The sequence below is a fragment of the Motacilla alba genome, chromosome 5 (genome assembly GCF_015832195.1).
Source record: "Motacilla alba alba isolate MOTALB_02 chromosome 5, Motacilla_alba_V1.0_pri, whole genome shotgun sequence".
Lineage (NCBI taxonomy): Eukaryota > Metazoa > Chordata > Aves > Passeriformes > Motacillidae > Motacilla > Motacilla alba.
The window spans coordinates 6,712,006-6,784,094 of NC_052020.1; the positions used below are offsets into that span (position 1 = coordinate 6,712,006).

General features: G+C 40.8%; 1 protein-coding gene and 1 long non-coding RNA gene across 2 annotated transcripts; both read left to right on the top strand.

Moving 5' to 3' along the window:
• Positions 1–7,392: 7,392 nt before the first annotated feature.
• On the top strand, positions 7,393–17,266 carry LOC119701634. The gene is made up of 3 exons (XR_005257109.1): positions 7,393–7,480; positions 14,668–14,740; positions 16,283–17,266. It is a non-coding gene; the product is annotated as an uncharacterized LOC119701634 (long non-coding RNA).
• Positions 17,267–22,929: 5,663 nt separating this feature from the next.
• Positions 22,930–27,141, top strand: SMIM38 (small integral membrane protein 38). Its single transcript, XM_038139737.1, has 2 exons — positions 22,930–23,127; positions 24,940–27,141. The coding sequence occupies exon 2, from the start codon at positions 25,506–25,508 to the stop codon at positions 25,635–25,637; it is 132 nt and encodes a 43-aa protein (XP_037995665.1). The 5' UTR covers positions 22,930–23,127; positions 24,940–25,505; the 3' UTR covers positions 25,638–27,141.
• Positions 27,142–72,089: the final 44,948 nt, after the last annotated feature.

The window sequence follows — 72,089 nt, forward strand, 5'->3', positions numbered from 1 at the left end:
GGGAGCTTGGAACGAGGTGATTTTTAAGGTGCCTTCCAACCCAAACTATTCTAGGATTCTATGATAAACACAGATTGGCAATATTCCTACAGCCTAACCTCAAGAGCTTTGCCACTGAGAAAATGAAGTACATGATTGCTGTAAAATTATCAGTAAAAAAATATTTAGATGCTAAACACGTTCAGAATCAATTTTTTAATGTTTTTGTGGATGTTTTCCTGATTATTTTGAAATATTTCTCTATCCAATTATGGTCTTTCATAGGAAAATTTTTGCAACTTGAATGCTCTTCTAATTGTATTCAGGTAGCTCAATGAAAAGGGTAATTGTGAACAGGTAAAATTTACTCCTTAGTACCCTGAAAAGATACATGAACAACACTCAAAAATAAGATTTCCACCTTGGTTTAATATTTCAGAGATGCATAGAATAAATCTAATTCCATTTCATGCTACAGAAATTGTTTAAAATACATATTTTTCAAAAGAACTGGTGATTTAGGTTCTATAATGTTTGGCATGTTTGTTATGTGTGTTCTGGGGTTCCTTTTGCAAAGATGGAAAAATATGATTGATATCACTCTGGAGAGCATTTACCTAGGGCAAAGGTAAGGTTTTAGGTAGGTAGGTAGGTTTACTTACCTCTTTCTATTCTCAATTTCTTACAGGAGTGCCTGGAGGCTGGTTAAGATCCAGCCTGTGGTGTGTGTGTACACAGAACAGTAACTAATCCCTGTCATAAAGAAACTTTAACCTAAATAGGCAGCATGAGGAGAGGGGCACAGAGAGAAGATGAAATAAAATAACCTTAACTCCAGTGTTTTGTTTTCCTGTTGAGATAAGGTATGTTCTGGGGGAGACTAAGAGGATTGGTGGAGGAAAGGAGCTGGCTGAACCTTGACAGAAGATAAAGGATGTTGGAAGGAAGCTGAGGTAAAAGACTGAGAAAGGAGGGGAGAAAGGTGGCTCTAAATTGGACGCACAGGGATGAGTCAGAGCCTCTGGATGAGCCCTGACTCAGGAATTATTTCCTTCCTGTTGAGAAGCACAGGGTGTTTTACACATATATTTATGTGTACTCAAGAGCATACATCTGCATGGGCTTCACTTGTGGTTTCTCAGGAGGAATACCTGTTGGAATATTTAGCAACATTCTTATCGCTAGGGTTTGATGCAAAGGTTACAAAGCCTCTTCAGGTTTTCTCTGTTGCACGGAGCATAGAAACAGCTCTGGATTCTGAGATCTCCAAATCCTTTTGAAAGCTGTAAGCATTTTGTGTCTCTTTTCAGACACGAGCTATTTCCTACACAAGGTTCGCCGCTCAGAAATTAATTTGAGGTGTGCGAGGATTGTTGTTTTCAGTATATCAAGTGTTATCATCTAACCCCAAAATTTTGATTAATCTCCTCCTCATTCATTGATGGGGAAAAAGAACAGGAAAGTTGGGAGCTGCCTTGATTTTTAAAACCAGAGCACACAGAGGCCTGTTCTCTTTGCAGTAGCATCTCTGCTGAAGTGCTCAGAAAAAAGCAAAGGGTGAAACACTAGATATCTTTTCTTCCTGCAGCTTGGAGATGGGTTTGAAGAAGGTTTTTTTGTTTTTTTCATTTAGCCAGGAAAGCTGATTGTAGTTAATAATGCTACCTCTAATGTTTCATTGTAATCTTATTTTAAGGAAATGTTTGGGCATTAAGCATTTTTCCCACAGCAATGAAACAATGCACCTTTCCCTGCCAAAGATCACATTCACTTATATCCTCTTCATTTCTGTAGCTGGAAGGTGAAGCTTGGAATTTTTCCAGTGGCCTGGCTGCCAATTTGCCATCACTGATCATTATCAGGAGCCGTTTGGCTGAGGTGTCTCAGGTACAGCAAAGCATGTTCCTGCTGTGTGTGATGTGTTTATTACCCAGGTCAGGTCTTGGGGTCCTGCTTGTTCTGGTTTTTGGAAGGCTTTTTCACTCCATACCTGGCTGTACTTTGCTAAGAGGTGGCTCCTATGAAATAATTAGGTCCTAGTGCAATGATTGGTTAGGGGGGTGTGTGTGATGAAGCACAAAGAGTTTGCTGGCACCCACACCATAAGCAGATCTAATTCCATCCCTTGGCACCTGGTGGAAGTTCAGCTGTTGAATTCAATGAGAAGGCGTGCCTGCCCAGTGCTCTTCTGACTTAATATTCAGTTCTGTGCCCCCAAAATGTTGCAATGTCTGTTAAGAAAGTGATGAGATTGTGTCATTCACATAGATTTGGTATAATCCTCAGTTAAGTAGGAATAAAAAAAAAAAAAGGGAGGGAGGTGAGGGTGGAAGAAAGAAAAGCCTATCAGCAGCTATAACTTCAGTTGCAAAGAAATCAGATTTTTGTCATGTGAAGGTACCTGACAGTATTTACTGCTTTAGGGTTTACCAGGAAGTGACACTGCAAGAGCTCATCACATCTTGATAGTACACAAAATGCTGTAAATGCTTTGCATGCTGATTTATTTCTAAACCCAAAATTTCATCCCGAGTGGGATTTACTTTTTTTTTTTTTCTGTGACAGCTAAGCACTTAGACTCGGCATCATGCCTTTCATCAGTGCCTTGTTTTAGCAGTGTAGCTATTAAGCTGAGATACAGGAACAGAAGGAGCTTTAAAAATTCAAGTGATTTTAGTTCTTTGTGATCCATCTAGTGATGCTTGTTGCATGCATTCTGAGTTTTTCAATTCTGTTTTATTAGCATTACATATAACATATGAGAAATTGTGTAAAGATCATTTTTATTGAAGGGAAAATAAAAACTGGACATTCTTCTGTTAGTCTAAGGTTTTATAACAGCTTGTTTATTCAAAGTATGAATTCAGAGACAGATTTGTCTTGTACTTTAACAATAGCCTTAGAATACTGCTAATAAATGCTGGAGAACTTGTCAATGCTCAAAAAAGCTTGAAGATATTTGAATTATATTCCAGATTTGGCCTTCACACTGATGGAGTTTGGGCTAAAATGTATGTTCTAGGTGGCTGATCAGTTAGTATTGGGTGCCAAACAGCTCTTCTTAGTGTTTATAGTTGTCTGTGCTCCTTTAACATTTTCATAATCTATTAATCATTATTAACCCTTTATAAACCATTTATAAACATACCCTGAATAAAAAAGTGTGACCATTCAGGATTTTTTTCTCAAGTTTAATATTAAAGGCAAGTCCAAGGTCAAGATGGGCACAGGGAGGCTTTAGGGAGCTGGTGTAGTTTATATTTTGGCCAGTCAGCTGAGGAACCACGTGGAACTAAAATTAGTAAAGTGTGGGCAGTGAAGAAAGTTCACACGGTGTAATATGCTGTGGGCAGTATTAATGTTGATTTACCCAATCTGTTAATGCCATGGTCTGTCTAGACCTTTGGAACATTCCTCAGCTCCTTATTTAATGTAGGAGGAATCATTTCTGAAATTAGCATATAAATTGTCCAGAGTCAGCAGCCCTTTAAAGCAGTGTTCTACCCTTGTGTCATGGCACAGTAACTGTTCTGAAAAAAATAAGTTTCCCAGTCAGGCATGTTCTCATGAAGAAGCTCTTGACTTTATATTGCATGCTGAAAAAAATGCATAAATCTGAGAAAGCTCATTAAGTTTAAAATGGGGAAATGGTCGGGATTTGATTTGGGTAAGCTGTATTTGTTTAGTCACATTAACAGGGGGAAGTGGATTATGATAAGGAAACACCTGGCAAGGTCTGTCCATCTAGCTTTACGTGTATGTAGTTGAAACTGGAGGCTTTTCTAAATTTGACATCAATTTTTTTTTATTCCTTTCCTTTGTCGCCCACGTGACTCGTATACAAACCATGCTGTAGGGTGCACTCATCCCAGGGTTCACTCTGGCTGGCACTCGTGTGAGAACAAGTCTGCTCCTGGTACCTGGCACTGGGATGCTGCCAAAATAAGTTGCCAGGAACCTGATGGAGGCAGAGCCTCCTCCCTGGCTCTTGTTCTTTTGTTGCATCTTCTGAAATCCTGCACTTGCTCCTTTCCACTTTAGTTGCCAAGAGTAACGTGCAGCACTGCCTTCTAGGTTATAATTTTCAAGGGAAGATAATAAAACATGCATTCAGCCTGGGAAATCCCGCAGGAGCTGGGAACTTGCTTTTTTAGAAAGAGTAGGTGTAGCCAGAAATGAAAAATAAAATTTCAATATGATGTGGAAGGTTTATTTGGCATGAATCGGAGATGATCACACTGAGCAGTGAAGCCAATAAAATCTTTGTACTAGGAAATCATGTGTTCTGAACATGCCATGCACTTTACAGAAGAACTATTCCAGGAATGTTGCTTGAGAGTTTTATATGTTTATTTGGTACTTATTTTTCGTCTCCCTTGCTCCAAAAGCCAGGTGCTTTAATCACAATGAAATTCACTGCCCAGGTCAGGGAGAAAAAAAAAAAAAAGAAAAATAATGCAATTACAGCTAGTCCTAAAAATGATCTAAAATAACATTTTTATATGCAACTGAATAATAATTTTAAGCTGGAGTATTTCCTTACCTCCCCAGGGTTAACTAGTGAATTTCTTACTGAAAATGCCTTATTAAAAAGCTTTTTTCCATTCCAGAAAAGTATGGCTTGTGGTCAGGAAAGCCTCCAAGATGCTGGATCTTAAATTTGTCATGGTCCCAGTGTCCATCCTGTATGTTGCCCTAGTATTCTGAAGAAAACTTGTATCAGAGGAGAGGGGGAGAGAAGTTTTTTTCCTGGCTGAATCGTGAAGAACTGTTCAAGAAGGTTAAAAAAGCCCAACAAAACAACAGAAATCAGCTCCCTCAAAACAATTTAAAAAAAAATATTTTAAAAAAGCAAAACTCGTGTGGGTAAACACAGGAGTACTGAGAGATACATCCTACGTGCAGCCAGCAGGGTTTGTGTTCTGTGCTAGAACAGCGAGGCCTTGGCTGGTGTCTGTGGGCCCTGAGCTTGACACAAACCAAAAATCACAGTCCAAGGTGACAGGCAGAGGGCATGGCTTGAGGGGGAACACGGGGGTCGTGGCCTGTGTGTGGGTGTTCCAGCTGGGGTGGGATGGGCACGCAGAGCCTTCCCTCCGGAGCGAGCGATAGCAGCTATTTTGTGGTGCGAGCTTAGCAACCCAAGGCTTGCGTGTGTTTCACAGCCTTCAGGGTGTCTGACCCAAAGATAACTGTGCTCAAAGGTGTCAGAATGTACCAGAAGAACCAGTGCAGGCTTAGGGGGGTAGTGCTTTGGGAGAGGCAGGGATTTGGGGAGGTGCTCTGCAACGTCTCAACGCACTTCTCTGCTGTAGCTCCCGGGAGCTGCCTCTGCCAAGCTCGGGGTGGTAGCTGTGCTTTTGACAGGTACCCCTGAGGGACCAGACTTGGGACTATTTCAATAAGTTTGTGCCCAAGTCAGCCCCAGTTCTGTGACACAAAAACATGGTCTTTGTTGGGCACAGTGTCACATTCTTACGGTCTGCATTTGTTTGAATGGTCCCCAGAGGAAAAAAAGGGTTTTGAGTTTTCTTATCTGTGCTCCTCTGATATTTTGTAGTTTGTGGTAAAGGATGAATGCTTGTTTTTATGTTTTCCCCTAAAAATATTTCTGCTTCAGTGGCACTTTAAATGTTTGAAGGGTTTCCCCCTCCCTTGTTACTCAATTTAATTGGAATTATGGTGCCTATCAAAAAGTATTACTGCAAGGTGACCTGGAAATAATAATTTCCTTTCATCTATACCAAACATTTGTAGATCATTAAAACGTCACAAATAAAAAGAGTCTTAGTCACAAAGAAATGGTTTTATATGAGCACAGTAAAATATGAGATTTCATTATATACAAAAGGGCTATGTTTTGTATTCCTTGTTCACAGAGGAAACCTCCAACACATGTGGAATGCATGGCAGGATGTAGGACCCTCTAAGGGCTGTATACAGATATGTGAAGGGAAAGAGGAGGGGGAGAGAGGGGGAAAAAAAAAAAAAAAGACACAACAAAAAAAAAGAAGGCACAGTGGTTCTGAGGAAACGACCCCTCTCAGTAAAAAATGGAGCATGTGCTCTGGGTCCGCGGGAGGATTTGTGCAGGGATCTCACTCTGCATGTGCGCGCATTCCTCCGAATCAGACAGGTGTTAAAGTGAAATGGTGCCCAGGGGACGCAGCACCCTCCCGTGCTATCAGCAGCCCAAGCACATGACGGATCCAAAGGCAGCCAAGCACAACTGCTGAGGGCTTTGCCAAGGGGTTTAGATGCCAAATGCTGACAGAGTATCCTTGCCAGCTTGGCACCTTTAGGCCATGTGGCTGCTGCTGGCATGGAGTTGTCCCTGTAATGTGCTGGGAAGAATGGAACCAGAAACTGTCTTAATAGTTCTGTGTGAATGAAGCTCTCTTATTGTTGTGAATATAAAATATTAATTACCTTACAAATGTGTTTGAGTGGCTGTACATGACTTTGGCACCTGGCCAGACTGGCAGTGGTGAAATCAGAGGATTGCCTCCTGCCAGCCAAATTTATTTATCCCCCTGCCCCTCCCCAGCATCACACTGGAAATAAGAGGGGAACTATTTGAAAACAGTTGACGTCTGGGGGAAGATGTTCATTGGCTCCTGGGATTTGGATCAGTCCCTGAGCTGGTGCCTGAAGAGTGGATTTAACCCATGCTGTAATCTTCTGGCACCTGTTGCAGTTTTTGGCAGTGGCACAGGACAGCTTTGCTTGCACTGAGACTGAAGTAGCGAACATATGCCTAATGCCCATCCCAGAAAGAACAACTTAGCGCCCTTAATGCCTTTCCTATTGTTTTCTTTTCCACTTTCTCTTCTCTTATTCATCAAGCTGCTGTTAATAGTTATCATTACATGCAGGCTAGCACCCACCAGCATCTTCAAACAAATCAAGGATAAAGCAAGGGGCAAACAGGAGCAGGAAGTGTTCTGTCTTATCAGAATCCAGCTACTTTCTGCATTTGATTTTCAGTTGTTTGTCTGGCTGTGAATCTTTAAGAAGCATGGTAAATCAGGGACTCCAGGAAAAATTATACATAATGCCAGTGTCTGAGATGTAATCAGAAGAAGAGTATTTGGTTTTCTAAACATGTTAATTAAAATAACCAAGTATGTGTCCTCAGGAAGAGAATTCAGAGGACCCATGAAAGGAAGTCTCTGCCTCCATGTCTCTGTACTGATTGTACATCTGTAAATGGCTGCCATCCAGCAAGGCTCTTAAGTGCATGCTTAGCTCCTAGCACAGCTTAGCTTCAGCAATGTTGCTAGCTTTGGCATGTTTGGGACATTCACATGCCTGGTGAGAGGCACATGCTCGTGTGCCCTTCTGGATAACTAATTCTTCCTTGTGTCCTACAGGCATGTGGCCAGGAGCGTGGGTCCGGTGTCCAGTTCCCATAGGAGGTATTGAAGATGGCAGTAGGGTTGCACTTCATCTGCAGCTCCAGGGTTTTTATCCTCCTCTTGGACATCACTGGAATACAGAGGTACAGAGTGCTGAAAAATGGTCTGAAGCCTACCAGCAACATGTGTAACTTTACCTTGCCTGGTGCCGGTGCAGAATTTAATGGTGTTTGTTTAAAGTGACTCCATAAAAAAGCTGTGGCAAAGACTGAGAGCACAGAGGAAAAACGTCACACTCAGATATCAGACAGTTAATTAAAATCCACACTGCTGCATCTCAGTTGTGGTTGTTTGTACAGAGGGATAGCTCGAGGGGTGCGCGTGTTAAAATTTATCACTGTGTTTGGTGCCTTGTGAAAAGTCAGTCTTGAGAGCTGGGGTGATTGATTAGGTTTGAAGAGAAAGTCCTTGTACACTTACGGTGGTTCTCGGAATTACAACATGGCTTGTTTATCTAGGGAGCCAACAGAAGACCTTGGGCTTCTTATCTACCCACAGTTAAACACTGCTAAAGGCTCTTGAGTTATAATAAATGCAGATGATTTAATTAAATATGATCTAACCACTCACTGAGTACCTCTGAGTACATCTCATTAAGTATCTCTGTCAAAATACCGGATTTAGGGGAAAAAATATAAAGGGACAGGAAAAATTCCATCAGTAACAAACAACTGTACCTATTAAGTGCAACTCATACAGTAAAGTCCAAGCAAGCAAACTCAGTGAAATATTCTTGTGTGTGCAGTTCATAGTCCACTCAGATATTTTCCAGACTATCATCTGCATCAGAAATTTGCTGGACAAATAACTCTGATTCTCTCCAGTAGCTTCTTGGTATGCCCGAGGTGGAATTCCAGAAGAGGAATAGCTGGCAAGTTGTGTTTTGTTTTTACCTTCACCAAAGCCTGTTTGAATTACAGGGATCATAGTGCATCTCTGGTCGTTGGAACCTGCACTCATTTATTTTAAGAAAGTTAATTTCTTGGGGATCAAAAAAAAACCCAGATGGGGAGAAGCTATCCTGTTGTGGGAAAGTTCTTATCTGCTTCATTGCAATAATTGAAAATGGCTTTTTAAATAGTCTAAAGAAGTTCACTTATGAATAAGACCCAAATTTCTTGGGGGAAAGAAAGAAAAAAAAAAAAAGCAAATATGAGAAATATTTTACAATATCTTTGTCCAGCTTTTTGCCCCTGGAGGAGGAAGTGAGATATTGAGAAAGCAGCACATGTGACAGATGCTGCTCAAGATGCTCAGCACATTACTTAAAGATGCCCTGTGACCATCATGTTGCGAGTACTAAAAGAATGTGGCTGGGATGGAGCAGTCCACATTTACTGAAACCACATCTGCAGCCTCGCCACTCTCACGTGATGGCCAACAAATTCCTGCCAGCTCCTGGAGTATTCCTAAACACATCTGGGCAGTGCAAAGCAGCACTGGGCTGGGGAGCCCTATGGTTACCTCCAAGTGAGCTGGCATGTCTGTAGCAGTTTGCCACACAGGGACAGCGGCGTCGGTGCCAGAAACAGTAAAGCTCTGTTACTGCCATACATAGTTAATTAGCTCGGGTGTCACAGCAAACAAACACGGCTATATTGCTCCTGGTTCTGCAGCAAAGTTAATTGAGACTGGCTTGGGGATCTTTGCCCCAATGTGTGGTGCAGACATACCCAGGAATGCACTCCTATTGTTGACTGAATACTGTATTTTCACATAAATGTGGCAGGAATATAATTGCAGGGTGGAAAGAGAAGGCCAGTATACATTCACTTCACTTTAGAAACCAAATTAAACCTTTGACTTAACTCACTTCTATACCAGCTCCCTGCAGGCATTTCTACAGGCTTCGTTAGAGCCAACCTAGAGGCCATGGAAAAGGTCTCACAAAAGACTAGCCAGGAAGCCAGTCACAGACCCAGATCCTGCTGCTACAGAACACAATCTGCCTCTTGGCACCTCGGGCTTGCAGCTGCCAGGCACTCTCCTTATGTGGTCACTGGTGTTGGCTCGGAGGCTGGGGCAGATAGATGAGGAGGGCTGAAGGGGAAACACATTCATCACTGCCAGCAGCGAGTGGAGGCAGTGCCAAGTCACTATGTAACCAGGCACATGTGCCAATTTGCTCAGTAATTGGATTGCTATTTGAAAAATTAAAGTGGTGTCTAGAAAATTCTAACCTCTGCATTTATGAAGTATGAAGTTTGCGACTGAGAGGCTGAACAGGAAGAGTGGAGGGGATCAAGCAGAGGTGTTTAGGGAGAGCAAATGTAGGAAGTAATTTGATTACTTTCCAAAGTGTTACAACAGCTTCAGAAGCAGCCTGTCTGTACCAGAGAGACAAAAGAGCAAGACACAGTGCAGTGGAAAGCTGTGACATTATGGACAAGCCGTAACCCATTGCTGACTATGGAAAATCAGTGAGGACTTGTCAGCTGAAAGCGATTTTTATAAAGAAAGCATCATTGGAAGGCAAGGCTTGATACACTTCTGTAACTAATTTTTCCTTAAAAAGAAAAAAGTTCTTAAAGGGGATTATTTTATATTTTCAGGGTTTTCTCAGAGTCTGTGAATTGTTGCTTCTGTCTACTCGATACATTGCTCTCAAATATATTTGGTGAACAAATACCATTAATCATAAATTATACTGAATTATCCAGCTACAGGGAGAATTTGTGATTCAGAAATATACCTCTGCCATGAATTATTTCTGCTCTCATTGCACTCAAATTCAGACTTTGCTTTGACTCCAGCAGAAGCACAATTACATCCAAAAATATAGTTACACAAGTAGTCCTTCAGGCATTTCAGTATTCTTTTTAGTTGAGCTCACTGGCCACCCTTATTTAGCTGAAAACTTCGAGCATATGGGGACGACGGATTATAAATTGTTCCTAAGATAATATTTGCAGTTTAAAGTATAGTCCAGTTGCTAGTAGGTGTATAAAAGTGGTGCCTGTGTTCTTCATCACTGTTAAGCGGAAACTCAAGCTGGAAGCTCTGTATTTAAAATAATAAAAAAGTAAAAATCTATGGACTCATACTGAGGAAGAGCTATTTGGAACCTCTGTGAAATGTCTGATTATTTCTCATGCACTCAGACCTGGTACAATGAGGTTAACACATGTCAAAGCAAAGGCTAAGGAAATTTTGAGTCACATTTCTGCCCCTAGATGGAGTATTCTGCACACTGGGTTGGTTTTTTTATATATATATTGGGAGAATGGAGCTGTGTTAGAAGACTTGAAATGCCTCTTGTTCTGAATTCCCTTTACAGTGTATCAAGTGCTGCCCGTGGGGACTAGACTAACTGGGTCCCAGAGACCATTTAGAAGAGAAAAATCAAAATAAGGTTTGTTTGTATAATTGATTGAACACTATAAAGGCCACTGCACTTTCTTAGCGTCTCCTATTTGTTGATGATAGATATGTGTGTTAAAATGCAAGAAGCCTCTGCTTTACAAAGTGTCACTAATTACTATGAAACATCTGATATTTGCAGCTTGCAGTGCTGGATGTTTCTGTGATTTTCATGGTATTGCCTTCTATGAGAATGCTGTGAATGCCATGGTAACCTTAGCTGCTTGTAAAACATTTTAATAGTGACCACTGTAATATAGTGGTTGTGTGCAAACAGCATGCACCACTGCTTCGGAGGTGTTTGGAACACTTTGTTTTGGTCACAATTGGAGCAAAATGTTGCCAGACTTCAAGAACTGAATCCTGAACTTGCCAAAGAGGGAGCTGAAAGTAAGGTCTCCTGCTCTGCAGCTCCTGTCTTTGATCATCTCTGGAGTTTCATTGATACATTCCTGCCCAGCACTCACATGCTTAGTGAACCATGGCTCCAGAAAGCTCAGAGTTGCTTGGGAAAAGCACTTGGCTGCAGGCACTGGATTTGAAGGGGGTGGGTGTCAGATTAGAAGCCATCTTTTGAAAAACCTCGCTTGTTTTGTGCGTATGAGTGAGAATTCAGCTGCAGGCTCCTAGCTCAGGTATGTTCTCATTTGGGCTTCTGGTTTAGCCCCCTCTTAACAGGAGGGACCAGCTGTAAAGTTTGTCCCTGGGAGCTGAATTCCTGCAGAATCCAGGATTTTCGTTTGGACCTTTTTAGATATGATGTAAATGCCAGCAGCTTCCTAACAACTGTTCTCGAAGCTCAGAGCAGAATTTAGAGTAGACCCTTGTGAGTTAGGGAATTGCACAAGATATCCCTTCTCAGAAGGGAAAGAAAAGGCCCAACAAAACCTAAGCCATCTGACTGGAGTCCTGAGAAATGCTTTCCAGCTTTCAAAGAAAGAAAGGGTCTTAATTCAGATTTGCCAGAATCGTCTAATTAGTCCCTTTAATGCCATGCACCTTATAGTCTGTGCCACCGGATTCGTCCTATAAATGAGACGATGGGCTAATTCATCTTGGCAGCAGTAAACAGACCTTGCGATTGTCCTCCTTACAAACACCGGCCTGATTTTAGGAAAACGCTTTGACCAAGCCTGTGTCCCTGCTCCCTCCCCCGCGACGCCCCCTCTTTCTCTGAGTGCTGCCTGTGCTTCTTGCCCTCCTTCTTCCCCAGCACCCCAGCCCAGCCCGTCTCACACACAGTGACATACCTCACACATTTGCCACTGCTAACAACAACCTGTCAACTCTTTCTTTGCACCGTGCTAGGCGCCTTTTGTTTCTGCAGCCCAGCAAGCCTTGCAGCTGTTGTCCAAGGCCTGCTCCGACAGCCTGTGATCAGTCAGCTGCAAAATCCTCCCTGAACAACTCGGTATTCACAGCTCTAATCGGGCCAGCGGACTGTTTCCTCCTCTCTCGCAGTAAATCTTTATCACTTGCGCTCTGCTCGTCAGTTCATGGCGCCAGCTCTTTGGGCTGGCTGCTCGATCCCTTTCCCATACTCTGCTGGCCTGTGTGCTCTGAATGCTAACTCCAGCCTTGTTTAGACTCGGGGCTGCCTCAGTGCTGCAATCCACATGTTGGGAAGGTCCGAATTCCAGCTCCCCCCGCCTCTCGGTTTTTAAGCTGGGTGTGCATTAGGTTTGTATCGCTCCAAAGGTGAAGCTATCAAGGGCTCCCTCCCTCTTTCCCCTCCCTCGGCCCGTTTCATACTTTGTCCATATAAGTTAGTTGTGTGATTATCTCTCTGTTTCCTCCCAGCAGACTGTCGTGCTTCTGTTTAAGAGCTGTCTTTGGGGAGGAGATGAGGGTGAGCTGCCCAGCCTGGGGAAGCTGCTGATGGCAAGGGAAAGCCTGGGGGAACTGGCACAAACCTTAATTTGATCGCATGCCCAGGGCTATTAACCCTCCTCCTAATGGTCCCCCCACAGAGGAGTCGGAAACACGTTTTCCCCCATCCTGTTCCTTACTTGATGCCATCACAGTCTTTTAAAAGATTTACATCAAAGATGTTGAATTGTGAAGCAGATTTCTCGGAAAAAAGAGGATCTGAGTTTGCTTCCTTAGTATCCTCAGCTGAGCTGAGGAAAGTCCTTGGAGAGTTTAGGGTGGAGGTTTCTGTCAATGTGGAGTTCCTGAGGATTTATTCTGGTGGAGCTGAAAGCACAGCTTTATCTGTGCCTGCTGCCTCTTAGGATACAGCGTGTAAACTCCTTCCACCTCCTTTGGGAAAACATTGTGGGTTTTATTTCCCTGTATTTGGACCTGGGATTGTAGTTGATAGTCTAGTTAAACCTCAGTTAAACAGCACATTTTGCAAGGAGACTCAGCTAGCTCTTAGGTAAAGCTTGCTGGAGACCATTTTTGAAAAATATAAATTATTCAGGAGGGTTATTTCAGTTTATAAGGAACCTGGGAAACTTTTGTCTGAGCACTTGCATGAGGGACAAAAACTGATGGGTTTTAATCTTCTGTCTGAAACTGAGTCCATCTTTGGCACTGGAAAACCCATTTCTCTTTCTTCATCAGTTTTCCCCACCTTTAAGTCTTTGTTTTAGCTGCTCTAGGTGTGTGCATGTGCACGTGTAAGCGGGACTGAAAATTAACCAAATACAGGAAATTATTCAAGAATACAACATGAACTGGCTTTAAAAATGTTGTTTCTCTTAGCTTTACGAGGCAGCTGTAAAATAGAAGCCCCTTGGAAAATCTGGGTTCATTTCTATTCAGACTTTCCACACCTCAGTTTCTCATCAGTACAGTATTTGCTTGGTCAAAGATAAGCCCGTGTTTATGGGATTCTTACAGTTTTGGCATTGGTGTTTAGTTTGAGTCTGTAGAGAGATGCCATCCTTGTAGGGCTCTTTTGGCTCCCACTGATGCTTCCAGGTGGGACATGTTTTTTCTCTGTGTAAACAGACAGACCTGTAAACACCCTTTAGGCTTCATTTGGGGAAATGGCTCAGATTTTGCTGGTATTTGCTATCAAAGTGACCTTCTCAACGTGTTCTTTGGTGAAACTGAATGTGTGTGAACGGGATCTGAATATTGGCTCTTTTTCTGTGGGCTGTCCCCAAGGGCAGCAGTAAAAATCTTCAATAGTATGGAGTGTCCTACAAACAAGTTGATTGTACCAGTTCATAGAATGGAATCATAAAGTAGTTTGCAAGGGACTTTAAAAGCCTTTTTTTTTTTTTTCTGTCAAATAGGAAGCTACTGGACATATTTATTTTGTGATATGATTGACTCCTATTTTGTGAAACGCTGGTGCTTCACCATGCTTGGGGAGGGTGGGATGGGCAACCCACCTGCTGTCCCCTGCACAAAAAGCAGTTGATTTTAAATTGTTCCGAAAGAACTTGATATCCTTTAAACATCCTTGTATGTCCTAAATTTTTATTTATTTGTTTACTTTTCAGAAAACCCATTTGTAGCTAGAGTTTACATGTTGCCTGATAAGGTGGAAGGAAATATTTTGGCTTTAAACTACAATGAAAGATTCTGGGAGTCTGAATTGAAAGTGACTGGAACGTGGAGAGAAGACTTTCTCAAAATTATTATTTTTTTTTAATGAAAGCAACTCAAAACACAAAATACAAACAGCATTTTGAGTCTCTTCATGCCGAGGCAAGCAAGGATGCTCACAGCTTGTCTCAAGTTTCCATTGTAGGTTGCCATTGTCCTCATGTCCTGGTTCTCCTCACCTGCTGATGTTTGCACCCTGAAGTGAGGGGTTATTTTGAAGGATGCAGCTAGTGCTCACCTTGGTATGCTTGTAATTCTGTGGTGGTTGGTGATGTGGGCTTAGAATGGTTAATTGGGAAATGTCTGGAAGTTGTGACGTGAGGTTTTTATCTGTTCTTTTCCTCAGAGCTTTGTAGCATAGGGGAAGGCTCACAGGAGGCAAATATTCCTAATGGGGGAAAGTATTGCTGTTTTGGGAGGTAAGTTCAATCCTCATTTTTATCCAGACCACAATGAAGGCTCTGTACCTTTTTCTTTTGGGTGGCTGCTAGAAGAGGGCTCGTTCATGGGTCTGGGATAAACAGGAATTTGAGAACAGCTTGTCTGTTCCCAGCTCCAGATTGAAACTGGACTGGACTCCCTTTTCCTAATGCATCTGGATGCATATACTGGAGCAGGATATTTTATTGCTCTGCTTCTTTATTTCTAAGGAGCAATGTCAACTTTTTTTTCCGAGCTCCTCCCATATCCGTCTTCTAAGAAAATCTCATATGCCAACAACTTTCTGTTTGATTTTTTTACAGAGCTGTTGATAGTATGCTTGCACAGTAATTCCATTTGAAAATAGTATTTTAGACTAGGAATTTTCTTGTCTGATTTGCCTCAGACTTTCCAGAAAAATTCTACCTTGATGTAAAGTTTTCACCTGTAGAAGGTCAAGGAAATCTGTTTAGCTTTTGCTTTGTGAGGGAGGGATTCTGCCAAAAGTGAGTTTCTGATGAAAGACCAGTGTAAGCATGGATAGTCTGCTTCCTTCATTACTAGGTAATATTAATGTATAATCAGTCTCATCAAGAAAAAATATGATTGAATGGATTTTATATTCGTTATAAAAATGATTTTTTTGTTTCTTCTTTGGCTACTCAGGGTAAAATATTTACAACTAACCTATCATGTTTAATTTTGTGAGTTGCTTTTAGTGTGCACATTTCCTGTATATCTTGAACAAAACCATGCAAAAGATGAGCAGGGAATAAGGGAAAAAAATATAAATGGATCCATGTGACTGCCTCTACTACAGATATTTTTTTCCTCCCCTTACTTGAGAAGTTAAGAGGAAATGCAGGGCCATGCAGTGTTTGTTAAAGCTGATGGAATATCTTTGTCCCTCTGGGTATCTCTTTAATCAATGTTTCTTTATACCATTAGGTCATCTCCTCTTTTTTCATGGCTTTTTTTTTTAATTCTGAAGAAGCCTTGTTTTGTACATTTCCGTACATCTTGACGTTTATTCTAAGAATTATGGCCTGATCACTTCCTCTCTTTTCCTCAAAATTTCTGTCGTTTTATCTATTTTAAGTGCCAGAGCACAAAGATAACCCCATCATAGTTCTCTCATTTTCCCCAGCAGTTCCCCCCCCACTGTCCCTCCCTGCAATGAAAAAATGAAAGGTCTCATGGTCTAACAGATTTTCTTTATGCTTATTTTGGCTTACTTGCAACCCAAATACATCATCACGCTATAAGACGGCTCTCTAAGGCTCTTGGATCAATTAAAGGTAGCCCTATTCATTGCCAGTACAAACCTTTGCCTATTAACTCTTTCAAAGGGCATTTGTCATCACAAAAAGCTGTGGATGCTGTCTGGGTACATTGATTTAAAAAAGGTATTGTTTTAAGGCTGCTGAATATCTTAATTAGTTGTAATCAGAGGGGAGCTTGTGTCTGTAAAGTGATACAGTTACCTTTCACCTACTTGCTTTATTTTCTGAGGTTTTTCTTTTTTTTTTTTTAAATCTCAGATGTACCTCAAGCATGCTGTTTTCAGGGTACAAGAGGAGTGCACTTGCTGATCAAGCTGTAACTTATGGCATTGTTTTGTAAAGCTAAATATTTAGTGTGGCAATCCAGAATGCATCTCCTTGGCCTGCGATCAGCCAAGAGGGCGTCAGTGGAGAAGCACTGCTCCTTGCCAGCAGCCATCCTCCTTCTCTTCCCTCAGAAATCCTGGGTCTGTATCCTGGAAATGCAGAAATCCACCCCAAATCTTCAAGCACTTGCCCGTGGGCTCAGCTCAAGCCCACAAATCGTCCATTAATGCGGAGTGTACGCAGACAGCCCTGTTTGGCAGGTCAAGGTAGAACAAGGTAACATTTTTTAGACCAGTAGTTCATTTGTCACAATTGTCTCAAATGACTTGAAACAATTTATTGATGTGCTCTAAATCTCTGGGGAAATGTCCTTTTCTGCTGTTCCCCGAATCAAAACTTTTCTTGCAGTAGTTATTCATTAAAATTTGGTTTTTATTCAAGGAGACCCTTTTGAAAATTAAAATCAATTGAAATTGATATTCATGTAAAGTTTTCTTTGTGCTTATTGTTTTCTTGGTTTATTTTTGTGAGCAAACAGCATAGTTTATATTTAATTTAAAATATTTTGTGCAAATCAAACATTTTTTAATGTGCATTTAATGGAGGCATTGAGATACAGACAGAACCTTTCTGGTCTCGTGGCTTGGTGGTACAGCAATGGCTTTTATCATCTGACCCTCACTCTCTGGAGGTGCAATTCCAGGGAACAGGATTTGGGAATATATTCTTTTCTTTCCATATTTATGCAAATATCTTCTTACAGGGAGGAGGAAACACTTGACAAAAAAATAAATGTAAGTCACACTTGATAAAACACATGCTTTTGTGCTTTAATAAAATACTAGATATAGTGGTGATAATAAAGATAGCATTTAATTTGTTTCGTTGTGGGAAGGGGAGGGGATGCAACTGGTGTCTTACAGGGACTCCCCCTTTTCTAGGACAAAAATTCTTTAGAAAATACCTGGTATACCAACCATGGATAGGAAATGGCTTTGGTCATTTGGAAAGCAGGACAGTGCCATGGCTGGGAACCACCAGGCAAATGAATCCCCAACACTCACACTCAGCTGGTGGTTTGCTTGATGAATTTTGTTATAGAAATGCCTGCATGCACAGATTCTCAGGGAAATATGGCAGAGTCATGTAAATGCAAGTGGTATTGTCCTCAGTCTCTTATTTTCCAGTGAATAAGTGTACTGGACAATGTGTGGCTTGAAGTGAGAATATGTTTATGGTTCACCTAATTTTCTCAGAATCCAAGACGGTGCATGTATTTCTATCACAGGAAGATATTTCTCTATGTGTCTAGATCCTGCATGAAGTATTTCTTTTGAGTATTTTATCTCACTTTTAAAATTTTATTGTTACAAAAATGCTTCAAAAATTTAGTTCTGTCTCCAAACTGCTGTACAGTAAGAGCCTAATATAATCTCCATTTCACAGATGAGGAAAACCAGCCTGAAAAAGATTAAAGTTCCAATTCAAGGAGAGGCAGAAGCTTAAGCACATCTTTTAATGTTCCTGTGAGTTTGGCACAAGCTATTATGAAGAGTTTCTCTGGGATGCTGTCAGAGGTGAAAACACAAATGCTCTGAGTTGCAGACAGTACCTCAGCCACAGTATTGCAAATTTTCCTTGTTATACTTGACGAAAAACATGATGCAATGGGATTGTCACAGAGGAGAGAGATTTATTTTTGTAGTTAGTTATTCAGTATATATACTATGGTATTGAACCTCATTTTAGCATGGAGGTCAGTGAAGTTCTAACCTTTTCCTTCAGCTTTGTAGATTTTCACAGACGTGTGTAGCATCTTTTCTTTGGTCAGGTGCCTCAGAAGTAAAGTCAGAGAAAAAAATCTGCACATTTCTCCCGTAGCTATGATAAGCATGTGTATTTATATAGAATGGCATTGTGCTCTCTGTAACATTTTTAGGTGTCTGTACAAGTAGGAGATTTATGAAGTGTAACTCATTTTTCCCTCTCCACACTGTTCCAGTGGAAGAGCTCAGACTGCGATGAGAAAAAGTAGTACACATTATTAAGAATTCTGATAAAGTAGGCTGAATAAATTTGTTTTCTTTGTGAGCCTTAATCCTGTGTTTTATTGGCTTCTTGGATATGGCTAATTTATCTGGAATTCCATTCTGTTCCTGACAGCATTCCTGATTAGCAGTTTGATCACCCGGAGCAAAGTTACATACCAGCTTTCAACTCTTGTAATCTAGCAGTGTAATTTTTTCAAATGGACTCTTTTCTTTCCTTCTTTGCCCCAGCTCCCCTTCTTTTTGTGTGCAAAGAGACTTTAAAAGTAAGCAGGATAACCTGTTAGTAGAATGAAAAACTTCTTCAAAACACAATGTAGTTTGCTGAAAGCCCGACTTTCATTTTTGAATAGAAAAAAATGAGGTTTGGAGCAGTGTCAGTGCAGCGTGTGAAATGTTTGCCTTCCAACACTTATAAAGGGTAACAGTTCTTTTCAATAACTGCATTTTATGAGTGGGGGTGATATAATCTTCAAGTCGTTTCCACCGTCTGTAGTTCGCCAAAGCACATTTTGCTTATGGTTAGTTTTAGAAAGTCTGAATTTTCCTTTGGTTGTTAAGTTTGCCACATGGTGCACCTTGTAGGAAAATGGCAGCTTGTGGAGGCCCAGGGGCCTACCGCTGGAACTGTAACCTCAGGGCAAAGGTGACCAAGCTCAAAGAGAGACGCCCCTCTGAATGCAACGGCCTCGCCCATGGGCATTTGCAGGCTCATGTTGATGCTGCAGGTTTTGTTGGTATCACCCAGTTCAACTTATACGTTTTTTCCCTTATATGCACCCCCCTAGAATGTTCTCCCCTCTCTTGTTGTTGCTGTTCATTTGTTGCTGTTTGTTTCTGGTCCCCGGGCAGTCCCCAGGGGCCCCCTAAGCTGTGTGTTCGCTGGTAGCAGCAGGCAGGCAAGGAGACTCCACACAGCTTCCGAGGTGCTGATTAGATGAGGGTTTATTGGGGGTCCCACCCCCGTGAGCAGCATGGTTTCCGAGGGAGAAGGAGGGAAGGGGGAGGGAGAAAGAGGGGAGAACCTAGGGAGAAAAGGGCCGAGAGAGAACCTGGTCTGCCTTGCACAGCTTAACAGGGAGATTCGAAGTGTGCGCGTAATAAGACTCGGGCCAATGGGATTACAGACACATGATACTGCAGGGGAGGATCACAGCCTTGGAATAAACCGTACATTTTCACATTTTCGAGGGGTGAGACAGAGCATGCCATTTAACTAAAATGCAACACCACATCTTGTCCCCTATTGGTCCTGGCTTACCGTATCGCTCCACCCCTTTTCCCCTCCCATATAAAACCCTGTGTCCTCAGCCCCATTTTGTCTCTGTCCCTGGACCCTCTTCACTCCAAAACAGCGTTTGGAGTGCCACACAAAGACCCATCTCTCGCCTCGCTTGTCAGCAGTTGAAGCAAGCTGGGCTCTGGGAGTGCAGGTCGCTCACGGAGGCTGGCTGCGGACACGCCACAACAGCAGCTGTGTCATTGTTTGCTTCTATCTGTATTGGCTCGTGCAGTCAAAAGAAAGGATGACCAGGGCACCTAAATTTAATTGTAAACCAGAGGCAGGTTTGGGTCTGAGGTCTTTTTGGTACGGCTCAGGCAGAGCATAATCCAGGTGATCTGGTCTGCCAAAGACATGGAGTTGCAGATGAGAGGGAAGCGCGTTTTCCATCCTGTGACATTTCTGAAAGTCCCCATCTGGTTTTTGCACAGTGAAAAGGAAACAAGGATCTTAAGTGAAGGGAGGCTTGGGAATAGCCCAGAGACAGGTGACCACAGCACTCGTCAAAAGGCTCGAACTGTGGTTTTATGCATGAGTGCCTTGACTGCATAATGTTTGAAGACTGTGATCTGTCTGGTTTGTACTGATCTTGAATTGTAGGGCTTTGGAAAGCAGCTCTTGGCAAATACTTTGTCGAAACTGAAGCATGTTATGCCAGTTTTCTGTGTTTGAAAAGCTGGCATTTTGTTGAAACAGTGTTTTGTCAAAAATAGTACTCATTAAATTCTCTGCTGTATTGATGTGAATTCTATTAATTCAGGGGGGGAAAAAATCTACTGATGGAAGTTGAACACCAGAAAAGGCTGGTTTAGGGCTAGATCATTGTGCCTGGTCAGATTTGATGATAATGCCTTAATTTCCTCAGCAAAAAAAAAAAAACCTTGAGGTTCTTTCTACCCCAAAAATTAGGGATCTAGCTGAGTGTGAAAATTTTGCAAATTATGTATGGTCTCTCTGATCACTAAGGAGATTATAATTACTTGATAACATGCTACTCTGGACTTTATAATGTAAATTTAAATATGTATCCCTGTTTTTTTTTCTGTTGAGTCACAAAGTACTTTTGTGTTTTTATATTTGTTCACAATTAGGTGGACATTTTGGGCATTGCTAATCGTTTAATTGATTGGTGCCATTAGGTATCATGGCCTGTATGTGAACTGTTCTGCTACTGCTGGGTCATGTTCTGATCACATTCCTAGTAAGAAATTCCCATAAATGAAAGGGAACCAAGATATCTCCTCTGACCATTGCCTCCTCCAGCAGCACATGGAGGGGGTCATGGAATGACAGCAGAGGTCTCACCAAGTCTTTTTGGAAATACAGATGTCTTTGTGTAATCTCTTTTAAGACTGATTTATAAGGTTTTGTTTAATTTCTTTCTAGTCCTATCCCTTCACTTTTATTGCTGTTTCCTGCAATTTGTGCTCTTTTGTTGCATTTAAATTTCACTTTTGACACCTTTGAGGATGAGCTGGGGTTTTACTAACGCGTCTGGTTTTATGGAGGCTGAAGTTAGTCTTAAGGGGTGAAATATGTAATAAATGAAGTATCTTCTGTCTGTCCTTGTTGTTCTTGATCATGGAAATGGGCATACTGAGCTGATTACAGTGGGAGGAGTGTGTTTGCTGGGGATTTTCCAGGAGAAAACCCGTGGGGCAGGTGTTGACTTTGCTTTGACTCAATGCAGGATTTAATGATCTTGATATGTGCACGTTATCACAACTTAGGTGGAGCAATAATTGACTCTGAATGTCAGATTTTGTCCTCTAAAGCGGTGACGTCTTGATCTGACTCTTTTGAAGTGGTATTTTGTTTTCAGTGTGATGTAGAATGCTTGCTCAGGACATTTCACATATGTAACCTGGAGCAAGGTGCCTTTTTGACTCTGATAACTGTAGAAGGAACGTGATTCTGACAGATAAGTGCTGGTCTTGAATTTTTCCTTTTTTTTTTTTTCAACAAAGAACTCAGAACTTCTTATTAGCCTTGCCAACACCTGCAACTCTGCTGCTCCCTTTGGTAGATATCCTGACTTTTGAATGTGTGGAAAATGCAGTAAGTCAAATATCCTACTTTTTAATTCTAATTTACATATATTTTGGGATATAGTTCAAACTGGTGATAACAGTGAATGTTTTAGGATTATTGTTGTATTGTCTGCTTTGCCACTTGTAAGTTTAGTTGATATTTTAAAATTTTGGGAGTGTAGTGATATTTTAGGAGATTGCTTTATAAGGGAATTGGAAAATGAGATGTGAAATCTGTTGCCTTACATTTTAAAAGTGAACAGGACTGCGTAATACGTACTTTTTTCTCCCCTAAACTACCTTTGAGTGGGCATTTACCAGGACAATTAATTATGTTATAATTTAAAAGCAAAATATGAAATTTGTCTTGGAAATAGTTACACGTTAGAGGATTTTAATAAATATTTATAGCAGAATAGGGTAGTAATATTGGTTGTGTGATGAAAACACAATGTTAGTAATAAAATATCACCTGTCAGAAATATTGTTTTATCATGTCATTGTTCCCTAGAGAGATGACTGGTTGAAAAATGATTTTAATAAAATAAACTTTGAACAGAGAGGATGCTTTTATGGGTGATACAGCACACATTCTTTAAAAAAGGCACATCATTAAAAATGGTGCCAGACATTAGGAACATCTGTTGTGTGAAAAAGTAAATTTGGGATAATCAAAATAATAATGCTCAATGTATAGGCTTTACATAGTGCTTCTCCTCACTTGTTCTCAAAATACTTTGCAAAGAGGGGAAGAACAACTACCCATGTTAAACTGCATTTTCTAAAATCCAGCCACACCAGTTTTCACCTGGCATCTAAATTTGCCTTGCTCATGCTGTGCCATTAATTTTCCGTGGGAGGAAATCTGTCCCAAGGAGTGAAATCCAAGCAGGAAAGCATGTCCTTCCATTCTGGGCAGCATTCCTGTGTGTGTGAATAAAAGCGGGGTGCCAAGCTGACAGCCGTGGCATGTGGAGCCAGGGAGCTGCCATTGCCCAGGCAGCTGGCATGGAAGCTACCCCAGCTTCTGTCAGCCTGTCCTGGGCACATCCCGGTGCCAGGCGCCAGGGATGTACCGCCTCTGTTCCGGCTTTGACACCTCGCAGGGACCGCCGGAGCTGAGAGCCGCTTGTGAGCCCAGGCAGGAGGAGGCACCTGTTCCCTTGGCACTGCCATGAACCCCCGGTTCATCCCTGCCCTTAAGTAGCCACCAGGCTCCTCAGTGCTAGCAGAGTGAGCTGGACCTGGTGGCCGAGGCATGGGATGTGCTGGATTACAACTAATGCTGGAATCGGTGGTTTTCAGCAACGCTGCTGCACCACGCTGGAGGAAGAGGGTTGTCCCAAAAGATGCACTTTCCTTGGAGCCATCCAGATGGGCTGGTACAAAGATACTGCTTCTGTAAAAAAAGTTCAGGTATCGTCGCCTCAACCACTAATTGATTGTACAGCTACCAAATGAGCCAGTTCCCAAGTGAGGGAATACTGTGGAGCCCCTGTCTTGCAGGGGTTGTGTTGCAGCAGATAGAGCCACTAAACAGTTTGTCAAACTGTTTTTCCTGCTGAAATCCCTTTCAGATGAGATGATGATTTCCTTTCTTCTCATCTGTGTGGGTGTAGGTCTCTTAAAAGAAAAGAGCAGGTTAGAGAAACAGCTGTCAGGAATGATGTAGTTGATTTTGCTTTAGGGCAAGCTGGTAGACCTTTTGGGCCCCTTTTATCCTTTTTCCTGTAGCTGTAGGTGACCCTAGTAACACATACATGTGTATTTATTTGTTCTCTCCAGCCTGATGCATTTTTTCAGCAAAGTCTTTGCTAGTTGAAAGGAGCAGTCCCTTTAAACTCAGCAGCTTTTGGAATCTGTAGGTATAAAAAGACATTGTTTGGTGTGCCTCCTCAAAGATTCCTCCTTAATCCTGATTTTGTGTACTCATCCCTTGGTTGAGCCTTCCTGTCCAGAGGAATTTGAGTTGATTCCCATTCCTTCATAAATGCATGCAGGGTAATATGTCAGACTTTCTTGCCTTTTAAGCAATCTGATCAGTTCTGACACTTTCCACCTCCATTAAGGAATCCATGTGGTAGTTGAGAACACCCGTTAGTGTGAACCAACTCCTGAAACCTTTGAAAGTATTTGCTTTGCTCTACCATTTGACTGTTTACAAAGACCTGGGCTTTGCTTCTGATACACATTCAATAAAAGGGAACAGAGTATTTAATGTAATTTTTTTAATTGCAGTGTAAATGGGGTTCTGTTGTCTGTGTAGTAGGCAACATGTTGACTTTCATGAGGTTACTCCAATCAAGGACAAATTTGACCAGAAAGTGATACTTTGAGGGGATACTGACAGTCAGTATTTTGCTATGACATTTGGTGTAATGCAGAATTTTTAAAAATCAAGGAAGCAGCTCTGACACGGGGCTATTGCTTGAACCATATCCAAGTCATTTCACTTACTGCCAATCCTTCCCAGTTTTGCCTTCATAACTCCACATGTCCAGGCCCAGGCAAGGAATTGCTTAAACATCAATAAAAGTTCCTTGTTTTCTTCTGAAGTGGGAGTCCTGGAGTTTGTGCTAGTTCTAATGAGGACTTGGCATCTCCAAGGATATTACTGTATCCTGTAATCTCAAGGTATTACTGTACCCTGAATTTAAGGGAAAAAGAATGTAGAATTCCCAGAGCCTTATGTCTCTGAATCAGGCTTTAATTTCTTTTTAGACAGAAAGTGCTGTTTCTGGGGAAAGGAACTTGCTAGTTAGTAAGTCTGAAAAGATCTTAACAGTTCCAGCAATTACTCATTTCATCAATCCATCTATATTTAAAGTGAGCTAAACCGAGTTCTTTCCTATAGTGTCTACTTCAAATAATGCTGCTTTACATTTGGAGAGCCAAATAAGGAAACAGAGCATAATCTTACAGGAGTTTCGTTCCCTTTCAGTTTGCACGGCTCAGACTTGCTGTAACAAGAGCAGTTCTTTCTATGAAACCTTTTTAACACATTCGACTAAACAAACTATCTCCTAAAGAAAGTAGGAGCATTTTTTTTTTTGTGTTTGTGTGCGTGGGTGCTTTGCTCCAGCCTTGGCTGTTGAGGACATTTCTGCATTTGTCGACGTACTAAATGAGCGATGCATTTTGGACAGCTTCTGTGTTCTGATTTGTTTTCTTGTGCTTTTTTGTGTCCCCCTCTTCCCCCTCCCCTCCTTCTCCTTTTCATTTGTCTAGGGGAAAAAAAAAAAGCTCCTCCAGTGTTGTTTCCTGCAAAGACCATTCTTAAGAGCTCGTTGGACAGCGCAGGACTCTTGAAGTGATAGCTAATTGGTGAAAGAAAGGCCCTGATTGTCTTGAGGGAGCTGGAAAGTGCTGCGTGTGCTGCTGAAAGGGACTAGGGAGAAGGTGCCTGGTTTCGCTGAGCAGCTGCTGCTGGAGATGTTTGGAGATTACATCAGCATTGGAAAAGAGGGGCCAAAAAAAAAAAAAAAGTCCAACTTCACAGAGACGGAGTTTATGGAGGTTTTTTTCTCCCTTCCAAAGGTCTTCTGACAATACTGTCATTGTCAATATAAGAGTTGTTAATTCTTTATGAATAGCACATGGGGCCTCTTGACTAAATAGTACGTTACATGTCCCAAATCTGTCAGCTGGACTCTTCTCTCACATGCTAGTGAGATCACTTTGATTGGAATGTTAGAGGAATTGCTGGGCTGGCCATGCAGAACTGAATACTGCATTATATAATTAGATCTCCCAGAGTATTTTTTTTCACATTACCTCTTTATGCTAGCTTAAATATGGAATCAGTCCTTTTGATGGTTTTACTGGTTGTAATTATATTAATACGATTCATTTTGTGGTCCTGTCTTAGTGCTTATATAGATTATAAACTGTCCCAAAGGTTTCCTGGCACAAAAAAAGAGGACTAAGAGACTTCAAAAGGCTCGTTCAGGTTTGAATTGACAATGGGGAGAGCTGGGTAAGGTAAATGGAGCTAGAGCAGCTTTTACCTTGGGATCTGATGAGAGAGAAATGACCTCTTGAGACTGCAGCTGAGTGAAGATACTTCAGAAAGCCTTATGCTGACAGAGGGGAAGGAATGACAACTGATTGAGTCAAATGACTTCCTATCCAACTTGGGCATGAATTTGCTGTTGGGAACAGACTTGTGGACTTCTGCCAATTAAATGGTGTGGACAGGCTGGAAGGAACCCTCTTGCTGGGCAGTCCAAGAGTGCTCAGTGTCCACATGCCACACTGTGGGCTGGCAGGAGCAGATTTTTACCTGGCTGGTTGATCTGTTACCAAATTCCTCATGGCTCTTCCCAGCCAGTTAGATCTGAAACTGACTGAAGGATTTTGGCTGATCACAACCTGTCAAATATCCACATTTCTTAGCAAGTGATGTATATGTGTACCAGTACAAGGTGGATACCGCTGGAATAATCTGTTCCATGGAAGACAGATTTGTGTCTCAGAGGATGTCTGATGGACTCTGGCTGTGCTTCAGCACCAGCAACGGGTGGGGTGACAACACGAGTGAGTTTTGATACCAAAGCCCTGCAAGTGACCTTCATGTCTAGCCTGAAATAAGCACCCTACAAGGACACTGAAGGATTTGACTACTTGCCCAAGGACAATGTGACTTCGGATTTCGTGGTTTAACTTACGTGGCAAAAGGAAGCAAATTTTTTCAAATGAACTGTCTTCTTTAAAAACAGGTGTTGTATCAAGTCAAACAACCTAAATCTTACTGCAACTCAGTGTAATACTGTCATTAAGAATTGAATTTTTCTACAGTAAAGATAGGAAATTCATATTAACTTGCCCAAGAAGTGCACTATCCTTGGCCTAGTCACTCTTTAATTTTTTTTAAATCCTTTTTTTGTTTCATCATTTTCTATCTCATGTGAAAGGGAAGGTTACCACTTCATATACTTATTTTTAAATCTCTCAGTAGCTCACATGATGATATCAGAGTTCATCTAGATAAAAGCCTACAGTATTCTCATACAGAGTTTCTGGCCCATTCTTGACTCACATACTCCTAAAGGCTTGTCATTAGTAACTGCTCATCAGCCCTTGCAATTTTGTCTTTTAGAGCCTCCTAAAAATCAGACATGAGAGCTGGTATGTGCTTAGGCAGTGAAGCAGGGTAAATGTCAGGTCAATTGATTTCAGCATCAGATTTTATTTATGGTGGATGACCAATCTACAAAACAGCCTGTAATGCTTGAAGGTGCATGTCATGGGCTTGAAATCCTGCCAGACAACAATAAATTATATGTAAATGTAACTAAGCCCTTGTCTGTTTCTCTGATTCTTAATTTTAATGATAGTTCTGTCCATTTTTTGTTTCTCCAACACCACCAAACCACAAAAGGAAAGTGGGATGTTGTCTACTTGATGTGCCGACATACCTTTTATAATGAGTAACTGGAAAAATAGTGACAGTGATCCATTTTCCTTCTTTCAGTTAATCATCGCTGTTCTGAGCTGTTGTGCACAAAACAAAGCTTGTGGAGAAATTGATAAAAAATAAAAATATAAAAATAAGATAGTGCCTTTAAGAAATAAATCTAATTCTTTATTTCAGTCCTATGGAAATTGCATTTGACAGTGTACTGTTTGTATTAATTGTTTAAAAGTGTGGATGTGAGAAGCCATACAGGTGAAGTCGTGGTTTACTGCCTTTAACGTTTGGGGATATTGGAACTGACACCTGTGTGGAATTCACAACTTTCATTTTTTTATCCCTGCAGGGCAGCATTTCAAGTTTTCCCTATAAATCAGAGCTTGTGGTCTTTTTATGGACCATACTCTATGGACTGGATCCGTTGGTATTTATGTACCTAAAACATTTGATTTGGACCTTTTTTTCATCATGTGAGTTGCATTCTGATTATAAGAGTGGTCTGGCCAAATATTATTAGGCATAATATTGCTCTTTGTCCTACAATGGTAAAACTGGCTGCAACCCCAAGCAGTTTATTAGAACATCCATGTTTTGAGGCTCATTTAGTTAATTTAATAATCATAAAAATTTTGACTGAAGAGTTAATTTAGATCTTTTTGCCTACTAAACTCGTTATGCATTCCAAGCAGTTTTAATAGCAACTTGGTTAATTTCTCACTGCATTCATATTGTTGTTATCCCGCCCTGCACGATGTGGGAAGCCATCCTGTTTATCCTGCATTACAAAATTAGGACTGTCACACTTTCAGGAGTGCAAAGTATAAAGGAGATTGAGATCTTCCTCTTTACCCCCACAGGTCTTTTCACTCTCTCTTTTCATGGAGATAAGAAAAATCCAAGCCCTTTAAGTGTGGTATGATGTGAAAGTATCCACTGGTATTTCTTGGTATTTCCTGTGGAGCAGTGTGCTGACATTTAGGTATTTAAAAGATATTTATACCCTGTTGATTTTTTTGCCTTTAAGGATGTATTTAAAAATAAATAAGTGCTTAATGTCAGCTTTGAGCTGTGGACAGAGTGAATGAAGATTACAGGGTGGAATGCCCTTTCAAGACATGAAAAAAAGGTATGTGTAAAAAAGAGAAAAATAAAAGTGAAATACTGTGATATTAAAATCCTTGCTAATGTAAAATTATTTGTATTTTTAATATATTGATTAAAATCTACTGCATATAAATATATTTGGTATGTTTATATTAATTTATACAATTTACATGCTAAGCAGTGGCCAAAATTACCATGTAACCTACTGAGAAGAAACCCCACTCTTTGCCTGAAGACATTATTGTGAAGAACCTCAAAGATAGGGGGAGATATATATATCTGTATATATATATGGATTAAATAGATCCTATTTATACATCTAAACCAAAAATAAAACTGTATGACGAGTGGATGCAGAATTGGTCTGTGTTAGGACTGTGCTAATTTATGGTGGTGACCTTTTTTGTGGTACCAATACAACCAAATTTACTCCCAAAACAAATAGCCATTTTCAAGTTCTACAACTTGTAACTTCTTTTTTTTCTTGTTTTTTTTTTAACCAGGGATAAAACATCTTTCTGAGCTGTAAAAACTCAATTGTTTGTAAATATCCCAATCATCTGCAAATGCAATTCCCATCCCACATCGTGTAGCGTGCAAAAAGTTGGCATTTTACAGACTGCATTATGGTATGGAGAACTAATTACAGCAACTCACAGTCATCTGAGCATGTAATTATATTTATTGATTAAAATAATGCCACGATTTCACTTTGCAGTGCCATTACACTGGTACCCACTCAAACAATTCCTGTCAAACCATGTCAAGCCGGAGCGCTGAAGAACTCCCTTAAATGGATCTGGCGATGCAACAGGTGGCCTAATCACTTTAGGTAGGTCCATTGCAGCCAAATTCGGGGAGGAGAAGCTGAAGACACAAGTAGGGCTACGACTGACTCTGGCAGAGGGAATCTGGACAGCTGGGGGCCCAGTCACCAGCTGTTTGCAATGAACTGCCACCTCATGAGCTGGGGCTCGGGGGAAATCTCGCAACGCGCCTCCGTGTTCTGTGTCACAGCCCTGGGCAGTGGGGAAGTGTTCTGAGGGCCCGCCTCTCAGGATTTATGTAGGCACCAAATTGTTGGACAATTAAATGGCAGAAGTCCTGTCTTGGTTAGCAGGGACGCGGAGTTATTTCAGAAATGCAGTTGGGTTATGCTTGGTTGTCACCAAAGCGGGTGCCCTGGTAGGGTGGCCCTTTCACTGCAGGCAGGGCTTGTAACAGCATCTACTGCTCAGGCTGCCAGGCACTTCCAGCCCTTAAGGCCTATTTTCAGCTGTTCACAACTTTGTCAAAGTAGCTTTTCAAACTAAGTTTTTCCATGTTTCATTTGGTGTCTGCCTCCGTCTGAATTCTCTTCAGAAGGTTTCAGCCAGAACAGTTTAATGTCTTCCAAGAGCTAGACTAGAAAAAAATACAATGTTTTCCCCATGCTACAAAAATATTGGATTTTTTTTTTTCTGATAAGATGTAGTTGTCCCACTCTGGGAGATAATTTTTACTCAGCCCTGTCAGGGATATGTGACTCTTGTTCACATCAAGAAAATTAGGTAGCTACCTACCACAGATTCAAGGGGTACAAGATCAGATATGATGTGAGGAAATGAGGATAAGGAAACTGGCAGGGAAATAAAAAAAAAAAATTATGGTGAGTTTTTAGCTAAAGAGGATAAGTGGGCCATGCATAGTTAATGAAAGCCAAGCTGGACTGCACCATGTAAGAGAGAGAACTGGCTCCAGGAGTGAGTGAGAGTGGAGACACTGATGAAATTAGGATGGTTTGGACAATCAGCAGGCAGGACAAAAGTGGAGTTGGAAATATACAACCTACAACATTCTATGATTCTGTGACTCGGGAGGCTAGGACTTATTTAGCAAACTGCTTTGTACTTGGAATAAAGAGTCCAGGGAACTGTCAAAGGGATAAGAACTGGATAAAACATTTGCTGGATCACTATCCCTTTAGAATATTGGTATAAATCCTGGAACCTAAGTAACATCCTTTTTTTTGGCTGTCAGCAAATTTCTGATTTTGCTGGTGGAGCATTTTATGCTGAGCATCTACTGGGCTGTATTAACAGGATGTGACAAAGTTGAGCACTGACATTAAGAAAGTAATAGAATGAAGGATTTATATGCAATTTTTGCTCTGTTCCCTCAGTATCATGACAGCTTCTTTTGCTCATTTGTTGCACAGGACAAAGTGCTCTGGGACTGAAGCTTGCAGGAGCAATGCTTTGAATATCCCAGAGACAGAGTGATAGTCTATGAAATTCAGAGCTCTAAGAAGACTCAAGTTTTGAGTGCAGTGATGAGGAAATGAATTCTTTGTCAGTAATTGAGTTCTAAGTGAAAACACTTAGCAATACTTATTCTTTGCTTTGTGGCTGTATACCTGAGGATCCTGGGCCTAATTTGCTTGTTTGCTAATTTGCTATTTGCCTTTGCCAATCACCATAAACTCCAGATTGCCAGTTTAACAAATAAATTAGTACCAGTTTAACAAACTAACAAGTACACTGAAAAATCAAATTCTGAGAATCTGAAGTAAGATGTGTAAAATAAGTAGATTCAAAAGGAGGAATTCTTCTGTAGTTTGTTTTTTATTGCAAAATGAGATGATGTGGATACATACAAAAGTGTTAATCAACATCTGCAAAACACACACATTGTGGAGGAAAATTAGGAAGAAATTAATAATTCCTACTACATGGACAAAGTGCTGATAATGAAGAAAACATGAGCATTTATAAAGCAACCACTGTCCATCCTGTCCAGCAAATGGGGCAGAAACATATGGGAAAAATAATCTCCTTGGTAAATGAGTATAACAAAATGGAGGAAAAGTACCTTTACCTCCCCATACGAATGAGAAGAAACCAATACTTCCTTCTCTCTAAGGTGCTAATGAGTGCCCAGATATGTAATTATGTGTAATTAGTGTCCAGACCCTTTTCACAGTTGACTGTCCCACAGATGTGGAGCTTCCAGCTCTGAGATGTGAGTGCTCTGGGTGTATGAAGAAATTTAAAAAAAAAAAATTTAGAATGAAAACACCCACAGCATTTAGGTATGCATGGGAGACTTTTAATTTTGCGTGTTGACCTCAGATCCCCAGACTGCATATGAGTGGTACATGTCTATTTTTTTTTTTTTTTTGAAAGGCCCAGGTGAGTTTGAAAGCTGGATCCTGTATTAAAAGGAATACTTGAACCTACATCTATAGCGAATGAGTTTAAACCCATTTCCTGACTGCCTCCCCTTTGAGAAGCCTTAAAACTCTTCATCCAAGTCTCTAACTGATACTTATGAGGTGGAGAGTCCCTATTTTGCTCTTTCAAGAATACCTTTATCTTTGCCATAGTTTTTTTTAAAAACTCCATGTAATTGGTGCTCTTTTCTGGGAATTATTACCAAATCATGAAATCTAGCTTTAGTTGTTTCTCCTCCCTAGTCATTGTATGAAGACAAGTTCATGGAAGAAGGCTTCATCAAGGGCTTTTAAGTGCAGGAAATTCTTATGGTACAGAGTGCTGAGAGCTGAAAAGGGTATTAAAGAAGCATCACTAAATTCTTGTCCTATTCTTAGTCTCTTTGAAGACATCCCCCGTCATTATGATGGGAAAAGGTGCAGAGTTAGCTGATTCTACAGGGTTCTTCCCTACTGGTCCAGGACACAGTATTTCTCTTTGCATTTGAAAACTAAGGATCTGTCCATGATGGTGCTTAGAATAGATCACTGGGACAAATGTTTTGAGAGGGTTGGAAGAACTGGCTTCAGCTGTCTGTGTCCTGGACAAAGCAGTGCTGTACTGAAAGGATGGAGAGGAGGATGGCAGGGAGAACTGGGAGCTGCTTGCAGACACGTGACTTCCACACTGTCTGTGCTGATCCCAGAGCAGGTACTTCCAGGAGCATCCCTGGTGGTGAGATACCTGGTTTTGTGTCTTGCTCCCTTGTGTCTTTCCTTAGATGTGCTTTCCTTGGCGGGCACCTCAGACTGAACACAGCGACTTCCAGTTTTTCATTCCCTGTAAAATGTCTCCCACCACACCTACGCTTAAAAGGGCACAGGATCCAGCCAGCTAATTTGTTCCTAGGCAGTTAAACTACTTCACACGAGCTCCAGACCCTGGAGTAGGTTTAACATACTATTTAAAGAGTATGTGAGCAGTGCTGTGTATGGAGGGGGATCTGTATCTGACTTAGAGCGATAATCTAATTGGAGGTAGTCCTTTGTGTAACCCTGTTAACATTTTAGACTATTCTGGGAAACCCCATGGCCCAAGTACTATGGAATGTAGTCAGGAAAAACAGTGTTTTCTCAAATATTTCAGCTGTGGAATATTTATTTTGTAGCCAGAGAAACTTGTCACCAAGCAACTGACCTTGAGTAGGATTCGCTGCCAACTTGGAAAAAAAGGGAAAAAAACCTGCTTACCTCTGCTCAGGCTGCATGTGAGAATTACAATGCAAGGAGGAGGAATTTATTACAAAATATCCATCTGACAGGATTCATCGTTAGTGGTCTCAGATCAGTCAAGTCTTTTCCCTTCACCTGCCCCTGAGTCACATAATTGACAGAAGCCACTGGTGAAGGTAGTGGTACAGGGAAACCAGTGATTTCAAATCCATCCCATTTTGGGGACTGTGTTTTCAAAGCCCTGCATAATGGGGTTGATTGTGCATTCTTTGCTGGTCCAACATCAGACAAGGACACAACTCGGGATTCTGCTGAGATTATTTTATTGACTGAATGTATTTGCTTGAGCAGGCTTCCAGAGGCTCAGGTATTATGTGTTTTTAGAGTTCAGGTACCCAAGCTGTTTCTTAGAAGGAGCTAAAGATTCTCAGCCTGCACACAACGGATGAAGCCCAAAATGGGACATGAATTGCTTTGAAGGAAACCTGGAGCAATGTGGTGGTAAGTGTTCCACACAAACAAAGCATTCCCCACTGCACAGATCTGATGAATGGGGAGTGCCTGATTGGGGAGTTCTTGGTAACAAAGCTGCCCATTTCACTGGATGCATCTGGAACAAAAAGTCATTCTGGATTAATTCTGATGTCATGGAGAGTCATTCCCTGCTGTGGGAAGGGCTGTGATCAGTGCTTCCACCTCTGCTTCTGGACTGAGGCCTTTACCAGCCATACTAATGGGGAAGAATGTTCATTAACTGCTCTTTTGAAAGATAAATGGCCTGTTTTGCCACAAGTGGCACAATAGGTAATGCCACCTGCCTGGATAAAGAAGAGGAGAACATTATTGCTTGATGCAAGAATCAGGCTTGTAGTGAAGTCTTACGGAGAAGTGAATTGCAAAACTCTGCAAAGAGCTGTGAATTTGAAGGGTTTTAGAGCAGTCTCAGTGATGTTTCAGAACTTTTCACAAGATATCTGAGCACTGTTTCTCAAAGCATGGATCTTCAGGGGTTTCCCAGAGACACCCAGGAAGCCCCTGTTTGTCTGTTTTTCCAGTGTGTCTTGGTTTATCTGCTCTTTGTTGTGTGGACAGTGCACTTCCATGCTTCACTGCCTACTCTGGAGATGCTGCTTGGGTTTTTCTCCTAGGAGAGGTCAGATGTCAAATTCTTTCTGTTTCTGAGCACAATGGGAGCTTGCCTGTGGAGCTGCTGCTCAGCCTCCCAAAGCTTCCTCTCCAACCTTGCCTCTTCTTTCCATGTTGTCCCCCTCCTTCAGAACAGTGCCTGTCAGTTGACCTCATTTTAGCAGTCAAGGCCCCACATGGTGGCATCACCTGTTCTGCAGCTTGGTCTTTAACTGATGGTGGAGATTGTGTGCGCACATGGTGGCTTGGTCAGCTTCACTGACCACAGATGATGGTAAAATTGCAGTGTTGCATCAGGCATTTTCATGGCTCGTGGGAATTAATTGGAAAGTTCAAGTGGTGGATTACTTAAAAAAAAAAAAAAAGCTTTTTAAAATATATTTCCATCACACAAGAGTGATTATTCTTCAGTAAGACAGGAAAAGATTTATTGAACGTGAAGATAAAGATGCTTACCAATTTTCTGGTGTGCTTAAAGGAGTTAGTCTCCCCCAAATTCTACTCATGATATTTTTCTCTAGCTAAGAGTATGTGTAACTTCTATGCTGATTAGTTTGAGATTTTTATTAACATAGTTGTATTTTGGGAAAAAAATTGAGGTTCAAGGCTGGATTCTAAAAATGTAGAGTTAATCAAAATATTGTTCTCTACCTTAAAACCAGATAAATTGACCTTTGGTGCAAAATAGTGCTTATTTGTGATGAATTCAGTTTCTGTCCTCTACATGTTAGAGTAATATTATTAACAGTAAAATCAGCTCTACAGATAATGTATACTGAAATGTATAACCTTTTTGATATAATTATATGTAGAAATTGATATGTTCTGAGCAATCTGTGTCTCTATCAGTGTCTCTAGATCAAGACTGTAAAGACAGGTTTGGGAATTAAAAGAATTTTTTTTTCCTCATAAATATTAACATTTTTTCAGCAGAACTGGGGTCATGGTTCTTTCCAAGCTCTCCCTCAGCCAATTACCTGGGAATTTTGTCACCCAGGCTAGGATCAATGCTGCTTGTGTTGTGTGTGGAAGGGAGAAACCTTTCCTGGATGTATTTGTTTCCTTGTCTTCAGATCACCCTGATTTAATTTATAGAAGAGCTGAAAATCCTGAACAGTTCTTACTCAACTCATAGCTCACTGCATTCCACAGATGAGCAAAATTGCTAAAATATTTTTTGTTGTCAGTTATTTCTCAATATTTACTTCCACCAGTGGAAAGCATAACTTTTTTTGTTTGTTTTTTGGCTTTGTAGTACAGGGGATATTATTTCCCAGATTTAGTCAGGTGTAGACGTGCCTATGGTTTGTTCTAAGTATCAGAACTTCAGCTTAGCCATTTAGCACCTTGACCTCAACAGATTGGATGCCACTTTGCACTTGATATCTATTAATTAATGAACCTGTTTTCTCCTTTTGCGTAGAATTGAAAGTTAAATGAATGCTAAAGAACACAAAATCAATTTTTTTGGGGATTTCAGTTTATTTCCTGCAAACTTTTTTTTTTTTTTTAAATCACTAAGAACAGCAGAAATTCTCAAAATAATCTTCAGATTTTGCCTGCTTAAAGATCCAGTGTGGAAATACTGTTCTGTCATTTTGTTGGCATCACAGAGCAGTGTGAGGAGGGAGCAGAGGCAATAGGATCTGGTTTTGCTGTCCAGTCATAAGCAAGGGTAACAGCTGATGAAAGTATGACCCAGTCCTGTGCTTTGCCCAAATCTATGGTCAGAAACACGGTTGCAGGTTTGTTTTATTTTAACAGATTGTTTCGAATAACAGATAGGACAGGTTTTTGTAAGATTGGGAGCTACACATCCCCTCTTTTGATCCCAACAGCTACTGCAAACAGTACCAGCTGAAGCTTTCCCAGCTCTAACACGGGCACAGTGGCCGTGGTCCCTCGTGCATTATTTTGTTTGCAAACCCCGTGTACTTTGTGCTCTCACTATGTGCAGTGGCTGCACACAAGGTCCTCATTACTCACCCTGGCCGGGGCTCCTGGCTGTGCTCTCGGAGGTTTTGCTCTGGATTTGCACCACAGAAGTCACTCTGTGAGAGAGGCAATCCTCTGCTCCCCCTCTCTTCCTGTGCTCCACAGGCTGCAAAGCCACAAGTGTGGTCAAAACATCCCAACAGTGCCTGAAACCTGTGCCAGCTCTGAGCCCCTGACAGCTGATGGGAAGCAGAGCAGCTCTGAGGATGCTCTGCTTTCCCCTGGGGTGTGACCTGGTGGAGTGTGGCAGTGTGTACCTGCCCTGGCTCCACTCTGGGATTTTTTTGCATGGTTTGAATGCTGCTCAGAGCCTGGCTCAGTGGGTGTGTGCTGCCTGTGGCAGGGCTCATGTTTTCTGAGTGCTTTCTGAATGCTGGATGCACTTTGCCTGTGACTGGGGCTGCGGTGGATATATGTATAAGCCACAGCTGGTAAACAGCAAAAATAGAAGTGAGTCAATGAAATGTCTTTTCATGCTCCTCATGATTTGCAGTTAAATTTTATTTATTTGCAATAAAATGCCTTGATGCACTTAATGCAAAACCAATCATGTGTCTGCTGAAATGCTGCTTCTGCTTTTTCCAGGATCGGAAAGTACTGAAGTGTTTTTTATTTTTCACAAAAGATAGTGTTTGAGGGTGGTGCTAGATCATTGCCAGATACTTTTAGTTCCTTTTTTTGTCCCATTTTTACTTTTTCTGTCTGTCTTGAAGAACTGGGCTGTGCAGCCTTCCGTCACCTTTGGAATATTCAGAGCAAAGCGTACTATTCTGAGGCTCCACTTTCCCAAGGTTTCCTGAAGGAGTCTCTATCATTCAGCCTGCAGTGCCTGTATTGGGTTATGCCAGGAATGTGGAAAGCTATATGGGAAAATCTGTCAGCCTGTGAAAATGTCTCAGGCTTTGAAATTTTATGGAGCATGCTGGCTAATGCACATTCCATATTTCAGGGTGTCTGGCTCCCCTTGCTCCGGGTAAGGATGTGACGTGGAATATGTGGGCATGCTTTGTTTGTACAAGCCCTGCTGAGCTGATAAACAAGGCCACAGAGCTGGGGAAGTACCAGGTAGGAAATCCCGTGAAGGAATAAATTACAGTGACACCTACTAGTGTTGGTACAGCTAAAGGCCAGTCCCCATTTACAACACATGATCTCTAACAGGGCAAGGAACACTGGTGAAACTCCTTTTCCACCACAGCCTTCCAATAAAATCCCAGTTTAGGAGTGGGACCCACGTTTTTCCTGTAAACAAACATTTGAGAGGCTCAATCTACAGCTTAGAACTTTAGCTGCTGTAAATCAAAATCATGCTCATAAGAGGGTTTCCTTTCAGATATTTCAGCAGGACCTAAATTTGCAAATTACCAAGTGCAGTAAATGGGACTTGGATCCACTGCCGAGTTGTGCACGTGTCAAGTACAGTGTATATTTTGTGTGCTTTGTAAAATCAAATAAAAAGAAAATTCTTTACCCTTTGCACACACAGTTTCAAGAGTCTAAAACTGTGGATTGTACTGTAGTGACTTTTTCCCCCTGATTTTTTAACTTCAAAATGCCTTTTAAGGTTACCTGTGAACCCTGATATGATAAATTAAAATAAGACAAACGAACCAAAATCTTGGGAAATGGAAGGAGCTTCCAAATTAAAAAGCTGCAATGAAAAACATTTAAACACTTTATTATTTTCCCCTCTCTGCTGAATGTCGTTGCCAAGCAAATCAACACTCCTGACTACCTCTTAAAAAAGGTGGGATGTTAAGAAAAAATCTGTTGGTGTGTGGTTGACAGATTGAATTTTCTCCGTGCATGGGCTTAGAGAAAGTGAGGCACAAATTCCAAAACTGCAGGAGTTTTGGATATCCATCCAAATACTGGTTCTATAAAAATCCAATGTTGGTTCTATTAAAAAAGAGTCCAGGTTTAGAGGTGTGACATGCAGTCAAAGCCAGTCCCCCAAGTGGTGTATCCAAAGCCATTTGAGTATTTTATACATCAAATCAAAGATGGCAAATCTGGCTTAAAAGGCAGCAGACACCTCATTCACATCCAATCAGTGCTGTAGGTTCAGGAAGAGACTCTATGTAAAAAAATACTCCTCCATACATGCACCAAAAAAAAAACAAAAAACAAAAAAACAAAAAAAACCCCAACAAAAACCCCCAATAACAACAAAAAAAACCCCAGAAAAACACAAACAAACAAACAAACAAACAACCCTAAAAACCAAAACAAAATAAACCCAGTTTGTCTGCTGGATGGAATTCTGTGACCTGGTTTATGCAAATCAGACCACAATGTTGTAATTTGCCTAGCAGCTTCCTATTTCAAATTGCAGTAGTTGTTTAGGAGCTAAAAAAAAAAAAAAAAAGAAAGAAAAAAAAAAAAGTGCTAGTCTGGGCAGCCACTGCTTGCTTGGGAAGACCATCCTTTAGAAGACATGTGTCTGGGTTAAACTTGATGTGGATTATGCACCTGGATGATTGTTGGCCAGACCGAATCCCTACCCACACCTAAGCTTGTGCATGTGGATTCATGGATGCACTCAGGGTGATGGGTTATGGACATCTTCCCCTAGCATTTGTGTTGTTTTGTCAGGCTTATGTCCAGACCTTAGCAATTTTCAGACCTCATGTTTTTTTTTGTTTAAAATACAAAGCAAATGCATTGTGAAACTGATCTATTTCCAAATAATTTTGTCACCAGGCAATTAAAATATCATGTGCTATAAACATCTCTGAGACGTTATGGATGGGAAAGTTGCCAGTTTCACGAGTCACATTGCTTTCAAAAGTACAATGAATGTACAGTTCTCTGAACAGTCTGGAAAGAAAAGTCATTTTCCAGCCCTTAAAATCCTTTTATAGCTTTTTGCAGTGCTCTGAAGTCAAATTATGATGATTTTAAAGACAGAACTGTTAAGTGCCAATGATTTGTCAGTACTGGCACACTTAAATTCATAACACGGTTGGACCCACGCTTAATATCTTAATTGTGCATATGAAATTCCTTTAAAGTGAAGCTGGCCAGAAAATGCATGCTTCTTATATTAAAAAAAAAAAAAATCACTTTTTTATATTAGAAAAAAAAAACCCTTCAAATAGCTTACACCTTTTTATTTCAGTGTTGCTGTTTCTGCTTGAGAAATATGATTGTTTAGACTAGGAATTTAAAGAGGAGTCTGTAAAGGTTGACTCTTCTGCCATGATTAGGCACCAGACTATTTTCCTGGACTTTGAAAATTGCATTGCTCATGGCTTGATGAAATTGACTTCAATTTACAAAAAGTGAAAAAGCATCTCTTGAAATTATTTGTTAGCTTTAATATAAAATGCTGTGAACCTGATGGCTTGGAAATATAGTTGGAGTTCTGAATGTGATGTTGTTAACCAAGTTCACTAAGCGAAAGATCATGAGCTAATTAATTGTATTCTTCACGTGGTCAGGAGGATCTTCAGTGCAATGTACTGGGGGAAAAAAAAAAGTGATAGCACTTCACAGCCTGCAATTGCTATCTGAAAAGAAGGAAAAACAATGCAACAGCCTTAATGACCAGTCCCAAAGCAATACAATTTGCTTTAGTCTATTGTCGGTCTTTAGGAATCAGAATTCCGATGGGAATACCCCGGAGGAGTGCTGGCAATTGCAAAAAATTTACCTAAACAATTAAGAAGACTGTTCTGAGTAATGGAGTCACTTGGAAGTCCAGCAGGCTATGGATGCTGTAGGTTGGTGCTCTGAAGACACACACTGGACAATGTGCTCGTGCCCAGTGGGCTCTGAGGAGTCTGTCTGAGCCCAGCAAAGGGGAACAGCTTCTTTCTTCTTCTCTTTTGATGTACGAACAGCAGGGCAGCCATTGAGGCTGAGTTTGCAATCCTGACTCAACTTCAGCCAGAAACTCACCTGATGGGGCTGATTTGGGGCAGTAGATGAAGCAGGAGGTTGCCTCGGGAGAGGCAGGGGCACAGTGAAAAGATCCAGCAATCGGCCTCCTTCCTCCCAGCCCTTGGTCCATACAGGCATGCTGCATAACTGACTTTTAAGGTAAATTCTGAATGTTTTCTCAGTAAAATGTATGCATATAAAATGAGAGTATTTTCAGACACAGGAAAGACAGCTCCAAAGCTTTTGAAGAGGAGATGCCTTCTGAAGAGATGCCTTTTTGAAAACAAAGCCTTTGTTTCCTTTATCTTACCTACCCTCTCATTTTACTCTGCTTTGGCAGTGAGAAAGGACCCTCACAATGAGGATGTGCTGTTTAATTTAATTTAATTTAATTTAATTTAATGCTGCTGCTCCTGGTACTACGTTGCGCTTCAGGAATGATGTCAGGAGAAATAGATAAAACTGAGAATCATGTAGGCATGGATGCATGCTGGAGGATATTATTGCATCCTGGTCTGCAGTATTTTTGGAAAATTCTCTCTCAAATCTTTGTTGGAAATTGTATGTGGAAAAAAAAAAAACTGAAGCAGTTATTTCTTCTTTTCTGATGCTTAGTAATGTGGTATATAAATATGACCAAAGCAATGGGCATGCGATTTCACTGCAAGTGCTGAGGGAGTAATAGATGGGAATTAGTAAAAGAATAGGAGGAATGAATGGGGATATGCACTCAGAGTTTATTCTCTTTGAAAGATGATCTCTTCCTGAGTTACTGAATAGCTAATGGCTCATACAAATGGTTGCAGACAGGATAGATTGCCTCAAGATTGATGGCTGACTGTTGTTGGTCTATGTTTTTAATCCAGGCTTCTGCTGGAATGCAAAGTTCCTAGCTCAAGATCAATTATCCAAGGACATCAAGAAGAAAAAGACAGTCACAGTATTTGTCTGCTTCTCAAACTACCCAAGATGTGAAACTGGTTTTGCTTGCAGTGACATGCCTGGTAATGCAATGTAATACTTTCTTATTACAACCCTGTGCTTGCAGTTAAAGGTTAAAAAAAAAAAAAAGAGTTTCTGAAACACAGCACCTTCCTTGCACTTTTTGATGCTTTTGGTGATGGTGTTGTCTACAAAGATAAATCCTGGGGACCCGGGAGGTCACAGCAGCAAAGCTGAATGTGCCTGAGTCACTTGGGGTGGGCAGCACGTCAGTAGCTGTGCTCTTCATCTGAATTCATTTCATCACACTGCAGAAATGCCAGGGTACAGCAGGGAGCACAGGGATTATACAGCAAGCAGAGATGGGCCTGAGTAGCTGTAAAGGACGCACTCGCACAAAGTTTTTCTGAAACGTATGCCTGGTCTTCACTGGCATTGTTAATCAGGCTGGGGCAGGGAGTGGAGCTCGGTAAGAAGTCCAAACCTTCCAGTGCGGCTCCAAACCACAAGCCAGATAATGACCATGAAGCTGTTCTCTCAAGTGTAAGTGGTTCCTTACAGCAACACCTGTTACATGTCCTTTGATTTTCCATTAACTAAATACCAAGATGGAGGTACACGCCTAAGGAAGGCTGGGAAAGAGACAGAACTACAACATGTTATGGGGAATTGAAAAAAATGGCAACTCCAAAAGAATGCATGCTATTATTTCTGTCTGCTTTTAGGTTCTGATAATTCCTCTAATATACAGAGCATGAAAATTAGGTAAATGCTTTGTGCACAATTGTATGCATCAAATTTTGAAAATCTTAGCTCATTTTTCTTCTGTGAAGAAAAAAAACATTTCTACTCGGATCAAGTGAGACACAGAAGAGAGTTGATGCTGCTAATGTTGTTTAAGATGATGAAATCAGCAATAGATACAAATCAGATTAAATTTCCACACAAAATAAGGACATTATTTTAATAACTTCCTGTCAATGGTGAAAGTCAAAAAATAATTGAATCAGAGAAGGAAGCTTGGTTAATTGAGCACATAAATTCTTAACTGCTGGGCCACTTTTAATTGAAATATATGACAATGGTGGTTATTAATTTTAAATGAAAGCTTACATCCAAATATCAAGAGCTGTGACTTCCTGTACTTTCTTAGACAACCAGCTGTGTTCAGAATTCTGTACAAGTGGGGAACTGAGTTTTTAAAGATGAAAGTGAAAGGATTTTAAAAAATTATGTTAGTTATTTGTGGCTACTGAAGAATTCTCTAATGCAGCTCATAGTGTTGATGCTTCTTCTGTTTTTCTACTTCCCACTATGCCCAAATAAGCCACCATAATAATTTCTGTGCAACATGTGGCCATTGGGCTTGGAGGTGATGCGCAAAACTTTGGAAGTTATCCCTGCTCTCTCCTTGGAAATAAAAGGCACCACTAAAATAAAACCCACTTCCTCTGCTCTGTCTGCCCACGGAGGTTCCTTGACTTGTGAGTTTGGCCTATGAGACAGGACATCCTGTGTGATTTCAGCAAGTCCATATGGTTCTCCAGAGCTTTTCCCAAGGTGAGCATTAGAGAACATCAAATGCTGCTCAACAGAGAGAGGAAATCTTGTGTAATGCTTTTGTTCTGCTAACATCTATGTAAAGAGCTGCCTGGGAGTTTTGGAATGGAATCTGTCATCGCTGTAATCCTGTTCTGGAAAATTGTGATGGAGACAACACAGGCAGTGATGTCATTGGCTGTCTGACACAGTCACTGCCCACAGCAAACTCATCTCCTCCCCAAACTTTCCTTTGTCTCCGACTTTTGAATGCCCAATTAGCAAAGCTTATTGGTTGGGCTTTTTTTCTTTTTTTTTTTTTTTCTTTCACAGCTGTGTTAAAATTCAAAACACAGATATGTGAGAAAAAGGCTAATACAGAGGAGGGTCTGTTCAACGTTCTCTGCAGACTTCAGAGGAATTTTGGTGCACTCTGCCTTCAGTGTCATATTGCGGAAATTCTTCTTCGGTTCATACAATGCAATAAACAAGCCTCCTGTGTATTAGCTTTTGATTTTAATACTTCTACTCACAGTCTATGGCAAGTGGTAGAACTACAAGAAAGAAGCAATTTGCTTTGTAAGGGTTCTGGCCTGCCCCTCGTTGTCACAGACACCTATTTATTAAGGACCTGTTGCCATGTAGGGCAGTGGTGGTTGTGTGACATCATGCAAAAATGCTATTTATACACTGTGGGCTAGCAATTGTGTTGGACAATCATTATCATCATTCCATGCCTTTGTAAAGGAAGTGGGAAGAGAGCCTGTGTTGTAGCTTTATTTTAGTGGTGGATTGCCCTTTTTCCCAGGTAAGTTACCTGTTTGTAAGGTAGTAGTTGCAGGTTGTGCTTTATGAATTGTACATTTCTATTTTAACATCTTTAGATATGCACTGAGTTCTTGTTTTACAGATTATAACTTTACATATAACAGGCTGCCTTGTGTTTACAGAAGATAATCCCAGAATGGCTTGATTTTGATTATGGCTGTGAGTGCTCAGCATCATTGAGACTTAGCCCAGGGAGATTTGGATAAATGTATAAAGAATACACCTTCTCCCTATAATAATTCCTGCTTGCAAGTAAAGAACCTACAAAATGCTGGGAGTTGCTAAAACTGTACATAAAATCAGGCAGCTACAGGTATTTCTCAGTTCTCACAGCAGTGAGAACTGGCTCCATTGCAGCTCCATGCCTGGATGAGACCTGTACCTCTCCATCCACATTGCTCCCACATGTTCCTGCTTTCCATAAGCATGAGAGCTGGATGGGAATGGAGAAGGGATGTGCCGAAGCTGTGTCCTTGACCTGGGAAACAGGAGGCCTCCCTTGCATCCCTCCAAGATACTTCTTTGGCTGGTGAGTTGGATTTTTTTGCCTTTTGGACTGCATTTTCTGAGTGTCACCGGGAGGTATCACTTTAATTTGTTTTCCAACCTGATTCTTCTGTTGCTGGCATGATGTGTCTTTGATTAGACCAATTGAGTGACAGTGGAGGTGTGAGGGAGAGAAGCAGGAGTGAAGTGTGACCCATTTGTTCAAAGGGCCTGCCTTTTTCCCACTGAAACAAATATTAATAAATGGTCAAACTCTGTTCAGTGGCTGAAACGATGTGGCTCCTGTGCACAGTGGGTAGTTTAACTGTGTTCAGAACCCACATATAGTGCATCTACTGTTTTGTTTTGTTTTGTTTTGTTTTAGAGAAAAAGTAACTGGATGGATTGTTCGGATCCACCAGAGCTCCAACACAGAAGGACAGGGACAAATATTATCCTCATTACTGCCAGCACCACCACCTGCAGGGGTTATTGCCAGAATCTGAGATACAGGCATGAGGACTTGGTATCACCATAACTGCCCAGTGAGTCTGATCAAGTAAAGGAAGTTTATCTGTTCCTGAGAGATGTGTAGGTCAGTCCCAGAGCCTTTTTGCTGGAGACTAGGAAAGCTTGGCTTTAACCCAGGTTCAGGCAGCATCCCACATTGTGAATTTGAAAGTCAGCTTGGTTTTGGAATGAAGGTGCAAAGGAAACTTTGCAGACCTGTGGATGAAAAATGCTGCGTCAGTGTTTCCTGTGAGACAAATCTTGGTTATATACTCAGACTGGAAAACACCACATCACGTGCTGGCACTCTGTAAGTGATTTGTAAGGAGTTTTTCCTGTGCACAGTTTTTCTGTTCATGATAAACTGTTGAAGCAAGTTCCACAGAAGCAGCTGGAGGTTGAAAACGTAAGGTGAATCTCATAGCAAGGATTTATACAAAGCAGGACTGACTGTGTTTTTAAATGGAATGTGCAGAGAGCAGCAGGACAGCCATGAAGTCTGTTGGAAACACTCTACAAGATTTCAAGTCTTTAACTTCTTAACCTTTGCATAATTCCTAAAATCTTTCATGGTTTCACTAATTATTTGCTAAAAGTGTCTGTGGGTAACAAAGAGTTTTCTTAAAGAGCTTTAACTCTGCTTCCACATGGACAGTGTGTTTTCCTGCTTGGGATTTGATGCTCTTGGGTAATGCTTCATGGTGGGGGGGAAGGGGAACGGAGCTCCCAACTGGGAATCTTCAACGCAAAAACTGTTAAGGGGTGATAAATCATTGGAGGCCCAGCATGTGATTCAAAGCTGTGGCCACCAGCAGTGACCCATGGGGCTGGAGATATCCGTGACAGGGAGCAGGGGGAGGTGTTTGGCATTCCTGATCAGAGGCCTAACCAGGGCACCAGGGTTTGTTTATGTTTCTGTTCCACCGACTCCTGTGAAATGCCCTCTGTCTGTACAGGGAACACACATCGAGTCAGGGAAAGTATCCTTGGTATTTCTTGAAATGTCAAGGCACGGATACTTGAAGGTAAAGTGTGAGGAGAATTATCTGGGATTGCAGAGTGAAAACCAAACACTTGGTTCAGGGCTCTGTGATTCAACAGTCAGCCTCACACAGTTATTGCAATTTTAGGTAAGCTTTGCACAGATGCACAGAATATTGTAAATATAACTCCTTTCTTCTAAGCTAAGTCCATCCTAGAAAAATAATTTTTGTTGGACCAGACATGTGGACATCCGATCTCAGGTTCTACTTTGTTCTTGGTTTAACGCCAGACTTTATTAAAAAAGAGTTAAAAAATGTGGGAAAATCCAATTATGATTTAATCTGATTTGATGCACTTTTGGAACAATAATGATATGCTTTGTTGCTGTGCACCAGACAGTGGAGATATGGGAATATGGTTCTAGGGACATTGTTTAGTAGTGAACATGGATGGTGCTGGGTTAAGGGTTGTAATCTCTGATCATAAAGGTCTTTTCAAACCTTCATGATTCTATGATTCGGTGAAATAATTTCTATGTGATATTGAAATAATTTCTATGTGATATTTTATATATCAGATATTTCCCAACAGAAATATTTTCATCAGCAAGTGCAGAGAAGTGTTCCAGTTGCAAAGTGATGGCAAGACAGAGCAGCAATGAATGAAAGGATGGGTTTGGAAGACAGTGAAGGATGAGTGGGAGCTCCAAGGCCTTATGTGGTGAGGGTCTCTGAGTTATGTCAGTAGAGAGCTGTAGGGAACACTCTTGGTTTGATAAGTGGAAAAGATCACAAGAAAGGACTTGAACGAAGGGAAAGTCACAACAATGTAGCAGATGAGGTGCCTCTGGGGACAAAAGAGAGTTACACTGGTAAAAGGGCAGCAAAAACATCTTCTTTTTGAGTGCCATGCTGTTTTGATATACTCTGTAACTGTCCAGAGACATCCTTTTTTCCCCTGTGAATTTATCCTACAATGTGGGAAAGATGCTTCAAAGTATTTTAGGGATTCCTTTATGGACATGTTGTTGGAGATGTTTGGCAGCAGCAGCCCTAGACTGCTCCAGAGAAAAAGGCAAGAAACCTCATGTCAAGTAGATGTGAAAATACAAGAGTCTCCTTCCCATCCCCTGCACGCAGAGCTTGGCTCAAGGCCTGACTCAGAAGATTTTATGTTCCTTCCTGTGCTCCTTTTATTAGCTTGGGCTGGATGTTTTCAGCTGCCTTGTAATACTGAACAACCAAAGGACACCTCACTGTAAACTTCTCGACTTTTCACCAGCACCAGGAACGTCTTAAAAGTTTCACTGTGCTACAGAAAAACCAGGTGATTATTGTATAATTGATGCTGCTCAATTGGGATGTGTGGGATAAATGTGGGTGATGCAGGCCCACCTTGTAAAGAGAGAACATGACACAAGGAAGTTGGTAATAATTTGATGTAAAAGGACCCTTAGCAAGTTTGGAAACATTATGGTTGCCAGATGTGCTCTTCCAGATGTCAGGATTTCCTATTAAATGCTTCTTCCGGTCAGAAGGAGCGGTGCCTGTGATAGAGTGTTAGAGCCTTTGAGACATGAGGGTTACCTGACCCCGAAGATTAATTCTGTAACTTTTGCAGCAAATTATGCCTGTTATTAGAAAATATTGTGATTAACTCCCAGCAGAACCCTTGGCTGTTCAGGAACACGCTCTGCACAGAGATGGAATTGTCCTGCCAGGATGCTGCTCAGCCAGTGACTTCCAACATTCCTGCTGCATTTGAGTAACCTTATAACATGATATAACCCCTGATGATTTCATACACTGCTGCTGCTTCAATTCCTTCTCCTTGGACTTCCCTACAACTGCAGCCAGATGTTTGTGAGCCAGTTATCACCTGCTGCAGAAGGGAGTTTGCTGATGTGGTGGAACTAAACCGGGTTTTTCTCATGACCTTGCAGCTCCTCCAGATCCTAAGCCCAGAATTGCTTTCTAAACTTGCATTTCTGTTTGAGTTACCTCAAGCCATGTAGCTTTGTAAGTCAGTGCTTCTCTCCATTAGTCTGCCTTGCCCTGTCTGAATCCCTGGAGTAATCTTTGCCCTAGTTATTCACACTCGTTCTCCTGTGAAGGCCTCAGGTCCCCAAATCCTTCATGGTAGGGAAGGTCTGACAGGCCCTGTCCCTGCTTTAGATTTGGATTTTTGCCTTAGTTTGACCTGTCTCAGGCTTCCATCAGCCTGAGTTGGATCCCTGTTCCAGGACCAGCTCTGTTACCTGGGATGCAATGACAACACACAGGGAACAACCAGGTCTAAGATCTAAGAGTGACTGTAGAAAGGCCTTGAGAGACGTAAGAATCACATACAACTCTTGTGTGTCTCAGCTCAGTGCTTTATCTGCATAACACATGAAATTGATGTTAAAAATCTACTTGGTTATTAAATGCTTTACTTAGTTACTAATGTATATTAATTTTTAGCCTATATCCCAGTACCTTGCATTTTTCTCCAGTTATTTTTGACAGAAAATGATAGAGAAATAAGGCAGGAAGGGTCAAGAGATAGTCACACAAATAACGCAGTACTTCTAGGAGCATCAGCTGTCATAATCCAATCCTAAAAGGTGCTTTTTCTCCTGAGACTAATTGCTGTGTGGACCATGTCCCTTGACAGAGCCACACGTTGCTACATGGAGCTCTCTGTGAGCACAGGCTCTCATTAATTCATTCCAAAATAAGCCCTCCTGACAACTTGTGGGTGTTCTAGTAAGGCTTGAGCAATGTGGAGAAGTGTTTATGGTTTGGATGAAATGTTATTATGAAAGATATTGATTATATGCTCTCAGCAGCAATCCAGTTGGACATTTCACGTTTTGGCCTGGGCTACTGCTGGAAGCCCATGGTGCTATCTCTTTTTAGATAGTTATCTGTGGCCACTTCACAATTATTTGGCTTGATTATTTATGGAGAAACTTCTTAAAACTCATCTATTTAAAAGCCAGTCTGCACTTAGGGTAAATGGTCCTCTGGCTTTCTGTGCTCCCTCCAGCAAAGTGGCTCAGCCTGATTATGGGTAAAAAGGCAATGGCGTTGTGAAAATCAGCTTTTTGCAGACCCAGAGGGTCAGAGCAGCAGCCTGGAAATGCATCGGGGTCACCATGGAGAGAGGAGAGACCTTTAACAATTACATTTAATTTGACTTGCTATCAAACAGAAGTGGATGACGAGGCAGGAAATAGTATCTTTAGGCACGACATGAAATAGTATGGCTGTCAACTTGAATAAGAAAATCGGACTTTATTAAAGCAACTACGTATTCAAATAGCCTGTAGGGTCAAACAGCCTTTCCTACAGCCTTCTGATAGCTGGCCTGATAACGGCATAAACACTATAAATATCCTAAATCAATAATCCTGTATCACTGCTGAAAGCAGGCGTGTTCACATATCACAGCAGATGGGAAGAAAGCAAATAATATTTGCCTTGCCTTTCAAATTGATTTCCCATTTTTACTAAGCCAGAGTATGTCCATATGTTAATCAGATTGCTAAGAGAGATAGCTCAGGGCAGCAGACTTTTACTTGACCTGCTTGCAGAAGGGGGGGCAAGGAAGGGAGGAGGAAGTCCTGCATGACCCTAAAAATATCCGCGGCAGGAGTTTCTGCAAATGTGATGCAAAGCCTGTGTTTCCCTGACTTCCCTGGAAATGCCCTCCTGTCCTTCCTCAGGCAGATCAGCTTCACAGGGCTCAGTGAGCAGCAGAATCAGACCTGTTCCAGGAAGGCTTCCTACTCCTCCTTTGCTTTCCTTTTGGAGGATGTTTGCCATGATGAAAATTCCAGCATCCCGATGTCAGGCAGAAAGATCCAATGTCCCTGGGAAGGGCAGAGGCTGCAACCCCTCTCCTCTGCCTTCCCTTGCCCCTCTGCAGTGCCACGTGTTTCCCTGCTCCTCCACACTTGCACTGACACAGGGCTATTTCAGCTGTGATGTGCCCTTCCGCAGAGCACAAAGGCTGTCCATAATGGCTTCCAAATGCACTCTCAGGTCCTATTATTTTTCCCTTCAGACAGGAGATTTTAATTAAATTTAACGACAAATAGTTCAGAGATCGTTTGTGTGCACATAAACTCCAGTGATGTTTATGGGCAACGTGCAACTGGCTGAGAGGAAATGATGGCACCCTTGGTGTTCTGAGAGTATTTTCTGTGGAAGGCATTTGGGTTCCTTCTGCAGGCTTCAGTTTTATCCTGTTTATGCAATATATAAAATGATAATGTATGTAATGTATGTATTTATGTAATGTATGTATGTATGTAAAATACAAGGTATAAAATGATCTATGAGAGTGTGAAGAACATCATTTCAATGGACACTTGGTCGATAGCCCTGGCCTGCCAGAAGCTCACACGGCAGCTGCAATCCTGCAGAAGATGTTTTTGTGTGTTCATGCCAGTGTGGCACACTGATGTTGTCCCCAGCATGAAAATCAACCAAACCTAGGTAACATGTTGCACTTCGAATGCACAATAAATGCCACAACTAATTTACAATGGCCCAGTTTTTGTACCATTTAATGTTTCATGCTTGGCTGATATGAGTTAATACAAGGTGGTACTGGCATCCACATTGAGTCCCAGTTGCCTCCTTCAGGCTTTTGGGATGCAGGTGGATACAGCAGGGGAAGCACTAAGCTTTCAATTAGGAAACTACTTTCAATAACCTACCTTCTGTCTGATTTTTAGCAACTTCCTGGTCTAAGCCTTTTTACCTCTTCTTTTGATGAAGACTTGTGCTTCCTGCCTTGTAGATTTGAAAAATACACCAAAGACTGGGATGTGGTCAGATTCCGTGGAGACACCTGAGAGAAAAGTGAGTGTGCCAAGGATTATTTTGTTTAATCCTGATTTAGGTTGTTTGCTGTTGGGAGCATGAAGGGGAAGGAATGAGATGAGAATGAAGCTGTTCACTTCTTTCCTATGTTCAATGTGCACTGGCCATCCTTGGGAAGCATCTAGGAAGTCCAAATGCAGGGCAGGACCAGAGCTGATCATTCCTTATATTTTTGACCTTGAAAGACAAATACAGAAGACCACCCATTCCTGCAGGTTTGTTTTTTTTTATTGTTAGAAAAGGCAAGTATTTTTTTTTTTGAGAGGAAGGATGATTTTATGGAGCTGGAAGCCAGATGATCTCACTTCTAATCCTGGTGTTGACACAGATTTTCCTGTGTGACCTTGGAAAAATCTCTTGCTACATTCCAGTTTCCAATCAGTAAAATGCAACAGTCGTTCTTTGTTATCTCTAAGGAGCACTCTGCAGTTAATGCATAGTTGCCAGACAGATTTTGACACATCTATAAGTGCTCAAAGATGATATTTTCATATCCAGTAATTTTTTGTGGTCTTTCTATAAAAGCATTTAAACAAATTAGGTCTTAACTCCTGTGGCACTTTGAGATCTCTCTTTCTGTCTTAGATCCACGTGTAGCTTAATTCCTTTCAAAATTCTGTCGAGGACTAATGTGCTGGCCTAATAGAAGATCTCTAGAAATAAATTCAGGTGTTAAAGTGTATTTTAGCAATTCCATTAAAGAAAAATCAGCAGCTATAATCAAGTCAAACTGTTAAAACATTTTAAGGTGACTTTGCTAAAACATGGAATCAGCTGACCTTCTAGGTTGAGAACCAAGCTGCATCTCAATGCTTGTGCTGCCCACTCCCCACACTGCTGCTGCTGCTGCTGCTCAGGAAAAGGACACACATTTTCTTCCCTCATCATTTCTGCCATCGTCTGTCATTTTCTATATGCCATCATGTCATCAGTGCTGTGTTTTCTAACACATCCTCTGCCATTTCTTCATACCCAAAACCACCCTCAGCACAGTTTCTGTGTGTTGCTCTTTCTTCTGACCAGGGTTCATAGGAGCCAAGGAATCTGTGCTGCTCCCAGTATTTGTGCTCCCTACATCCTGCAGCTCCCGCCAGTTAGGCTGATCCATGGGAATCATGGATCATAAATGAGGCAGATATTTTGCCTCACTGCTACTTCAAGCAGGGTAATGATGGTGTTCTCTGAGTACCTGGGGTGTGCCATTTCCAAAGAGAATTTTTTGATAGCTGCCTCTTTATTTTGCAAGGCGTGGGAAATGTTTGCAGTGGATCTGAAGGGGCTCTGAGCACTGAACCCTATATTGGTGACTCTTTCATGTTGATTTAATGGGCACAACCTCAACAAAGATCAGAACATTTTGTAGAAGCCACTAAAAACAGTCTAAGGGAGAAGCTAGAGACACAGTGACCCATCTAAGGTTATGGAGCAGTTCAGCACCTGAATCAGGAGCAGGTTGCAGTCTCCTGAGAATAACTGAGATCTTTATTCTTTAGCCACCAATTTATATCAGCTTCCAAATATCCCAAGTTTTTATCCAGATCCTTACTGTGTGTATAGCTGAGCCATAGAGGACTTTTCCTTTTTTTCCTCTTCCAAATAAACACCATTTAAAATTCATCACCAGCATTTTTTTGTTGTTGTTCCTTTCATTACTTGGAATCTTCTTAGCTGCACATCTGATTCTTGATAGAGACAGGTACTGTAATTTCTATGCTTTTATCTAATCCATTTATTAGTGTGTGTGGCTGGCTTTGAAAGCAAATGAAAAGTAATCCAGTTAGACTTTATTTAAATCCATCCGCTAGGAACAATTATCTCAAGTGCTACAACTTCTGACATTCATCAATCTAAAATGAATACAAAGATGTGTATAAAAATATGACCATTGAACTCAAGTGGTGCTTCAAGGGCATAAGAATAGACTCATTCTATTTCGATAAATAATACTGTGTGGTTTAAATGTGACTAGCAGGTCTAGATTATGGCCATTAATATTTGTGTTTAATAAAGAGAGTCTAATAAAGGCACTCTACAAAGGTTACCAAATATTGCAGAGAGTTGCTTTGCTGTTTGGATCAGCAACTATTTTAGGTAGAGGGAGAAAATCGTGAAGTGTTGGCTGTTAATCTTGGGTAAATGTAATAGATTCAATTATGTAATGTGACAATGACTTTGTTCTGCTTTGCCTTGGGTTAGTTAGAATTTAAGCTTTTCCCCTTTAGGTTTATTCAGATTGTTAAGTGGCTGCTGAGAAGCTGGAACCTTGTCAAACAAACTTGGCTTTAAATTCTAAATTATTTTTAATCAATATGTGAAGAGGCCAAGCTCTGCCATATGTTACTCACCATCCATTAGTTGGTAGCTGGTCATTAAACTCTCACTAAGGTTTCCTAACTGTGACTATTGTGGAGATTTTTTTCTCTCTTTCTCTCTCTCTCTGTAGAGTATGGGCAAAGGGGAGCAATCGTGGCAGATTGCCTTGAGGACAATAAAAACTCTCATGTAGTATGGTTGTTTGTTCAGACACAAACAATAGAGACATTTTGCTATTACCATTTGCCAGCTATCAAGGGGTTTCGAGCCCCCTCCCCCTCGGTGCCTACAACTCAAAACAGATGCAAAATCTTTCTTTTCAGTCCCCTTGAAATGACCTGTGGTGGTGCAGTGTCATTTAGAGGAGAAATTATTGGAGTGAGAGTGGCTGGTAACAATAGGGGCCTTGTGCCAGGCACATGACAGAACAGTGAGGGGGCTGTTGGTGACTTTATTGGGGAGGGGAGCAGCGATCTGGCAGGTGCTGCCATTGTTGAAGGTCCCTGCTCCTAGACAGCGGTGCAGATGAGTTCATGGCACTTTGTTCCAGCTCTTTGCACGGGTTCAGTGAAGTGACACTGGTCAAGTAGCCGATCCAGCTTTTTTGATCTCCTGGGCATGGTCCCTTCTGTAACACAACCCTTTATTGCTGAGATATGTCAACATGCTTCTGGGCCATATGGCTTCAAGCTAGAGTAACTTTTATGCTCTCTGAAAGGGACATAATAACTTAATGTTTGCTCTGCTGCTGCAGCCCTGGTCCTCAGTGCTGACCCTGGCATTGTTCTGTGGCGATGCCATCCAGAAAACCAATTCCAGTGTGTTGATACAACGTAGATCCACGAGTTTGATGTTGAATTCGACAACCGCAGAGGTTGTTGGTCACCAGCTGAAAGCACTGGCTATATTTAGGTATGTGGTCTCTGAGTGTTTTCCTTTTGATCCACAGAAGCAGGATTCTGGTGGTGGGATTGCAGCAAACTGGGGTGAAGAAGTTTAAATTTCCCTGCACTCACAAGAATAACGTGAGTGATGTTAAGTAGGAGGGGTTAAACACACTGAAGTAAATGGTGTTAAGTAGGAGAGGTTAAACACTTTGAAGTAAATGTATTAATGCATTAATTTTACCCGTGCTGTCCCTTTGCTCAAAGCACCAGGCCACACCATAATGGCTACATCTGCTTCTGTTGTACATATTGTTTAGTTCTAGTTTTTTTGGCTCGGAGAATAGAAACTGGTCTTTCTGTGGGGAAACAAAGAATTTGTTTTTGTAAATTGCCATTTTTTTCCCTGAATAAATAATGAAAAACCTGGCAGATTGAACAGACCAGCCATATGGAAACTGGCAAATTTTAGTCTGCTAAGGATAATTAAACATGGATGTTATGTGGTCTAATGAGATACATGTTTGTGGTACAGGGGAGGACCAAATGAGGAGACAGTGCTCAGAAAGAGAAATTACATCTTTAGGTTTTGAACTGCTGTCAGAGGAAAGATCTGAAGTTGTTTTGGAAGTGGTTAATAGACTTGGGGTAGGCAGGTCTCATCAAAAACAGTGGTTGTACATCCAAAACTGGAAGACAATTTATAAAATTCCAAATAAGGGATAGTTGGTTTCTTAATGAACACCCCAGAGCAGTGCTGATACATTAAGAGATTGAGCAAAGACATAATATGTGGAGGAGCTCTGACCACGTGAAACCATTTGCATTGTGGATAAATGTTAATGTTCTTATTAGGCAAGTTTGCCTACCACATCATTGTCCCTGTATAACATAAAATAAAAAATAAATCAGTTTGCAAGTAAAGGTCTTGAAAATTTGACCATGAAATGGACCTGTAGATGTATTTTTTAAAAAATAGCACATATAAATGTATATGTAATATACATTTATATAAATACATTTTTATATATATATAAATACATTTATATACATATTTATATATTTATTTATATACATATAAATACATTTATATAATATACATTATAAATGTATATGTAATATAAATTTATAATATATATACAATAATGATATATTTTTAAAAATAGCATATATAAATGTATCACTGTAATTGCAAAGTGATCTGTTGTGATCAGATAGAGAACCAAACTCTGAAAATAACCACTGAAGGTAATTTTGCAGGAAAAGAAAACTATGTAACTCTTGTTAGGAAGGATGCTAAATCAAATGTGGCAGCTCTTTCGAGATATGCCTCCTCATAAAACACCATGGTGAAAAGCCTTCCAAATTCCAAGCCTTCCAAATTTTTTGTGGGAACCCTACAAATGTACCATGTATTTTAAATGCCTACCTACAGGGTCTTCTTAAAAGCTGATGAAGTCTTCAGTTAGGATGAACAGGTAGCACAAAAAGGAGGTGGTTACTAGAGTAAGACCTGGAGTGTGGGCCAGGAACGTGTTAGGAAGAGGCGATAGGGTTTATAGGAATGTTCAGTATCAGTGTAATGGGAAAGGGCTCAAGGATGCAACCAGCCTTGCCAAACACTCCATAAACAAACGTGCGCTTCTCACCTCAGCCCCCAGAAATAACAAGCAGAAAAACAAACTGAAAACAAACCTAAGGGGGAGCAGAGGAGGGCGTGGCAAAATGGGAATTGCTGAAGAATATCCCTAAACCTCCCAAACTGCACTACTTGGAGCTCTTGGGTGAGGGAAAAGTCCCTTCTCTGCGTGTGCTCCTTGCTCACATTCTGACCTTTTGATGGAGTTAAATTCTGCTTTCTCATCTGTGTTAGAAGAAGAGGGATCACTACCCAGGTGTGAGGAGGTTTTCATCCGGTTTAAAAGTGCACTCTGATCCTATGGATGGCAGAGCCAAAAATACAGACAGAAATGAGGGCACACTGAGCCCAAAACTCCTCACATTCAATTAAGGTTGTGTGGCCAACCTTAAGCCTGACTTATAAGGCTTTCTGAATTTTGATGACTTGATCTTGCCATCCTTTTCACATCTCTGTGTTTAGCCATTTCCATAGGCTGATTTCTATCTCTGGACCCTTAAATATTCTCAGGACTGTCTGTAAGCTTTCTAATTAATAACATGCAAAACAATAAATGATAGACTGAGCTTCATAATGCTATTATCAGCAAGAATTTGGAAACATGTCATCTTACGGGATTTTTTTTTTTCCACAAGAGGGTTGTGTGTCTCAGAGGTAAGGATGGCAGAATAAGGTCCATCTCACCAGGCTGAGTGCACAGGAATCATCCTCAGGGCTTGTGAAGCTGAGACCATTTTGACAGTACTCAATAACCACCCCTCATTTTAAGCTGGGAAGTAGGAATGAGGCTGAATGATGACACAGTTTACTTTAAGGGCTTCCAGTTTAAGGGTTTTTTTTTTTTGTCAATTACATTCCGAGAATTTTCCCTGAAACAGAGATTTATATTAATGAGATGGGCTTAGCAGTGATTTCCTCTTTGTCATTAAGTAGATTTGGTTACTGTGGGCAAATACTATAGGAATGTATAAAGAATACATCACTTGTGCACCAATGACATTATTTCTCTCCATTTTTGTAATATAAAGTCTTGCAATGGTTATGGGCTTTTTTTTGTTTGTTTGTGGGGTTTATTTGTTTGGGCTGTTTGTTTTGGGTTTTTTTTTGTCTTAGAATTTATTGAAAAGGTAACATCACTTAAATGACATTTGGTGTAATACTCTGGTGTGATGCTGTATTTGAACCGTTGTGTTTGATACAGCAGAAGCTACAATTAGCTCACCTCATTAACTGTAAACAGTAACTACCAGCTATAAAATCTAGTTGCTATATAAATAATACCTTTTTTTTTTTTTTTTTTTAGTATCTTTGCAGAGTTCTTACTTTTCTTTCTTGGAAGAAACAAAGATATGCCTGTGTGCATAATTAACTCAAGAGGAGACCCTCATGTAAAAATAAGTTACTTCAATTATTTATTCTTATGTTTATTAGCCTAATTCTTTTGCCTCATCTACCTCTCTGGGACTGAAGACAGGTATACATGTAGTAGTATGTATTTTTTTCAAATTAGTGTTTGTAAATACTTGTTTTGGTAGACCACAGTTCACTCAGGACACTAAAGTTTATCTCAATGGAACAAACAAAATGAGAAATTACATTAAAACCTTAAATCTCTCTCTTAAAAATACCTAACCTAGAAATGCTGTCATAGAAGTTATCTTTTAGGAACATGGAATCAGTAGTCTGAAAATTATCCTAGTATAACTTTATCTCCAGGATAAGAAAACGTGATCAGACCCAAGCATGTTAGCAGCCTGTGCAGGATGGTGCAAGGCACTGGGGACAAACTCAAAGAGTGCTTTGTACAGCAAGAACCATCAGGCTTTTCATCTGGTGGGCAGGAATCTGTATGGAAGAGGATAAAATTATAGGGTTTTTATTGCAATCCGGCTTGCTTTCTTAAGCATACACCCTCCAAAATGGAAAATACAAAATGGTAAGCACCAGCAGATTTTCTTGTGTTCAAAAAGCAGAACTGTGCCTCGATCATGTCTGACAAAAGTGCTGATGTGTGGCTGGGTGGGTAGGGTAGGCACCTGTTGGGAGCCATGGGTGGGAACAGACCCCAGAGATCTGCTTTCACACAAGGGCCATCCCTGGTACCTTTCTGGAGAGAGAATCAGGTGTCTCACTTGCAACGTGTTTGTTCAAAAAGGAGAGTTGGAAATACAGGTTAGTCATGGAAGCCATACACAGAGCATGGGAAATAAACACTGAGGAAGGTCATCAAAGCTTGCTGCTCATAGTGCTGAAAGTGTTCCACAAATTTCTTTGGTTTTTTTTTACTGATTCAGCACAGGTTCTCTGTCTTCTGTTGACAATGATAAGGGTTTAAGTGGTTCCCCTGCCTGTGAAATCAAATGCTCCTAGGGGATTTTCCCCTGCAGTTGCATCTTGTTTTGCTGAGGAATAAAACTGTACAAATGAAACTGAGGGGACCAAAAGAAATCAGGCCACAGCCAAAGCACCAGGGAAAGCTTTCATGAGTCAATTAAAACCACTGTTGGGATGTAAGGAAGATATTTAAAATGGTTTGATTTATTAAAAAAAAATCCTAAGGAATTACTATTAATACAACCAATCAACTATTTTTAAAGACTGTTTTTGTAGCTGAAGGGGAAGAACAGTAGCTCTTTTATTATGGCAGGCTAGCACTCCTGGGAATACCCTCTCCCTCTTCTGCTGGGTACAGAGTATGTCTGAAGAGATGATAACAGCAAGGAGCGTATCATAGCTTTATGATCACTCATCAGCTTTGGGGAGCCTGTGAAATGAAAGGCCCCCAGACCAGCCAGGGTTGAAAGGTTGAGGCTATAACCAGACTTTTTGTTCCTGAGACGGCCAGAGCCCTTAGTGAACAACAGACAACTGTGAATAGATGATGGGCATCTTTGCTTTGCTGCTGCTCCCTGGTTTAAGGATACTCTTGTCCTCCTTCTGCCCCTTCTATATTTGACAAGTTTGCTTTCAGCAGATATGACAGGCACTGGTGGGGGTCACTGGCCCAATTCCACATTTCCACACTTGGCTTACTCCAAGTTCACTGGCCTGAACTAATGTCTCCAATGGAGGTCGTACTACTGAACATTATGAGTTTTTATATATTAAACATGCATTAGTGGGTTTACCCTGCTTATCTGACAGCTGTAGAAAAATAAAGAAAATTCAGTTTGAACTTTAAAAAGCAGGGCTTAATTTATGTCTGCTACTTTTGTTCCTCCCCTTTTTTCAATTGCCAATTGCAAAGCTCAAGGGAGATAATAAAATGGAGGAGCTGCTACTTTATACTTCCACGTGCTTCCTAGTGCCTGTGCCTTACTGGGTGAGCTAAATCTCAAACTAGGAAAAGAGTTTTCAGATGGAAATTTGATTAAACAATGCAATCATCTGTCTCACAATCTGTTTTTTTATAAGGAGAGTATTTTTTTTCCAGGGGGAATTTTCTTTCAGAGGGTTTTGTATGAAAAGGCAGACGTCATGAATACTGATGGGAAGGGCTCAGTGTTTTGTTATTTCTGTTTAACAAAGACAAAATGCTTTAATAAAATCAGAAAACACAGATGTTACTTTGAGTATATTTTGCATCTTCTACTTTTCTTTTTTTTTTTTTTAAGATTGGGAATAATCCCTCCCTCAGACTGACAATAGCAGCTCATGACAGACAAAATTAGCAGCTGGAAACTTAGCCAAAAGTTTAGGCTCTTTAGTCTGTTGTTATTGTTTGGGATTTTCTTAGATGGTGAAAGGCACACTTGAAGGAAGAGGCATGGATGAATTGAAAGCCCTTGTTTCTCACTCTCAGTACAGTTTGACTGGGTTTTAGTTTTTATAAACAGTTTAAAATGGGAAAATGCACAGCTCTTTGTTTAAAAATTAGCCCATTGTGTTTTTCTCTTTTTTGTGTGTGGGGACTTCAGAGGGGAGTTCATGTGGTTTGATAATATATACTTTTCATACTCATTTAAAAACACTGTATTTTTATTAAATAAAAAAATCAGTTCCTGTATGTCATTAAAAAAAAACCAACACCTATCCATTTCTCCTAAGTAATCTCCTTTTCTTGGGAGGAATCAAGAGATACTGGAGATATCTTTTCACCCAGACTCATAATTAAATGAGTAAAGCAAAATAATTTCCTGTTTGCCCAGGAATTCTGACGTATCACAATTGTGATAAAATCCTGTGCATTTTAGAGTGGCAAAGGTGGCTGTTAGAACATTTCCAGAGGCCAGAAAAAAGTCTTCTGTCATGACAGTGCCTTCTTGTGCTTCTCTTCACTCTCTGCTCATAAGGATGGACACTTGATTGCCCTTGGAGTGCCTGGAGATGGGAAGGGACCATGGCTGGGGACTCCCTCCAAGGCCACCTGACCGTAGGAGCTCCACTTTCCCCAGGGCCAGGAGACCACATCCCCTGAGTTACTCTCTGTGTGATGTTCAAGTGCTTCTGAACACAGTGGAGGAGCAAACCTTCAGAAGGTCCCTTTCCCTGAGATCTACCCTAGATCTGTCCAGTGCTGGTTTGGGGGAAAACCTGGGGTTTTTTTTTGTTTTCATGTACCTTTACAGCATCTTGGATCTCTGTCTTGATGGGACTGTACTTTGCAACAATGGCTGCTTCAGTGTCACAATATGACACGAAATGATGACATGGACACTGCTGCTCTCTAGGTGAACAAAAAAGAGAGACTTTTATTTTCAGACTCTCACATTTATAGTTTTCTAAAAGTGACAGTGGATTGGAGGGTGACAGTGCCACCTCTCCAATGACACTGGACAGACTAAGAGTCTATCAATTCTGTCCTCCTCCATGAAAGAATGCAAAACATAAGTTATTTACAGAATTGTGTGTGAGAAAGTTTGTTATAAGAATGTAAACATTAGAAGGCTTAGTAAAGTCTTAAAAAAAATCAGGGTGCCAGCTTCAGAGCTGAGTTATGTTTTACCTTAAGAAATGAGATTTTCTATTAAAGAACAATGGATTCAGAGGCAGGATTTTACTGTTTTCCTGGTCTTCCACAGGTGTGTCTCTCCTTTGTTCAAGGTGCCTGGGGGTTTCCTAATGAAACTCGACTTCCCGGCATTGCTTGGTGGTCAGTCAGTACCTGTGCAGTGTGTTGGTAAGTGGATCTTTTCCCTGTGCTCACTGTTGCTCTTTCAGGGTATAATCTCTCCAAAGAACACACTTCTGGATTCCTTGTGCCTCTAAGAAGTTGGAGAGAGTACCAGGAAAATCCACCCATCTGCCAACACTGCAATGTAATACGATCAAATGAAAGGATTTGGGAGGTTTGCCTTCTCTTTTTTGATGTCATGTGGGTTCAAATGTTCTCCAAGTATATGGCAATGGAAGGAAACACCTTGTAAGGATTTAGCTTTATTGCAGGACAGCTGTAACACCCACTGGATGGAGCTAAACAAAACACGTGAATAAGAAATGATGTTGTCATGGGAAGGGATCACAGAGAAAAAGAGGAAACACCGCTGTCCTCATTCCATTGAAAAGGTAAACCAATGTCAGATTCCTATGTCAAACAGCCTGGCTTGTAAACATTCCTTCTTAGAGATTTGTTACCTGAGACAGCTATAAATCAACAGAACAACTGGATCTGATTTCTAAGAATGTTCCCTGAAATACTCTGTGATTCCTAGTGTGCAGCTGCTGGAGTAACAGGGAGCTGTTTGCAGTGGTAGAAAATATTACATATATTATATCTTCTGTCTCTACCTGCTAGATTTAGTAAAGGATCACTTTAACAAGGCAAAATTATTTCTGACCCTGAAAATTGTGGCATTTACTTATTTCAGTGTAATTTTCTTTTTTGGGCTCTGTGGAAACTTGCTTTCAAAACGTCCCCAAGTGCTGCTTCATATGTACACATAATTACTCCCTACCTGTATTAGTGCTTCTGATGCAGGAGAATCTTTCTGTTTCAAGGTATTCTTCTAACTCTTCGTATGCAATAGAGTAGTGTTAGAGACCCAGACTCAATGGTGAAAATAAGGTGAGCTGTGTGGCCTATATCCATGGCTGAAAACTGAATTTTCAAGGAATGGACCTTTTTCCCTGGACCTCTGAGGGCGTTTGGAATATGATTGTCCACAGACTACCAGAATTCAGGAATGGTAGAGAGAGAGAAGGGGGCATTGATGGAAATGCAAGACAAGGAAAATATTTTGCATAGGAAAGCGTTTCATATGCAGGAAGGATAGCACTTGGTGCTGTAAAACACTCAGCCCTGGGGTTCCTGGCTTTTCACCCAGCTTATTTGTTCAAGGCCATTCCCTGCCACTTCCATGTGGGAGCGTTGCTCCGCGCTCGCGCCTGAGCGAGGGCAAACGGAGCAGAAGAGCCTAATTAAAGTTCCAGGGACTAACAGAGCAAATGTTAGTTTAATGATACAATTACAGGTCACAAAGAAATTGGAGCAGATGCCCCAAGTTTTATACGTTTTTGGCAAAGTGAGTGGGAAACTATGTGCTGAAGTGAGGTCAACAGATGGAGGAAGAGAGGTGCTGGAGGGGAAGAAAGCTACACGCCCATGGACAAAATCAAAAAAGCCCCCCAAACCCCAATCAAACAAACAAAAAGAACTAAAGAGACAAACCTTGGAAGAAACAGATTTTTAAACAAAGTTTGCCAAATAAGCAAACTTTTTTTTTTCCCCTTAGAGCAGATGTGAAGTGCCTTTTCAGTTAATTTTGGATAAAAATAAGCGAACACATGCTGTGCTTTAATAAATCTTGGCGCAACCACAATAGGGAAACTCAGACCTTGGTGAACAATTCTGTGTTGGAGTTTGGTGACACTCACCAAGCCTCCCTGTGTTCTTTCCTCTCCTTTTCTCTGTGGTCCTTCTCCTGTGCAGAAGCCTATTTCCACCCTCCTGCACAAGGACACAGCCAGGGCAGGTAGATGATGTCCATGTCATCTGGGCAGTACCTGGTGTTTCAAACCTCCTGTTCTGAATGTGGGGCAGGGAGTCAGAACTCAGCAGCTCAAAATCCTCACCCTATCATACAAAATAGTCCTGCTGACTGACACTGGGCAAAAAGTTTGTATTTTCAAAATTCTTTCCTACCCTTCCTTAAATTCCTGCTCAGAAATTCAGCTTCTAAGTTTCCTTCTTAAATTCCTTCTTCAGCTGCAAAGTAATCTGGTTTTCATAAAACCAAGAATTGGTGCAAACCTCTGTGAATCTCTGTGTTCCCTTTTATGAAACAGAGTAATACAGTCACTGACACTTTATCCCACTCCTTCTATTTTGGGTTGTTTTTTTGGGTTTTTTTTTTGCTTTGAAAAAGCATGGTGATGTTTCATAATAAGTTTGCATAACCATGGTGTTCTGTCTCTGAATTTGCTATGCCCTTTTCTCAACCTCCCAGCATTGTGCTGTCTATTGTTTATTCTGATTATTACTATTTGTTGTTGTTGTTGTTTTTATGACGGGGATCAGGAGCAAAATCTTGTAAAGCTCTGTAAAGACCAGTAGAAAAAATCCCAGACTTTTATCCTAAATCCTTTTATTTTCCTGACCCCCTTGGATGATTAATAATAATAATAATAATAATAATAATAATAATAAACAGGTATCATGCTCTGATCCCTGCCAAGGGATCTGATATCTGGATATCTCTGATATCTGGATAAAGGCTTAATAGATTTGGTAAATCTGGGTTGTGTTATTATCATCAGGCTCATACCAAGGACAGAATGCACAGGGGAAAATTACCCTGACTGTAGATGTGTTGACATTGGTGAGCCTTGCAGCACATCACACATTTATACAAAGCTCTAAAGTTTAGTCCTTTTTTTTTTTTTTTTCCTGGGCTGCCAGAACCTTTTTGGAGAGCAGCTTTAACACAGGGAAGAGATTTAATGTATAAGTTTCATTATGCTTGCAGCAGCTGGATTCTCTACAAATCCTGTGGTACATGGATCAAAGCTATCCAGATATCCAGACAGCGCAAACAGAGAACACGAATCTTCCAGGTGCACTACTGTGCTTTCCAGAAAAGGCTTGAAAAATCCTGCTGTGTGAGTACTCTGCAGCTGGTCCTGTAGGTGGCACTGAAAGAGGGGCTGCCTTGCTTGAAGGGAGGATTTTTTTCCTGAGCTAAACGTTCTGCTTTGCTGTGCGGTTGTAGCTTAGGTTTTCCTTAATGCTATTTTTGTATGAGATCATTGTTTACTCTGTTCAAACACCTATGGAAAATGTTCAGACGCCTCTTCTTTTGGACTAACTTGGAACACCCCTGTAGATGTCAATGGTTGTGCTTGTTGGGGATGAATGCTTTGATCTGGATGGAGATGAATAAAAAGTACGGGCTGCCACAGGCACTGTGGCACAGACAGAGCAGACTCTCACATGGAACATATTTTTCCACCCCCAGAATCCTTGGAAAGCTCCATGAAATTCATGTCTCTGGAAACTATTTGGTTAATGTGCACTGTAAATTTACAAATGTGAGCTTGTGTCATGGAAAGACCAGTTCTCTCAGTAACTGCAGGTAACCAAACCCGCTTAATTTTGTTACTGTAGATTAAATTGGCCTTGAACATTTTTCTCCACGTGGTACATGCAGCACCTGATCATAGATGTGGTGTCAGGCTCAAAATAAAGCATCTCCTGTAATCAGGATCATACCTTGCTGAGAACTGAGAGGGAAAATTGCTTCTTGGTTTCTCCCTATTTTGAAGCTGCCAGAGTGCACAACTGATTTGTGAGTCTTTGTCTGTGAATGGTTATTAAATTGTGACAGAGAATGGGGTGAGATATGGTAATCTGAAGGCTGTTTAGATTTAGAAACAAAGTCAGATGTGATTTTAGAGGCCTGAGTTCTTTCTCTCCTTTTTTAGTTTGAGAAAGCGTAATAACTGTAAAATGCTCTTTGCAAGCAGAAAAATACCTCCAGTCCAGTCTCCTGTACTCACATCAGACCATGTGTTTCTGAAACGGCCCTTGGCCCTCATAAATTTCCTACTGAGATTAGTCACAAACAAGATAATTACTCATCTCTAGGCCAAAAATGCATGAATTGCCAGGAACTAAAAATAGTTGTGTTTACCTTAATTTATAGATTGAGTCAACAGAAATGAAATGCTTCCTTCTCTGACTGTGATTTTTTTGTGTTGGCTAAAACCCTGACTGTCTGGACTACTTTCATCCCGTAATCAATTTTCTATATTTGGGCATTATCTGTTCAATGTGAGCCACTGCTTGTTTGGTTTCCATTGAAATAGTTCACTTAGGGCTGGTTTTCATGCTGCATTTCAGACACACTGACACAGAGGTCAGAGATTCACTCCCGTGAAGCACCAGCAGCCGACGGAACGAAACGCAAACTGGATTTGACAATGATTTGTGCCCACCGTGAACAAATGGGAGGATTTTGAGAGGGATTCAGATCCCAGTGAACAAATGGGAGGATTTTGAGAGGGATTCAGATCCCAGTGAACAAATGGGAGGATTTTGAGAGGGATTCAGATGACAGTTCTGATAGTCATGGGAACAATGTCATGTTTTTACTCTCGGTTGTCCGCGGCTGAACCGGGCACGAGTGGATGCTGCCTCAGAGATGGATTTAAAAAGCACTCAGGCTGTGGCAGCGGGATATGGAAATTATGTTTTTATTTACATGCTCCTGATAGTTCTGTCTGGGAACACTTGTGTGTCTTGCCAGCTACTCTGGTACCCGGTAGCTATCCTGTCTTTCCACCAATGGTTTTCGCAGACTTCTGCCAAGTTGTTTCTCTTGTGTTATGAAAGAGATAAAAATAAAATGGGCTGGACCTTGATCAAGAAATGATTTTAGATAGAGTTTGGCAACAGAAGCAGACCCTCTGCAACATTTTCCATTGTACAGGCTCTCCCTTTTTGTTAACTGGGCAGTATGATGAATTGCTAGTTTCACTTCTTAAAGTGCAAGAACAAAGACAATGACACTATGGAAAATAAAAAGGATGTCCAGAGTATTGAGTTTAAATTTAAATCTATCTCTCACAGAAAGCCAAATTTAACTACAAAGATAGAAACACACCTCAGAGGGATATTGCTGAAGTCAAAGGAACAGGGATATCTTTAAAATTCACTGAGATAAGTGGACTAAATCCTTTTGGTCCAATTTCTGAGGGAGATACCAGCATTGTTTCAAAGATCTTATTGTCATGTCAGTATTTGTCACATTAATGCTATTCATCTGTGTTCAGTATATTAAATTATTTATCCTCAGTGATTTTGCTCTTTGAAAATTGGGAGATGTGGATAAAACATAGTTTTAAAGAAAATGGAATTAATAAAAATTTGTAAATAATTAGGAATTTACCAAATCACATTATGTAATATTGAGACCTCTCCTATCAAACCAGATTATTTCTGATTTTGGTTGCACTTCTCAGTGATTTTTTTTTGTTGATGTCAAAATGTATAAAGGTCATTACAAAACCGAAATGTTTTTTCATGACAGTCCTGTGGTGGCTGTTAAACCCCTGCTCTGTGGTGTGATAAAACATCTTCCTGCCTGGGTAGGTATCAAAAAGTCTTTGTCCCTTTCCCTGCGCTTTATCCTGTGGCAAACTCCTGTCAAATTTGCTGCTCCTAAGAGATTTTCTAGGTTTTTGGTTCTAATTGAATAAGGGAGTTTCAGGCGATTTCCTGGAGTTAGAGGAGTTGGAGTGACCATCTGTGGCGCTGAAAGAGTCATTAACTTTCCATGGCCATTTCCACCCATTGTCCTCCTTTTAGGCTATGCATAAGGATTCCAGTTAGCAAACCAAATGGGACTGATGGGTTGGGTTTTTGTGTCAGGGAAACACCTGTCCATTAAGAAGAAAACTGAGGCTTCCCACTTTTTCTTTTCAAGTGGATCAGTGCAGGACTGTCAGTTGGGAGCAACATTTGGTCAGGGGCAATCTGGTCCAGGCTGCTCCGAATCCACGACCCCAAAACTGGAAGGAGTTGTTTCCTGATCAGCCTATTTCTTCAGGGAGGAAGTTTAGACTGCAACATAATTTTGGGCAGTGAAGCAGCACTTGTATAACTTTAATTATGCTTGGCTATAGTTTCAGCAATCTTTTTCTAACAGAATTCTCACCAATGATTGTGGGTTTTTTTTTTAATGAGTGTTCTTATCTGGTGTGGAATTAGGGTGTCATCAAGCAGAGAGATCCTGCATACTGATTTATTAAATGGCTTAACAACTGGCAAATTCAAAGTGGAAGATAACTTTATTTGTTATAAGTTTTTTTTGCACTTCCTATTAAAAAGCTATTTGCTTTTCTCTTAAGGGTCAGACAAGTACTTTGCATTCACTACCTCTATAGATGATCTTTTCTTCCCTCAGGAGCTGGTGTATCATTAGCCAATTTCCGCCACATTAGCAAATTCTTCTTCTCAGTTAATCCTTGTGTGTGTTTTATGTGATTGTTCTGATCTCTACTTTTGTCTTAAAATGTTGTTCGGTGTCCTGGGCTTATAGGAGTTGTCATTCCTGTGACATCTGCATTTCAGGAGCAGGGTTTCCTGTCCTTTCTGGGGTAAAATTTCCAAAGTGGGCTTGGAAAGTGGAATACAATTGTCACTTTCTCTCTACAGCTCCTACAGGGTTACAAGTTCTCTATGGAGGTGGTACAAAACCTTTCTTCCTACACAGTGGATTTTTTTTTTTAAGTAATTCAGCAACAGGAATCAAAAAAACAGTATGGAAAACACGGAGATGAAGTATTCTGTAGCAGTTCTTTCCTTGAAGGACCAGTTTGGATGCACAAACATCTTGGCAATGGAAGGATTTTTTTTTTGCAAGAATAATGATTATTATTCAACAACTTCAGTGAATGTTGTGGAAATGAATGGTAGTTGAAGTAAGGAACCAAGTAATGGCTTTTTGGAGCAACAAAAAAGAAAAAGGAGAAAGAAAAATGTACCCCTATTTTATCAAATTGACTTTGTATCTACCTGTCTTTTGGATGTTTGACTAAATTGATGAATTTATACTCTGGGACTTTCAGAACATTACACTTTGTTGAAAGGCTTCTGGTGAAGACGTGATTCTCTGTACCAAGGCTCAGAGAGGAACAAGATATTATAGTTAATTATTATCACATCCTGCACATGGAAAAGAAAACACTGACTGGGTTTTTTTTAATTTGCATTTGGTCTGGTTTTTTAGGTCCCTCATGATAGACTGCCTCTCTTTCGTGTTAAAATATTGCAAAGGTGGTGTTTTTTGAATGATCCACCTCTCTAAGTGGCTGCAATTTCATAGCAAGTGCTCTGAAATCTTTTCTGGATGAGATTGGAAGAAATCAGACCTAGAAATTCAGAAGAAATGAAGACACAACTTCATTCAGCTCTTTTTGATGTTGGAACTAAGCACAAGTGTCTAATTATTGAAATATTATTATTAAACAATGTTTAATACTATCCTCCTTTTTTCCAGCTGTAACTTGTGGTAATTGGTCTCTGAACAGATTTTTTGTGGTGCACAGAATTTGACCCTTAATGCCAGCATTAGATGGACAGTGAAAAGCTTGTGAATTTTCAAGGTCTTCAGCCCTCTATTGTTACAAGGCATCAAGTTCCTTTTCACTTTTTCTTTTTCTTTTTCTTTTTCTTTTTCTTTTTCTTTTTCTTTTTTTTTCTTTTTCTTTTTCTTTTTCTTTTTTTTTCTTTTTCTTTTTTTTTCTTTTTCTTTTTCTTTTTCTTTTTCTTTTTCTTTTTCTTTTTCTTTTTCTTTTTCTTTTTCTTTTTCTTTTTCTTTTTCTTTTTCTTTTTCTTTTTCTTTTTCTTTTTCTTTTTCTTTTTCTTTTTCTTTTTCTTTTCCTTTTTCTTTTTCTTTTCCTTTTTCTTCTTTTTTTTTTTTTTCTTCTTCTTCTTCTCCTTCTTTGATCCACATCTGCTGTAATTTGGCAGACAGCTTTGGATTTCCTTCTCTTTTCTAGAATCTGTGGCCACATAAGTTATCAGCTATAAAAAGGCCAGAAACAGAAAGCCTGTCCTTGACGTACCCTGTGGAATCAAAAAACAAAAAGCAAACCATTTCCTACGACTTTGTCCTGTTGGTAATTGCTGTTGGAGCTTGCCAGGAGGAACAGGGCCTGTCTTCAGGTCAGGATGGTAAACTCCAGTGTCCTGCCCTACTAAAGAAAGCTCAGTTTTTGTTTCCTGCAGAGTCTGAGAGCCAAACTTGGGAGCAGGGGAAGAGCAGAAGGGTGGGCAGGGGCTGTGTTCAAAATGGAGAAGTGCAGCAACCAAGAGGGAGCAGCAGGATGAGGAGCAGCCCCACTGTAGTTTCTGGTCTTACTTCATAATTTAGAGACTTGCAGCTTAAAACTGCAGGTGTGGACTTTTTGACTGATATTGTATTGCTGTGAGGACGTGACAGAATCACTATCAGGGGATCAGGAATAACTTAAATACAACAATTTATGAATAGTTTACATTTATTGTTGGATGATGTGAATCACTCTTTAGAAACACTCCTTCCCTTGTAGAATCATAGAGTTGTTTAGGTTGGAAAAAACCTCCAAGATCACCAAGTCCAATCTTTGCCCCACCATGTTCACCACTAAACCATGTCTCCAGGTGCCACATTTTCATGGCTTTTAAATACTTCCAGGAATGGTGACTCCATCACCCTGGGCAGCCTGTTCCAGTGCTTGACAACCCTTTTGGTGAAGAAATTTTTCCTAATATCCAATCTAAACCTCCCCTGGTGCAACTTGAGATCATTTCCTATTGTCCCCTCACTTGCTAACCTGGGAGAAGAGACCTTCACTGTCCATAGAGGAACCTTTCCTGGCAGGTCTGAGCTTTTGGGATAATGTGTGCAGCAGTTAAAGCTTGGGCAGACACATTTCAGGCGTCCCCTTTTTCCAAACCACGGTGAATTTTTCTAGACTGTAGATTCGTAATACACATCAAACCAAAAGAGATCATCGGTGTGGCTTTTACTACAGGAAGTTAAGAATGACTAATATCATAACTAATAAAATATTGGTCATTATATATGAGTGCTTTAAGAATTCTCAACTAATATTATAAAAACACCGACTTGTAGAGGCTTTTGATTTAAAGACAAGGCTCACTAAAACTCACTTTGGACCAAAGCACATCAGCTGGAGTTTGGTTGGATGTCACAAACACAAGGACGTCAAAACTTGTGAGTTAGGCCTTCAGAAAGGATGAGACTGACTCAGAAATAGAAAGACTGTATTGTGACTCAGCCAGTTTTTTGAGCTTGACTGTTTTCCAGGCATGGAAACTTGTAAGGGGTAGTTATTACTGGACAAAAGGCTACCACCAGGAACTCTCAGAAAACACCAACCGCCTCCAACAAAGCTGTGAGAATTGGTGCCAGTTATAGCTCTGAGTGACTTCTGCAGCAGCAGGGTCCCTCCAGGGGGGACACTTGGATGACCAGGCTCGCAGGAGTGGCTGCATGGAAAACAGTCACAAAATTACACTGTAATTCCCAGCTCTGGGAGCCCTAACTCTGCCCATCCAGAGGGACAGGAAAAGTGACTGAATATGAGTGATTCTGCTTTCACCTTAGACGGTGACCTCAGGGACAAGAGGATTGTGCCACTTACACACAGAACTAAGTTTACCTTAATGTTTGGATAATAAAATTAGTCAACTCTGATGGATTAAAGCAAGAGGAATGGGGAGAGTACAATCTCTGATAACAATCTTCTCTCCCGCCTGGTTTATACAAGAAGCACTTCCTTCTGTGCTTCCCTGCTTTCTCAAGGCACTTTGTTTCAGTCTTCTTTGATCACTGCTAATGAGGAAATTGCTTCCACTGCCTGCATTGCATTTACACTTGGAACACAGAGCACCCAGCTAATGTTCAGTGGTTGATTAGCCCTGTAGCTTTAAGGGACAATTTGAACTTGCAGAGTTACATTTCTTCCCTCTGCAGGTAATGACTGGAAAGAATACAATGAAGGCCTTTATCTCCACGTGAGAATTGAGAGGAATTTCCAAATGTATTGACTATGTTCTTTGTTACAGCAAAGTTACTAAACTGGTGCCCAGTCATGTTGGCAGGTTCTTTCCTGTGTTTTCTGAACACAACTTTGAAATGTTGGTTGGCTTCAGGTGGGTTGTTCAACACTCCACAAGTGGGGATGATTTTCAGACAGATGATTCAGTAGCCTTTGGAGGAAATGAATATCAGTTTAGGTCACAGTCACACTGACGATTCTGTGGTTTGTAGCCAGTTCTCACCCTCCAAGACTTTATGTCAAATTGAGGTGCTCTTGCACAGATATTTCTCTGCACAGATTTTTTTTTTTTTTTCCTTTTCAGCAAACTTTTTGTTTTTCAATACTGCTTTTGGTTCAAACAGCTCCAGTTTTTCCTGTTCCTAAATGAGTTCATAAATGAGCAGAAAGATCTGAGAGGTTTGGATTGAGTGCATAGGCTCTAGTTTAAACACGAGATTAACCTTAAGCAAGACACCAATCTCAATAATATCAGTGGGATTACTCCTGTGCACGTGTTGAGAAGGGCTCAGGAGTATCTGAGCACTGAGCTTGAGGTCTCACATATTTCAGAAGAAACGAGAATTTCCTGGCTGAGGTACTGCAAATTCAAACTAGAAACCTGCCATGTTCCTTTTTAATAACACAGAGAGTTTTAGATTTTGAATATGTTACATAGTTACTTTATTTTGCTGGTCGTGTTTTACTGATGGGAAACCCAAGGCTGAGCTCCTAAAGAAATTAAATTCCTCTTGCATTGGCTGTTGCTGTTCATTTAGGCTCTGTTATCTCTGGGTGTTTTGGTGCTAGAAGTATGGCATCACTGTGGGTCTACAGTGGCTCCCCTGTGCTGGATCAAGTCTCCTCTTCTTTTTTTTTTTTTTTCTTCTTTTTTTCTTTTATAATGGGTGAGATGTGTTTAATTTATTGTAGGAAACTCTTAAAGATGCAAGATCCTTTTTAGAGGCTTCTACAATAGCCGTGAAACACTTATTTAATCCCATTGAATGGAGGGTAGATTTACTAGCTGGGCTAGACATGATTTTTGTTCAGGAGTCATCTTGGAGTACATCAAAGTTTAAAGATCTTTGCAGAAAACCCAAGGAGAAACAAAAGGAGTAAATTTTAAAAGGAACTTTGTCAAGGAGTTTTAGATGTTAAACAGATAGAAAAACCATGGTGGCTTGACTGAGATGAGTGTTGGGTTTGCAGAATCGTTACTGATCTGGTGAGACATGCTAATGAGGCACTTTAAATGCAAGTTTGATGGAAAAAGGGGCAATTTCATACCAAAGTGCAGCAAGGTTACCGAATCAAAGAAGGTACACTTCAGTTCTGCAAAAGGGGACAATGCTCCATTGTCAGATCCTTTTTCTTTTGACTTTAAACATGTTTTAACTACACTACTTACGAAATCGTACAATGTGGCTCACACACTGATTGAGAATTTATGACCAGAAACAAACCTGTTAGGGGAAAAAAGGAAAACTGAGTGTGATCCATACTGTAGCTGCAGAAATAGTTTGAATGAGCTTAACCTGAGCACGGTGGGGGGTGCACAATATGGTTTTCAAGCCCAGGGGCCTGGGACCTGAGTTCAAATAGAATTTCGTCTTTCAATAACAATTTAAAAAACAAGGGAGAGTGCTTAGAGACATCTGTGGCCTCTCAACCTGCGTTAATATAGATGTCTCAGTTTTGTCTTGAAAGGCCTCCTTCAGAATTGTGCCTTGTCAACCCATCCACCGTGCCAAATTCCTCAAATTGCATCATGTCTGAAGCTCACAAACATCTTGTTTTACTCCCAGTCATTAAAGCTGTTTTGGTAAAAAAATAAAGACCAACACCATCAGTATACTTGGTCTTGCTGCCACGAAAAGTTGCCACACAAATCTTTCAGTTGCATGAAGGAGAATCCAGGCTCCTTTAGGAGATTTATGGAGCGGCTTTTGTGCGTGATTGCTGCACACAAACACAATGAAGTGGCCTAATTTTTGCCATGCGGTTTGTTAAAAGAATGGACAAAATTCAGTTGCAGCAAAGAGCAGGCTTCCTTCTCCTCATCTGGTTCAGTAGAATTGTACTGGATAAAATATAAAACATGTTGCTCTGCCCTGGTGTAACAGAGCCCCAGCTCTAACAGTTAAATTTCACTTACAAGCCATTTTTAATTTTTTGTTTGCAAAACTGGAACCTGCCTGTGGCAATAGATTTACCATTTCGCATCTTGTGAAAGGTTGCTCAGCTGGATTCTGAATTTAACCTCCCATTTGTATGGGTTCCCACAGGCACTCCTAGTCAGAGTCAGAAACCACAGAACTAGCATAAAAGCAAAAAGGTCACTGAAATGGAGAACTCCAACAGTTCCTTTCTCACACCTCAAAATGGAATTTATATGAGGTTTCAAAAATTGCTTTAATTTTTCTCC

Coding starts and splice junctions, on each gene's coding strand:
- SMIM38 (XM_038139737.1), top strand. CDS start 25,506: ATGGAATCAGTCCTTTTGATGGTTTTACTGGTTGTAATTATATTAATA.